The sequence below is a fragment of the Papaver somniferum genome, chromosome 9, assembly GCF_003573695.1.
Source record: "Papaver somniferum cultivar HN1 chromosome 9, ASM357369v1, whole genome shotgun sequence".
Taxonomy (NCBI): Eukaryota; Viridiplantae; Streptophyta; class Magnoliopsida; order Ranunculales; family Papaveraceae; genus Papaver; species Papaver somniferum.
The window spans coordinates 12,467,229-12,539,165 of NC_039366.1; the positions used below are offsets into that span (position 1 = coordinate 12,467,229).

Consider the following 71,937-nt stretch of genomic DNA (forward strand, 5'->3'; position numbering starts at 1 on the left):
GATCCACAAATGTGAATATTACTTCCAGATGCAAGCTGTGCCAGAATTTAATAAAGTGGGAATGGCATCCATACACCTTGATGGGAAGGCAGGTAAATGGTTTGAGAATTTCCGTTTGAATCAACATCACATTTCATGGCCAGACCTAGCTGCTAGTGTTTTCTCTCGTTTTGAAAACCCTGTTCATGATATTATAGTTGGTATTTTTAATAAATTGGCTCAACTGACCACTGTTGAAGCATATTTTGAAGAATTTGAGTATTACAAGGCCTTACTGCTCAGTGTTCATAAGGATTTTCCTGAATCTTATTTTATTGCTAGTTTTATTGGTGGTTTAAAGGAGGAGCTCAGAAATTCAGTGCTCATGTTTGATCCTAAAACACTAATGAATGCCTTTTCACTAGCAAGAATGCAAGAGAAAACCTTAATTCTCCAACACAAGCACCTAAAACCACCCCAAAAACTTTTTCTACCTGCTTCACTACATCCAAACCATTTCCACAAACCTCCATTCCTCCTAAATCCACTTATACACCTCCTACTTCAGCTGCTCCATAATCCATTCTTAAGCCTAACCAATCCTTACCATTCAAACAACTTACACCTGAGCAGGTACATGCAAGAAAGGCTCAGGGCCTATGCTTTAATTGTGATGAAAAATAAAGGAGATGACATGTTTGTAAGAAACAATACTTGTGTGTCTTAATTGGAGAAGAGGCTGAAGACATTTCTGATTCTGGCTTGGATACAGAACAGGAGACTGATGAGGAACCTTTGGTAGAAAGTGACATGGGAATCTCACTCAATGCTCTGGCTGGTACTAGCTCTGCTGATACAATCAGAATTCCTGGTTTAGTAAAGAAGAAGAGCACATCCATCCTAATTGACACTGGCAGTACCCATAGCTTAATTGACTCTAGCCTAGCCAAAAGCTTACAATGTCCCATTGAAAACACTTCTAGTCTCCTAGTCACTGTAGCTAATGGAGTCAGCTCTGGTATTTGTTCTCAACTGGATTGGTCAATGCAGGGGCATAAATTTTGTGCTGATTTGAGACTTCTCCCCTTGGGTGGTTGTGATATTGTGTAGGGTGCAGATTGGCTGAGGAATCTAGGAGATGTTTTATTCAACCTTGCCAAGTTATGTATTTCATTCAAACATCATGGCAAGAAGATCACTTTACAGGGCATCACACACAAACCATCATTAAACATGATGAGTGGTTCTGCAGTCAAAAGGTTCTTTCAAAAACACTCTCATGCATTGGTTGGTTAGTTATTTTCTATCTCCACTACTTCCGGTCCAGCACCCCCACCCCCACAGATTTCATGTGTCCTCAATCAGTTTACTGATGATTTTTCTGAGCCAACATCTTTACCACCACAGAGAGATTTAGACCACAAAATTCCCTTGAAAACTCATTCTTTACTTGTGAATTTGAGTCCCTATAAATGTCCCTATATACAAAAATCTTTGGTTGAGCACCTAGTTCAAGACATGCTACTTTCTGGCATTATTCAGCCCAACAACAGTCCATTTGCCTCTCCCATTCTCCTTGTCAAGAAGAAAGAAAACTCTTGGAGGTTTTGTGTTGATTATAGAAAATTGAACAACATTACTATCAAGGAAAAATTTCCAATTCCAGTGATTGATGAGCTCTTGGATGAATTACATGGCTCCAACTTCTTCACCAAGATTGATTTGAAGTCTGGATATCACTAGATACGAGTGTTTCCTTCTGATATACAAAAAACTGCTTTCAGGACCCATCATGGTCATTTTGAGTTCAAGGTGATGCCATTTGGCCTTACAAATGCTCCAGCCACATTTCAGGCACTCATGAATAAGATTTTTCAACCTCATCTTAGAAAGTTTATTCTGGTCTTCTTTGATGACATACTTATCTACATCCCTTCCTTGGAGGATCATGTTCTGCATTTGCGACTTACTTTACAAATACTCAGAGACAATAAGTTATTTGCAAACTTCTCCAAGTGTTGCTTTGGACAGTCTGAACTGGAGTATTTGGGACACATTGTCACTGCCACTAGGTTTAAAGCTGATCCTGCTAAGATTTCAGCAATGGTAGATTGGCCTATATCTACAACTCTTAGAGCTTTAAGAGGGTTTTTGGATCTCACTGGTTATTACAGAAAGTTTGTTAAGGATTATGGGCTCCTTTGTAGACCATTAACTGACTTACTTAAGAAGGACTCTTTTCACTGGTCTCCTGCTGCTACTGCTGCCTTTATTCAGCTCAAGACTGCCATGACAACTACACATGCGCCTGCCTTGCCTGATTTTACCAAACAATTTGTGGTGGAAACAGATGCTTGTGATATGGGAATTGGTGCTGCCCTCATGCAAGACAATAGAGCCATTTCTTTTTACAGCAAACCATTGGGACCAAGAGCTGCTACTACGTCTACTTATGAGAAGGAGCTTCTAGCAATTGTTCAAGCTGTCACTAGATGGAAGCATTACTTACAAGGTACAAAATTCATTATAAAGACAGATCATCAAAGCATTCATTATTTTTTGGAACAAAAGATCTCCACTGTTTTGCAACAGAAATGGCTGATGAAGCTCTTAGGTTATGACTATAAGATTGTGTACAAAAAGAGCTCTAATAATAAAGTAGCAGATGCCCTTTATAGAAGACCTCATGCAAGTGCTTCCTGTCACTCCACCTACCTTTCCAGTCCAGCTTGGGCCCAAGACATTATTGACAGCTATGTTGATGATACTCAAGTTCAGTGTTTAATTGCTAAGCTTACTATTACTCCCAACTCTGATCTTAAGTACACTTACTTAAATGACATTTTGAGATACAAGGGAAGACTCTACATTGGCAGTTCTGCCACTACTAGAACCAAAATTTTGGAATCCATCCACTCTTCAGCAATAGGGGGACATTCTGGCATGCAGGCCACCTATCTGAGAGCCAAGTCTTACTTCTTCTGGCCTGCAATGAAGAAGGATATTCTTCTATTTGTCTCCACTTGTGATGTTTGCCAAAGGCACAAAGGAGAGCATACATTCCCTGCTGGCTTACTTCAGCCATTGCCCATCCCAGACCATGCATGGCAACACATATCCATGGACTTTATTGATGGTTTTCCAATGAGTGAAAGAAAGTCAGTCATCCTAGTGGTGGTGGACAGACTTACTAAGTACAACCACTTTATTGGTCTGCACCATCCTTACACAGCTGCCTTTGTTGCTAGGGAATTTATCTCTCAGGTGTTCAAGCTTCATGGGTTACCTGCTTCCATTGTTTCTGACAGAGATACGGTTTTTACAAGTCACTTTTGGCAGGAATTATTCAAGGCCTTAGGCATTCAGCTGCATTTAAGCACATCTTACCATCCATAGACTGATGGCCAAACTGAAAGGGTAAATTCTTGTCTTGAAAGCTATTTAAGGTGTATGTGTAGTCATCAACAAAAGAAATGGCATCTGTGGCTTCCCTTAGACGAATGGTGGTACAATACCAACTACCATACTAGATTTAAAATGAGTCCCTTTCAAGCACTTTATGGATATCTGCCTCCACACTTAGCTTTTCCTTCCTCTGCCACAACCTATGTTGCTGCTGTTGAAGATTATCTGAAACAAAGAGCTGTTGTTCTTGATTTATTGAAAGAAAATTTGCATAAAGCACAGGAAAGGATGAAGTTATTTGCTGACAAGACCAGAACTGATAGGGTGTTTGCAGTGGGTGACAAGGTATATCTCAAGTTACAACTTTACAGGCAGGCTTCTGTAGCTTTGAGAAGGAACCTAAAGTTGGCAGCAAAATACTATGGCCCTTTCACCATTCTTCAGAAAATTGGTGCAGCTTCCTAAAAACTGCAATCCGAAGCTAGAATTCATCCAGTCTTCCATGTGTCACAGTTGAAGAAACACATTGGCACCATCCACAGTCCTTCTCCATCTTTGCCAGTGCTGGATACTGATGGTTCTATCTTAGTCATTCCTGCAGCTCTGTTGGATACTAGAACTATCTCTAGGAACGGTGTCTCTGTCCCTCAGGTGATCATCAGGTGGACTAATGCTTCTTTAGAGGATGCTACATGGGAGGATGAAGCTCATATTGCTCACCATTTTTCAAAATTCCATCCTTGAGGACAAGGATTCTTTCATGGAGGGGGCATTTGTCATATACATTTCTTCTTGCTAGCTATAACTACACTGGAGGCTGCCCTTATCCAAGTGGACGGGTGTACTAAAACTTTGGTTGACTTCTTCTGTGTGGCTGATAGAGAGCCAGCACTGTTTAGCCAGGTGTTCACTCGGAATCGGGTGATTAGTAGAGTTTTCTCTTTCCTCTTGCGGTCACATTTAAGCTGTAGGAAAACCTGTGTGGGGATAATTAATGAATTAATAAGTTGTTCTTGGCTGCTACAACAGAGTTACTGTTTTTGATCTGAATTCTATTTCAATTCAATCTCGTTTAATCTAATTTAGTACTAAGAACAGTACAGTGATCACCCCGGTCTGGCCATCCGCAAGAATCAGCAGGTCCTTCTCCGCTTGATAAGCAAAAAAAAAACCCGATGAATTTCCTTGCCTATCGCCATAATCCTCGGAGCTTTCATTAAACTTCCGTGACATATCCCAAAGGATATGGGCTCAAAATTGGTTGGCATCTGGAGTACTTTGATCTTACGAGATGGGATATCTACTAGAGGCGAAATCCTTATTCCGCTGCTAGATATTGAAACATCCAAAACATCCTTAAATTGACGATTAAGTTTTTGATCCTGATCGTGGAGCTGACACCGTTTAGTGGAGCTGACACCGTTTATGCAATGTTTTGGCAGACATTTTAACGAAACAAGCAAACATATTTCTAACATCAAAAACATCAAAAGGTTTAGTAACCTCAGAATAACTAAGAGGTTTATAATATGGTTTTTTCAACGGTGGGGCTTTGTCAACCGTTTTTCCATCATCATCAAATTTCTCCATTCTTGTACCTGAGAAGAAGAAACATACCTAGATGACGAGAAACCCTAACCCGAAACGCTGATAAAATTAATCAGTCTTTTACGAAGTTTCACTACTTAATAAAAACTACATGCGATTAACAGACCTGCCAGTGGCGGAACTGGAAATTTAACTTTGGGGTGGCTTTGGGTTTTTAGGGATGGCTTAAGCCTATTAATTGGACTTATTTTTATCAGCCCAAATAAATATAGGTAGTCAAAAAATAGGGTTTTTGGGCTTTAAGCCAGCCCTATTCTGGACATAGTTCCGCCCTTGGGACCCGCACAGTAAAAAATTACAAACACCCACCTTATATCCTAACCTATATTGGGCAAGCTCGATGAGTCCCTCGGATGGGCAAGTTCGGTAAGTCTAGCTCCTAAACTCAAGTCTCCCTTGCGGTTGTCGTAAAAATACTTTTAAATACGAAATCACTGTGATACAATGGCAATGTTATTGAGTGATGATACTAATGAACTATTTTCGAAACTCGCCACCACCAAATTCTTTACTGATCAAAACAAAAATGGCAGATACTTACTGCGAATGACTTTAGGGAGTACACTTCCTTTACGCACACTTCATTTTCGCAAGAACGGCACATTCAAGTTGCTATCGTGTGACCTCATTGCCCACCACGGTTCCTAACATTCTTTTTTTACGACTACAGCTGGTGCAATAAATCAATGCCAAATCTGACCTACCAGTCTCACCTGTCGCTCCCACCAACACACAAAAAAAACACTAAAATTTATGACCACGGTCTCATAAGATATTTATTAGTCTTGGGTAGGCCATCCAAAGCTGCCTGGACTCATCTCACCTTCGTTGGTTGGTGTGGCACAAATTCATCGGGTCCCACAAAAAGGATCTTTCTTTCACCCGTAAATGGTATGCCACGTGTGATCTTTAGTCGCCCCACCGTCATAAAGGAATCATTCTTGGGAATCTCCATTTTTGCTCTCTTTTCTTTCTTGACAAAACAAGGAAGAAGCGGGAATTACATTCCACTCGCTTTCTCACACTCACACTTCTTCTTATCTTACGTTTCATTCATTCATTCCACTTTACTTTCTCTCTCTCCTTCTCTCTGCAGAGCACAAGGATTCTTCTTTTCGAGATCTGCAGAGTTTTAGGGTTTTCGATAACAACAAATTTGTTTTTCGTCGGCAGTAGATTCATCTCAGAGCTTCGATTGTTATCACTGGTAAGACAGATTACTTCGATTTGTTGATTCAGCTTGAAAAAATTGAATCGATTGATATCGATTTTACCGAAATCCGTTTGGAAATTGACCTTGTTACTTGTTTTGATTCGATTAGGTTTGAAGCTATCTTGTTTTGATTCGATTAGGTTTGAAGCTATTAAGATTTCACTTTACTTTCCTTTTTCATGGATCTTTAGTGTGTTTTTTCTTTTCTGTTGATTAGTGTTGATTGATGTTAATTATATTGAGCTTGATTCGACTGGTATTGACGCTTGATGAGATTGTTTCCTATGTTGATTTGATTTCTTGAAGTTTTTTCTAAGTAAGTTATTTTGAGGATTTAAGCATGTTGAAATAAATGTCAAATTGATTAGGTTATGTAATCTCTCGTATAATGTGATTTTAGTAAAGTTAATTCATGGATTGGATTGATTTATATGCTAGATCTAGGATTTTTGTTCCGAACTTTGTAAATTTAGTATCGTGAAATCGAATTTTATGGTGGCTACGCATAGCTTTTAAGTATTCACTGCTTAAGTCAGATCTGCTTGAACATTGAAATCATTACAGTGAGATTTTAGTAGGATTTTTTTATGCTGTTCTCAGGAACCGGAGATTGAATGTCACTTTTGCATATGTTATTTGCTGCCTTACAGTTTTTTTGGCCGAAGAAGTATTCATTTATGAGTAAGAAAGCTAAAATTGATGTGAGCTTTGGCATCTTAATTCAGTTTATACACCATTGTCGTATTACTCGGTCCTTGTACATAATAGTTTTGTGGACTCAGAGTTCTATTACAGAACCTAATGTTAGACTTCCTCAAGAATGCGCTGAACTGCTAGTCTTTCTCAAGAATGCGTTGAACTGTATTAGGGGTCTTATAGACGTTTTGGGCCTTAACTGCATTTGTACTGAGTTGCTGCTTCTGGAATGTAGTATCTACTGTTTATGTCCTGCGACTATACTTGAATTTAGAACTGATAGTTACTTGTCTTGGTGATAATCACTGGTGAAAGCCTGAAAGGTTCTTAAATATTTGGGAACCCTATGTAACTCGGGGCATGTAATGTTAGTTGGTAACTACAGTCTGGAGCGTAGATATACCCACTTTTAATCGTTAGTTCTGTGTGGTCTTGTGGAAAGGCCTTTCTGGTGGAAGAGCTGAAAATTTTACTAGGATATATCCACGTGGTTATTGATAAGAAAGACTAGTATCCCGATTGCCCTGTTGTTCTCTTAGGTTTGAGCTTGATTAGTGTTGATATTTGATTTGATTAGTGTTGATTGATGTTACTTAAGTGAGAATTTGAGGTTGATTTGACTGGTATTGACGATTGATGAGATTGTTTCTTATGCTGAATTGGTTTCTTGAAGTTTTTTGTGCGTAAGTTAATTTGCAAATTTAAACATGTTTTGTTGAAGTAAATGTCAAATTGATTAGGTTAATTAATTTGTGTAATGTGTTTTTGCCTTTTTGGTAAAATTAATTCATGGATTGGATTGATTTATATGGTAGATCTAGGATTTTTGTTCAGAACTTTGGGGACTTTAGTATTGATGGAACTGATTTTGCTGGTGGTTGTTAGAGTTGATCAGTATGGACATGAAGAGGTTCTAAGTGTCTACAGTCTAGGTTAGATCTGATTGAACATTCAAAATCATCACGATGAGAGTTTAGCAGGATGTTTTCTATGTTATTGTCAGGGAATGTCATTTCTGCATTTGTTAGTTGCTGTCTTACGGGTTTTTTGGCCGAAGAAGTATTCATTTATGAGTAAGAAGCAAAGACTGATGTGAACATTGTGATCTTAATTCCGTTGATACACCATTGTCATATTGATCCGACTATATAATTTTGTCCTCTCATAATAGTTTTGTGGATTGGGGGTTCTATTACAGAACCTAATATTGGTCTTCCTCAAGAATGCGTTTAACTGATTAGGGGTCTTAAAGACTATAGTTTTGTGTGTTATTAGTGTTAGTAATGAGTTTCTTGGAATTTAGTATCTACTGTTTCTGGCCTGTGAGTATACTTGAATTTAGAAATGATATTTACTTGGCTTGGTGATAATCACTGCTCAAAGGTGCTAAAATATCTGTGAATCCTATGTAACTCGAGTCATGCATTGCTAGTTGGTGAGATCTACAGTCTGTAAGATATGTTTACCCACTTTTAATCATCAGTTGTGTGTGGGCTTGTGAAAAGGATTTCCTGGTGGAAGAGCTACAACTTTTCCCATGAAACATCCATGTGGTTATTTAAAAGAAAGACTAGGATGCAGATTTCCCTATTCTCACTGCCCACGGAGTTGTTTCCCTAACCAAAAAATTTGAATGATTTACCTCGCTATTATTTTATTAAAAATTTCTCCTGCTAGTGAAGCATCTTTCTTGTGAATCTTTAGGAAGCTTGCGGTGTAGTAGCATAATTTTATTTTCCAATTTATAGCAGCCAAAACATGCACTCTTATTTTAGTTATAAGCTGGAGAAAGACTTTCAGTTTCAGAAAATTTGAGATTTAAAGTCCATGTCAACAACTTGCAGCAATGGATTCCCCTACTGAGATTGCAAATGATGTTGCTCCAGCTAAGTCTAAAACTCTCAATGCAATTAAGGCTGCAAGCTATTCATCTCACGCACGCCCATCACTGAATGAAAGAATCCTTTCATCTATGTCTCGGAGGGCAGTTGCTGCACATCCTTGGCATGATCTTGAGATAGGTATCCAGCTTCAGCAAACTTGTTTCTCGGATCTGTTCTTAGAACCTTGCCACTGAAGGTTAACTTAAAGTTATAACAACATTCCTTCTGTGCACATAATCCTTATTTAACATTTTTTTATTTCGTAACCAGGTCCTGGAGCTCCAACAATTTTCAACTGTGTAAGGGCACTAAATTTTATCTAATTTTTATTTTATGTAAATCAGATATTGCCAGGGAAGAACTAATAGTAGCTTCAAATTACAAAGAGTAAATGTTCCAAGAGTATATATATGTTTAAATGTCAAAGCTGCTGGATTGCTTGACTACACTACATCTGTGAATTTTTCTGCATCTTGCATAATAAGAATAGTAGAATACCATTATTATTATGAGTTGATCTGATTAGTCAATTACAATAATTGGATTGACAGCATTGACTCTCAACTGTTGGGTCTCCTAATAACGAAGGAGACGCAGTATTTTGAGAACTGCTTATTTACAGTAAACAGAGTTTAGGGTGAATGAACTTGTACTGATAACCTTCCTAAATATTTTAGGTGGTAGAAATTCCGAGAGGGAGCAAGGTGAAATATGAACTCGACAAAAAATCTGGGCTCATCAAGGTAATCAATATCCTTTTTTCTTGAGTGAGCTTATCTACTTGGGTTCTGTCTTTGTCGTAAGTATCATTTGGAAGATTGAAATTGACTGTGCAGGTTGATCGTATACTCTACTCATCAGTCGTGTACCCCCACAACTATGGTTTCATCCCACGTACTCTCTGCGAGGATGCTGATCCTCTGGATGTGCTTATAATCATGCAGGTATGGTGTATGATTTATATCTTGTTTAGGTTATAAATCATGACAACTTTGAAGGTATACCCGACTTAACAGATGTAGTCTCTTGATAATGTTTCGAACGATTTCAGGAACCTGTCCTCCCAGGATGTTTCCTTCGTGCTAAGGCCATAGGTCTAATGCCTATGATTGATCAGGTTTACATATTTACCCACATATGTTATTTTTGTCATTGAAGAGAACTTTATATCATACTAATGTTGGTGGCATACAGGGTGAGAAAGATGACAAAATCATAGCAGTGTGTGCGGACGATCCTGAATATAGACATTACACTGATATTAAAGAACTTCCACCTCATCGCTTGGCTGAGATTCGTCGCTTCTTTGAAGACTGTATCCTTAAAGCTTTAACAAATTCTTACTTACATAATATCTTTATTCAATTCTTTTGAGCCTAGAGACTTAGTTCACGAGCTTGTTTTTATCTTAACTGACAAATTATCAGACAAGAAAAATGAAAACAAGGAAGTTGCAGTGAACGACTTTCTTCCAGCAGAAGATGCCTCTAAGGCAATCCAACACTCAATGTAAGGATCCTCATCTGCACCATCTCCATTACTTCTCTTTGTAACTGTTAAGTGTTCATTAATATCCAGTGCAGGAAACACAAATGGACCGAAGTATTGAAACCTCGCATGTTTAGTAGTCTGCATTACTTTTTCTGGCCCACCTTTGTTCATTTTCAAGTTTTCCATCTTGTCTGGTCAAATTGATATGTCATATTTGAACTGATATTCTGCTCCCATCGATCATTTTCGGAACCAAAAGCTACCTAATTTTAAGTACATTAGCATAATATAGATATCCTAACTGACTTTTGTTTGTCATTTGTGTTTTGAAGGGATCTTTATGCAGACTATATCGTCGAAGCCCTAAGGAGGTAGATTTGGTGATCAATGGATATTCTAGTACTCAAATATATTTCAAATTCTATATACCTTTGTTGTAAGGGTGAATTTCATTGCAAACCAACTTTGATACTTGTTATAAATTCATCTGATAAAGCCTACTGTGCTACACACATACAATAATACAATTTCAATTTTTCTTTGAAAAATGTGTATGTTTGTCACTGCCATTCTTTGGCAAGCCCTTATATTTTCTTCATGACATCATAGAATCTGATTTTTACTGTATTTACTGGTATAATATCAGAATTATGGATCATTATTTCCTGCTTGGTGTAATATTTTGCCAGTAAGCAGTAGCCAGAAGTTAGCAGTCGACAAGAGCCGTAACACATGGCTTCTGAATTTTTAACCGAAACTTGGTACAAGGGATTACCTGTTGCTCCTTATCTGGGAGTTATAGGTGAAGACTGTTAAGTTATACAATACCAGAATTGTTAGCTGAGTTCAACTTTTCAGCAACTCTAAGAAAGACCTAACAAAAAATTGCAAAGTGAGGGATGGAGCAAAACATATTCCATCCCACCAAGGATGGGTCCTTTCTTTTGTCCAAAGCTGCAGACAAAAGTGGGACATTATCAACTGTTTTGAAGATGATAATGTTAGGGCAAATTCTATCATGTAAATTAGGTTATCCAATTCTATCTCCTGTGTTAGAAAGAAGCAACTCTACTACTCACTTCCAACTCCAAAGGGGAATGGCAAAATGGAAAGACACAACTCTTTAAAGTGAGATAGCTCATCAAATTGAAGTAAAATCCAAAAGGTGCCACGCCATCTTTTTTCAAGAAAATAAAAAACTAGAAAGTGTAGGTGTTCACATATTATGCTTCAAGTATATGCTTAGAAGATCCTCTACTTTTTTCCTCTACAAAAATAGAATTCCCCTTGTAACCTAAGCATATTCATTTTAAGCCATACACAAAAAACATCTCTTCTATTCTATTCTCATTTCTTCCTTCATTCACATTTTAACTTTATTTCATGTTAGAACATCATTCTCTATGATTTCTCGGTCAGGTACCGGTGAATGCGAATCTTCGGCCATGTTGACATATAAGAAGAGGAGGAGAAGGAAACAACTGATGTTGTTGGTTAGATTGCACTGATCTAATCTTTATGAAACCATTTTATGGGCAACTACAGATCCTTTGGCAAAGTTTGAATCTGTGATGGCTTGGTTAGTTGTTGTTATTACTGTTAGTAATAGCACAAGTAGCTAGTGAAGCTGTCTGTCTCAATGAAGAAACTGTTAACCTCCATAGCTTTTCAGTTTTCTTCTTTCTCTTTATACATGTTTTGCTTGCTAATTATCATGTAGTTCTGAGAAAAAAAGTAGAATATATTGCAACTTAGAATTATGTTCTTGCAACTTGTTTATTATTGTTATCCTGTGATTGGAATCCATCACAATTCTCTTTTTATTTTTTACTACTTCTCTTGAGAAAGCGAGTAGTCAGCTAAACACTACCCACTAGCAATTGAGGGAGGCATCCGGCAATGATTTGTAGTAGGGTTAGACTAGATGCACACCACTTTTACCAACTTTTCTATACAGTGTTTACTTTCCCTCCCATTGGACACCAAGTCATGTTCAAAGCAAGATCATCCACTGAATTTACATCATACATCATTTGTACAGAACACAGCCAATAAATCCTAGACTGTAGCTTTTCACATATCTCAGTGATCAATCGTCTTAGTCTGTAGCTTTTCACATATCTCAATGATCAATTGTCTGTAAAACGATTCAACACTCAACATAACTATAATAAACTAATTACCCTTTACTTGCTTAAAGAAAGATGCCACTTAAAAAGCAACACTTGCTTTGGGTTTTCGGAAAGAATTATGACCCTGGCAATAACCAACAACTGATCATATAGGTGTCTAGGTGTCTACTGTCCAGTTCTATCTAATTATAATTATATGAAGCTAAAAGATAATAAGAAACCATGGATCAGACAAACTAAACACACTTTCATCTAAATAGTTAAGAACTTCAAAATAAACATTCCAAAACATTCATATTTCTCCTTCTACAATTGGCGTCTAACAACACTCCAGTCAACTTGAAATGAAACAAAACCAAAACATATTGAATAGAAAGTAATCCAAAAGTTATGAGAAACAAGAAAAGCTTCTCAACTATAACCCCAGCATCAAAATTCCGAATCCCATCCTCGATAAAACTTCTTTGCTCAATAAAAGAAACCAAGTACTTTACCACCAACGTTCTTCCTCCTTGCCTCTTCATGGTCCATGATACCAGCAGATGTAGTAAGCACGATGTAACCAAACTGCAAAATTACCAAGTCAATGGCATAAGAAAGGATAACAAGAATTGCATTATAAATTGCGTGTTTTTGTTTATGAAGATAGACCCTAAACATCATTGACACACATATTAAAGGCAAATTCAGTGGTCTCACCCCCAAGGCATAGAATCGTCTATCACGCATCTACTGCCTATGAAGGATTTATTTTCCTGTAGTTTGTCTAGTGTATTGTAATTGTCACCAGTATGAGTCTGGGAGTGTTGCTTCTGATAGAAAAGAAAACAAAAGAGCTGAAACTAACCTGTCTAGAAGGCAACAACCTTGCAGTCCATGGCTCAATCTCCTTCACACCAACATCAAAACGGGGACTGATAACACCACACTTGTTGAGTCTACCATTCAGTTCAACAACAATTTTGCCTGACCTGTGGTCATCAACGTACTCAAACTCACCAATGTAACCTACCAAAAAGATCAAAATAGCATATAAATCAAATTAGATAAGAGACACAGGATAACCATAACTAATTAATACAAATGGTGAAAGAAAGTGAGTTCGCTTACCATGCTTCTGCATAACCATGAGGAACTTGATGATAACTTTTGAAGAAGGCCTGATCATGACCTGTCTCTTTCCTCGCTTCTCAGCATTGTACATGCTTTTAAGAGCATCATTTAAAACACTGATCCTCACCATCCTTGCTAATCTTCTTTACTGCAATGTAACAGACACATATAAGAGACCGTCCAAATGGCCACTGAATCAAAAGATACACAGAACAAATAAGATAAAGAGCCAAACGTACAATCATGTCAATCAAACATGCATCAGACAATATCATCAACATACTACAGGGCAGAGGGATGTGGGAAAATGCCCATTTTCAAACAAACAAAAAGACAGATCCTTCTTCAACAAAATCAACAGTAAAAAGAGCTGAAAAAACAACAAGAATACAAATTCAGTCCCAAAATTACAATCTCAACCTTTAAGTACAATTAGGCACAAATGACTAGCCAAGTCTACCTTCTACACTGGTCTACTCAACATTTGAGTATCATGGAAACTTAAATGGACAACTAGGACTAACATTTTAAGATGATTAAGTCCAACAATTTCATAAAAATGACAATTGATGACAACTTCAAAGAAAACACAACATCTTCATCCGTAACCCACAAAATAGAAAACACAGAACAAACAAAACCCAACCCAACCCAAACAACACCATTTACACTCAATCTAGTCCACACAAACATCAAATCTTCATCATGAATCCGTCTATATCTCAACATAAATCTGAAAACCCATCACTCAAATAACAAACAAAATCTAACAAATCAACCCCAATCAGCCTTAAACAACATCATCTCAAGAACAACGAGACAAATCAAAGGGTTTCATTGAAATCGCAACAAACAGATAAGGAAGATGGGAAAACCCTTAACCTAGCAAACAATAAAACAGATGGAGAATAATCGAAACCATGATTCTCATTTGAGGGAGAGATCAGAGAGTTTCTTTTTACCTTCTGGTAGAACCCTTCTTCTTCTTCTTGCGCTGCTGCTGCGGCTGTTAGCTCTGGGAGTCTGAAGTGCTAGAGAGAAAAAATTAGGGTTTTGATAAATCCTTAGATTTAAAGGGAGATATAAATATGTTTTGATTACCAAACTACCCTTCTGCTTTTGAGTTCATAAATGCCGAGACTACCCTTAGCTAGAAATTTGGGCTGAAATATCCAATGCGATAAGGTTACATTTGATGGGCACGAACCAGTGTTGGTGACTTGGTGGTGAAGGTCAAAGTTCCTATCCAACAATTTTACCACGAGCAGGGCAGAGCAAGTAAGGGCGTGCGGGGCAACTGCCCCTCTTTCCACCTAAGCCTAAAATTTTAAATAACCGAGGGCGGAGAGGCGTCTGCAGTTCATATTTAGAGAGACCAAATTCTACAGGACGAAAAACTGAAAGAAAAAGCTAGAACTATGGGGATGACGCTAAATTAGCCAACTAAAAAACAAGACCGGCTACAGATAGCAGCAAAATACCATTCATTGAACATTACCAGATCATGTTTATCATCTTCAAAAAAGTATAACTGTTGATTTCAATCTCATTTATAACCATTTCTGGTGAATTAACAACTATCAGCTATCTAAAACACAGCTTAAAATGCTTCAAAAAAAAAAAAAAAAAAAAACAACTTAAAAACGTAACACATAATGTAATTGCTGCAGTATTTTAAACTGAAGAGGTAGACTGATTAGTTATTGGTCCTGTAAAGCCTGCAGCATCAGCAACCGCCATCTCGTCAGTTTTGAAAGAAGTGAATTGTTGGCTGCAAAATAAAAAGATCTTTTTAGTGTTACAAGATCTGGGGGGTTGAATATTTTACCAAAATAAAATCACAGGGGGGCTAAACATCGATATCTAATAGGAAATCATTGAAATGAAACATCAATACAATGCTTATGTAGTGGTGCCAGGTGCCAAGTGCCAGCATATGGTGTTAATATCGATTAACATCGGTAGCCAGTATGGTTCAGTCCTAACTAGACAATTAACAATGGATTATTCGAATTGGATTAGTGTGTCGTCTATCAAGGCCACCTGAAATAAAAGGACACCAAAAGCATCATTTAAACATTTGAGTCTAATAACAAATCTAACTGTTCAGAAAGCAAAAAACAACGAGTAGGAAAACAAAGTATAGTATGGTCCTGTCTGGTAATTGCACATTGAAGATACATGTGTATTGAAGCCCTTTTCCATAATTTTGGAGGTCCCCTATATTTAGTGACTTGTTTCCTTGAACAGAAATCTCCAGATTGTGATATTACAGAATTTAAGCAACCAAGAAAAAAATGACAACTGACGACCCTTAAATGTGGACCAGAGCAGAGGGGTTAGATAAGTTACGTCATATAGTGCATAGATAGAAGCTTGGTGTAAAATATTGAAGGTCACAGTTGACAGGCGAGAGCGGAGTGAAACCTTCACGGATGAATCAGAAAAGGTGACCTTTGCCTCCGTCCATGACTTGTTAGGGTGAAAATGGGAAACACAACTTGGTATCTAGTGTCTGAAATTGCAATTTATACCCCAGAGAATGCCAAGGCCTAAGGACAACGCAAATCTGTAAACATCATTAAGATGTAACATGACTAAACCATATGCCAACTTAACTACGAGAATCCTTGATAAGCACAATAAAGCACTACATTGTGGCACCAGATCATACCCCTTAGGCCTTAGGGTTTGTTCAACACTCCAAGCTCAAAGGACTGAACAAGGTTGTGAAAGGGAACCTAAAGCACACTGAGGTTATGAAAAGTTTTAGCTATGCTTTTGTAATTACTGAACAAGAGTGTTCTTGTTACTTATGTGCTCAGCCATCTCCATCACCAATTCATGTTTTGTTCCTTAGAGACGTTCTGATTAGTGAATAATAAAAGACGAATAAACAGCTGATGAACATACTGACACTGCCATGTACATGCATAGTTGATTCTTTTAGTTTCAACTCAAGGACACTACTATTGATATGGCTAGGACTCCTAATCCGTACACTCCATCTAAGTCTTGCATGACTCATCTGATTATATACAGGCGCAGATGCCCTTGGTTATGTTACTCTAAAAATCTACTCTTTCAAGTACATAAAGAATGTATCAAAAGCATGTTCTGTATTAACAGTTTATAGAGACAGGACTCGCTCAATCCCATGAAAAACAAACTGCCATAAACATAAGGAAACAACCAAGCGTACATAATTCATATCTAAGTAGGATCTTCTCTAACAAGCAGTATAGAGAACACAACATAGTTCCATAGGCATAAACCAATGATTTGTAACAGTTAGACCATAAACAGCTGACAGTCAGGTCTCAGTATCAATTAACCCACTAGGTAGTATAACAGTTAACATCAATTAACTCACTAGCAACATGTAGTATAAACTATAGTAATATCCCTAAAAAGCATACTCATGAACTTTAGATTGCCACGCATATAAACTGAAAATTTTCAAATAAAACTAAGCAAGTTCATGATATATGTTCACATGAAAGTTGATAACTAACCTCCTCGAGAGATGAGCCACTCTATATAAACCTGAAATTCATTCTCATGTTCTACTTTCGACGTTTCTTGGGGAGTCGGCATCCGTTATGTGGAAGGTTGGTGACATCCTGTACGTTTATAATTTGATATTTGGGTCCTAATGCTTCTCTCAATCGCAAGACAGCTTCTTTCTTTTTCCTGAAATTAGTAAACCCTTTGACTCTTACTACAACTGTATTCGCCTTGATATTTCTACCATCGTCATCTTCTGTTGCATCAACTCTTTTTAATCCAGTGAATCCAGTTCGTCCTCTAGGTGGGTTTGTAAATTGAAATTTATTATCCATCCTAGGACCTCTGGACGGCGAAGAAGATTGACCAAAAACATCTGCAGTTCAAATGACATAAACCCAATAAATCATTAAATCAGAAACTGACAACAGAAAGTGAGTATTATGAAGTATTTGCTTACTACTAATTGTACCTGATAAACCTAGATTAGGAGAGGAATCACGACGGAGACGAGAGAAGGAATCAGAGAGAGAAGATGATGTTCTATCAATAACATCATTTTCTTCAACGAAATTAGGCAATCGAGTGTTGCTGCGATCATTGAGGAAACGTATTGAAGATGGAATTCCAATCTTCCTAGCAGCAACAAGTGAACCAATTGGGTGATGATGATGAAGAAGATTACTAGTTTTCTTTAGAAAAGCCATCGCCATTGATTGATTTTACCCCTAATTCCCAAATGAGTAAAGAAGAGACCAGAGTCAGGATTACAACAAACCACCGAGTAGCATAGAAATGAATCTAGCCTAGCTCCCTTCTTGAAGGAAGTTAATGCTATAAAAAGCAAAAAACATGAACTTCAATCTGCTGATATATGATATATCTAGTTCAAAATCAATTAAGCATGATTTTCTCAAATGCATATATTGCTCAATACACACTTATATCCACCTTGTTTTATCGATATCACGGCCTAGTCAACATTTACTTATCATGGCAACTTCAAAGGAACAAGAATAATAAAATAAAATAAAAACATTATTGCTAAAAGGGAAGAGACTTCGCTCAAGAAATTGTTGCAGAGTTCTGAAATTAAACCAAAATAGAAACCTAAATCAATAAAAGAACTAAGAAAAATTCAATCCAAATCTTAGGGTAGGCAGTGAATCAAACGAAATGTGTCCCCTCAGAGAGTTGTGGGATAAACAAAAACTTCAATTCACTAAACCCAAATGAATATCTCAGAACTACCACGATTGTTAATAATCCCTATGAACTCAACAATTTCAATCTTTAAAATAAAAACCCAAATAAATAAATGATTTGAATTACAAAAACCCTAAACAAACTATGAAAAAATCTGGAAGAAAATCTGATGCTCAGATATCAATGGTTTTCTTTTCCCTGACCTTCCACAAAGTAAAGTCTCATAATGAGCTGGGATTGCATAAAAACAATCATCATTGCATCGAAATCAATACAAAAACCCTAGAAATGTATCATTGAGAAAACCCAACACAACAAGATTACCATTCATATTGATATCCACACAACAATCAAACAACAAGAGAGACCGTAATTCTAATTTTGACGGAGAAAAGGGAGGTCATACCTTATGTGAGATCCGTTCTTCCTCCTCTGCCACTGCGCGGCTCCTTCTACTACCGAGTGAATTGAGTGAGAGTCTCGGGGTGCTAAAAGGAAGAAAAGTGGGGCGTAAACATAAATCCGGGCCCTGTGGTTTGATCACTCCACGAGAGGTGAGAAAACACATCGGACTGGTGATCTGGTAGCTAAGACCGCTTTTGATCCTCCTCTTCCGGGCAAGGCCGGTTCCTACGGGGGTGGCTAATTATGACATGGCTGCAAGTGACGCGCGTTACAGAGTTGCAGGCCAAGTCTGTGTACAATCAGAATGGTGCAACACCGCGTAGACTGTCAAGTGCTAAGAATGGCAGAACCCCGCAAGACCAATGAAGTGCAAGAGTAACACTACATTGTAAATACATTTGACTAAGTAATGAAGTTGGTTGGCTGACACGATGAAGCTTCATTGAGAGAAAGGCAAGACAAGGCCAAAGTTGCAAGGTGTAACATGCAACATGCGATGTTGGCATGTCCGTGGAATTGAGTTGGCCCAAACTCAAGGATAATGCAAGAAGGTAAAATAGGCCAAGGGTTGGTCTATGCATTAGTTCAAGACTGGTCAAAGCTTGAACAATGCAAACAAGCTAGTAATGCAAGAGTGGCATTACTATTGTCAAACAGATTGGCTAAATAAAGCATATGGCGCCAGATAACCAGACTGAGCTAAGGAGTTGGCCTTGATGATTGAAGCACAAGAATTGTGCTTTCATTAGCTTAGAGAAATAAGCATGCACGACCAAGGTGGCTAAGCAGTGGAACAAGACAGGATTCGGTAAAGCATAACAGTTGTGCAATATGACTCAATTGGCGGTTAGGAGTTGGTTACGTGCTTTACAAGCATGTCAAATGTGTTAAACAAGAAAGAACGGTTATAAAAGTAGTTTATAACCATTTGTGAGTGTTCATAACCACTAAGAACATGTGTGGCACCTGTTGGCATGACAACTCAAAATGTGGCAGTTGAAGTTGGCGATTATGGAAACTACTTGGACACTTGGCTGTTCAAGGCTTGTGCATCGGTTGCACAAAATTTTTGGCCCGATCCTAATTAGTATAAATAACCTATTTCATCAATGCTCTTCATTTTCTTAATTTTCATCAATATTATGATTTATCAACATGTACCTTTGTCTAATAGCATTCGAAGTATTAGCAAGAATCATTATTAAGTGATAAAGACAGACGGTAAATGGTTGGAACACAGCAGCTTAGTTTCTCTCCGGTAGTAAAACAGAGTAATCTACAATCACATAATTTCGTGCCAAAATTTTCTTTAGATGGATCGAATTACATTATTTATCTGTATAAAACCAATAATTCCAAGTGCAGCAGAATCAACGAATCTCCAATATGGAAACCACCATTTCTCTTTTCTAATAAACAAAACAATGAATAGACCCCAAAACCCGACTACAAATCCCAATGCAACAATAGCACATAGCAACAATTTCTGTTTTGCATCTTCTTGATCATCTTGATAACTTTGGGTAGATGTAGTATCATTAATATTGCTTTTTTGTTCACCGTCGCAAATGTTTGCTGTAGGAAAGCCACACAAGAAACTGTTGTTGGCGTATGCCGAACCATCCCCGCTTAACGTATCAAAGTGAGGTCCTCTAGGGATCTGGCCACTTAAGTTCAAATACCCAAGAGAGTCCATTGATACTAAAGATTGGGGGATTTGCCCAGTCAGTTCGTTGAAACTCAAATCTAGGGATTCTAAACCGCTGATGCCTCCAATACCCCGTGGGATGATACCAGAAAAGCGATTATGCGATAGATTAAGTATCATTAGCCCTTTCAGTAGACCGATTTCTTCAGGGATATACCCCTCAAGAGCGTTGCAAGAGATATCGAATCCAGAATAAAATAAGTATGGTCTATTATACTGCATCAACAACCTTTCGTTCACCGTCCGCAATTGCCTTTCAACATATACGGGATAACTACCTCCCATATCTTTTTGCACAAAATTGGTCAAAAAGACCAATTGCAATAAATCCTTGGTGAAATATATTCTTAAGTTTGGATACTGTTCATATAGCCAAAAAACAGAAAAATACTGTTTATTTAGCCAAAATGGATATTTCACTCAGAATCTTTTTTATTAATTAATTGGAACAGACCAATATATCCCTATCTTCTACAAATGTTTACTGGGTTGTTTAAGAACAGAGTACAACAACAAAAAACAAAAAAACGGAGTACAAAAAAAATAAAATAATTAATTGCTCTGTTTTTGCTCTATTTTACGACTTAATTGCAAGCAAAACAGAGTACTAAATCAGAGCAAAAAACAGAGTACATAAAACAAAGTAAAAAACAGAGTATGTAACACAGATACACACATAAAACAGAGTACATAAAAAAGAGTAAAAAACAGAGCTTGTACAACAAGCTAACATGAAAACTACGACGATACCCATAATCACTTCTAGATACCCATAATCACTTCCAGATACATGGTTATACACTTAAATTATCTCCTCTAATCGATTCTTCAAATACACTGAAAAAAAAACGAGTTCATACACAGTCAATAACTCCTGTGGTTGACCTGATATGATTAGGATACATATGAAATTAGCTTTCTGATAACAAGATAAAAGGTTGTGGAAACATATATTTTACCCTCAGAAAATTTTGAAAGAATTTTCAGTAAAAGTGCTCCCTGGCCAGCCTGCAGATAATTAGTGAATCAACGGTCAGTGGAACTACTCGGATTCGATCAAATTGCAAGACATTTAAAATGCAACCCATTCAAAAGGAAAATTTAATACATACTTTTGATTATGTTATTTCCCCATAGCTAGCATGCTCCTTCGCCACGGCCACTGGTGAAGAAATTATGCGTGACTTCAACTTTGGAAGTGTTGTTTTAATATGTTGCACTAAAATCTACAAGTAACCGATTGATAAGCATAAGGTATAAATTGGGATTGAAACAGAACTAAAAGATGTCAAGAACCTGATATGTACAAGTTCAGATGCACTAAGACTAGCACTATGAAACTGCTGCACTATAAAATGAGATTGCTGGTTAGTAAACACACTACTACTACTACTTAAACACGTACTCACACATTAAACCTGGATGAAACCAGTTTCATCCTAGTTTAAAAGTGCTGAAACAATATACACCAAAAATTAAACCTAAATAGAACTGATATCACCCTAGTTTTTACTATACTAAACCTGGATGAAAACCATTTTCATCCTAGTTTAAACATGCTGAAATTATATACAACACAAACTAAATCTAAATGAAACTGGTTTCATCCTAGTTTATATTATATTAGACCCAGATGAAACTGGTTTTCATCCTAGTATAAAGATGCTGAAAAATATACACCACAAATTAAACCTAGATGAAACTGGTTTTCATCCTAGTATAAAGATACTTAATTACATCAAATAACATGGAAACTAGGACGCGGACAAATAACATGAAAACCAGTTACATCCTATTTTTATGCTAGATGAAAACCCGTTACATCCTCCTTATTATCATCTTTATTAAAACTTCAAATATGCATGTATCATATGAAAACCAGTTACATCCTATCTTAGTTCTATATGAAAACCAGTTACATCGTTAACCATTTAGCCATAAAAACACACTTGGGCATTTCTTACAAACACTTGTTGCGGCACGACTTCGATAACCAGATGCAAACCATACAATACACATAACCAGATGCAAACCATTTTCATTCACAACATAAACTTTAAATTCATTACAATAACCAACTAAAATCCAGTTACACTAAATTTGAAATCAATTACAATCAAAAACACAATTAAGGTTAAGAAATTTACCAATTGATTAATGGCATTTCAACTAATTTGAATCCAACCAAAAATTCCCCAATCACATCACATCTTTGCTGATTTCAACATTACCCCATCCTACCAGCATAAAGTGAAGATGAGAAATAGAATATCGATGAAGAAATTTACTTCCAGAGGAGGCGCCGTTGAAACTCATCATGACAGAAAGAAATCAGAAATTAGATCCAGAATTGAAAGATAAATAGGTATTTATGATTAGGGTTTCTTAGGGTAAAGTCTTTTAACATCTTTTCCAAGGGGATTCAACCAGAAGATATTGAATTGAGAAAAGGTCATACAACACCGGGAGTTTTCAGAAAATAAAAAATCCTAAATCAAACATGCAATTAATAAGTAGTCAATTCTCGTTTAACGAATTCAAATCAAACATAAGAACCCTAACGCTATACCGCCTTTACCCAAAATCAGATGAATTACCTCTTGTTGTTAGTTTCCAAAATAAACAAAGACGTCGAGTGGTCATGGTGTCGCTGTGAATTGGTTGTGGTGGTGTTTCTGTGAAGAATGAAGAAGAAGGATACGTTGCAGACGCTGATGGAGAGAGAGATGGTAATGGTTTTTTTAGATCTGGTTATGTGGAGGCGGAGAAGACGAGAAGAAATGTTAAGTAGCAGAGATAGAAAGGGTAGTTTAGTCTCTCCACACTAAAAAGATTCAATTGGCTATTTGACCCAGGCCGAATCCTAACTGTCTATATGGCCCATAAAACTCCCTTTTTTGGCTATATAGCCCATTTTCTGATCTTTTTGTTCACTTAGCATATCTGAATTTCCTATTTGCCTCGGAATTATCCCTGTAAGATTGTTTTTCGATAAATCTAATATTTGGAGATTCTGACAATAACTAATCTCGTCAGGGATTGTTCCTTGGAATTTGTTGGACCTTAAAGAAATGATCTTAAGAACATTGTATGAACCAAACTCAGTGGGTATACTCCCTCTGAAATTGTTATTTGCTAAACTCAGAACTTCCAGGTCTGCAAATATACTGAAGAAGTTGAAAACAAGAGTACCATCAAGAAAGTTGTCTTGCAGTTGAAGATACCTTAATGATTTTACTTGTTCAAGCTCATTTGGAATATGTCCGGTGAGATTGTTTTTGCCCAGGTTCAGAGATAGAAGTTTTGAGCAATTCCCTATACTAGAAGGTATAATTCCAGATAATCTGTTATGGGACAGATCAATAAATAAAGTAGTAAATTCGGAATCTTTTGAGCAAACACTGCCTTCAATAAAGTTTTCCTTCACATCAAAGACACTAAGGTGTTTGAGCTTATAAAGGCAATTTGGTATGGTTCCTGTTACGTTATTACCACTTAAAATAAGACGTCGAAGAGAAAACATCTCGCAGATTGATTTTGGTATGAAACCTTGGAAATTGTTAAAAGAAAAGTCAAGAGAGTCTAGGGATTTTAGACTAGAGATTGATGAATGGATATAGCCTTTTATGCTGTTTCCATAGAGTTCTAAAGACCGCAACTGAGAAAGGTTATAAATTGAGAAGGGTAGAGTTCCTTGAATTAAGCAGGATGAGGCAGGAAGACTGACCAAAACGGTGCATTTGAAATGGTACTCGGAATGGATCCACTTACATTAGTATCTGATATAACAAGAGTTTTAAGCTTAGGCCATTGATGTTTGAACATCCTAGTTAGATCAGGATGAAGATCATAATTCCCACTCAAATCAAGCTCTTTAAGTTGAGGAAGATAAGGAACAGAACCTTGTAGTCCACACCGAGATAAGTCCAGAATAGAAAGTGAAGTTAAATTCAAAAATTGCATTAGGAATGGGGATTTAATTAAGGTGATTCTATTCAGAATATGTGGCCTTGGTTAGATTAATACCACTTAACCTTAACACTTGGAGACTTACCAACCCTTTTACCCATTTTGTTGATGATAATCCTAAGCATGAGGTATAATAATTGTCCTCAAAGCAAGATAAATCGGGGTATCGTAGAGAAGTTAGGTTGGCAAATTGAATGGAAATTGATTCTGTGAAGTTCGAGTAGGAGAGATCAAGATGAGCAAGTCTGGTTAGATCAGAAAAGTATAGTGGGATTTGCGATTCCTGAAAATCGTTGTACCCGAGATCAAGATACTCCAAATAAGTAATGTTAGAGAGCGAAGGAGAGAGTTTACCATGTAGTGCAGTATTTGGACACATACCGCCAACACCTTCACGGTAGTGAATTTCATGCTCTGTATTTCTCAAATCAATTGACATGACATGAAAGGTGTCACTGGAACATCTAATTCCACGCCAGTGGCAACAGTTCGCATGGTGGCTTCCTTCTTGCCATGAAGATAAACGGTTTGAAGGGTCACGGAGAGATAATTTGAAATCTAAGAGTGCTCTTCGCTCAAATTCATGACATCCATGACTGGCTAGTGGGAAATAAGTGATGACGATCAATAAAAAGAAGAAGCAGGAATGAAGAGAAAATGAAGTAATTTGAGTTTTATTACTGAACGAATTCATGGCTAGTTTTGAACAATCTTAAATTAAACTTTTTCAATTATATACTCAAGTTTTTGCTTTGATCAAATGAATGTGCAGAGAATGGAGAATTTTTTTGATGGGGGCGTTTTTTGAAGGGGATATGGGGACCAATGATATATCTACACGTGCACTTGATATTAATGAATTATGTTTCCAAAAATGACAATACCAATTAAGAAATAAATTTTCTCTCCAAAAATACACTTCTTTCATATTTTTGAAAACATAATTCATTACTATCAAGTGCACGTATCAACATATCATTGGTATCCATGTCCCCTTCAAAAAACGCCTCCATCAAAAAATTTCTCTAAAGAATGGTTTAGATATAGATTGGTCTTCATAGCATTTCATAACATTGTCCTAGAGCTTGACTTCGAGAATCACATGTTTTTTTGTTTTTGTCTTTTGACGATCACCGAGAATCACAAATAGCTAGTTTTTTTTTTTTTCTGTGGGTAGGCCCCAACATATTGACGTTAACTCGTTAAGTGTCCTTCATGTCAGGTATTTATGATTTAGGCTTAGTCCTATGAGTTAGATATCTAGCTGCTAGATTGGCCATGCACGTCATCCTGAGCAACCTCCTATGGTATTGCTAATCTAGCAGCGAAACGCTGAATAAAACAGCGCTAAACGCCGAATGGTTCGGCGCTACATAATTTTATTTTTTTATAAACTAATCTCTCTCTCCACCTTTTTCCTCTCTCTCCAATTTTTCCTCTCTCTCCTTTTTTCCCTCCCTCCATCACGTTCTTCCTCTTTTTCCCCTCTCTCTTTTCCTCTTTTTCTTCTCTCTCCATCACATTCTCTCAAAAATTAGTAAAATATATAGAGCGCCGAATGGTTCGGTGTTTATGTCACTTTTTGAGCGCCGCACGGTTCAGCGTTTCAATCTCGCTGATAGTTGGACTGCGAGCACTTATTAGGTGAGAGAACTATCAACTATCACTATTAATTTTTTCCAACACTTTTTTCTTGATTTGCAACACTTTTTGGCCAATCTAGCACTCCAATCTGGCTCATAGGAGTTAGCCTTATACCATGTTCGATGAAATTTCATATAAAACTTACATGTGCACTATGAAAAATTCGAGGACATTTCATTATAAGACTTACATGTGCACTATGAAAAACAATCGGTTTGTATTTGTACAACATCGGTTTAGTCGTTTAGAACCCGTAAAATTAAGTTCGATTGAAGAACTAAGTAAAATTTGCGAGCGGCATATCTTCTTCGTTCTGTATCCGATTTGTGTGTTCTAGTAGCATATATCACATAACAAGCCCTTAACCCGGTGCATATACAGCGGGCGCTACTTATTTGAAGTGACACACATGGGAACATTGGCAAAACACAGTTTTACAATGTATATAGTAAATAACCAAACTATTAATATGCTTTGATATATTTTGTGTGTGGATAATAGTGAAATGGTGAATTTTCTCCGCAATCAAGTGTGAAAAATGTTTATTCATGCAGACACCACGTATATATACATGGGCCACGAAAGCTCCCCAAATATCGTGCAATCCTAATAATAAAATTGTAACACGTAGGAAAATGGGTCATTTGTCCAAATATTTTTAAATCACGGTTCAAATGGACGAGTAAAAAATAGTTTGGGTGAAATGGCCAAAAGAAAATAGTAAGGATGAAACTGGTTTCATCCTAGCTTAAATTTAAAAGACAGTAAGGATGAAACTGGATACATCCTGTGTAAATTAAAAATAAGAAAAGATATTTGAAAATGGGCACGATGAAATTGGTTACATCCTTCCTATTTTTACATTTTTGTCCATTTAAACAGTATCAAAATCTAACTGTCCATTTCACCCAGAAATTGTTGATTTTGGTCTTTTTAACCAATTTTGTGTATAGGTAAGTAAAGCCAAGTCATAAGTGGACTTATAGATTTTTTTAATTTTTTTTTACACAGATAAGTGGACTTTAATTAGCTCATAAGAATTGTACTCATTTATCCAACCGACCAAAACACCTATCATCTCCAAGTGATGCACCCACAATGACCACCGAATTCTAATCACCTATACAGTTTGGTCATAATGTGGTTATAAGTGGATTTAGCTCATATCAAGTCCATTTCTTATTAAACTCTCATCCGACTCGTATTCTAAGAAGCCAACGTCCACCCAAGAGTCTAGAAATGTCGACACCATTAGCTTTGTTTTCGAGTCTTTCCATATAACAGAACTCATAGGATTAAATGAAATATTTTGGATATATTTTTACTTTCATGATGGTTATATGATCTTTCTGTTTGCAGTTGCTTTTCTGACAAGAAATACGTGATTGCAGGATGCATGGGCGCCCAAGGTTAATCTTATTGTTGTCTGTTTCAAGCCTGCGAGACTAATAATAATTTGATGCCTCAACTGACTAGCTATCCTCGTGTCCTGCGTCCTGGTAAACCATTCTCCTATTTCTGAAATGCTGAAGGCATGCTCATAGTCATAACCCCGAATGATTGAATTCACAAAGAATGCTAGGGTCGAAATTGTAAGATAGTAGTACCAGTTTAACAGCGACGACAGATAAATAAAGCAAACAAACTTATATTAAAGTAAAAAGAACGGAATTCTAGATTAATTTAATTAAGTCTCTAGAAATACATTGAAAGTAAATGCTAGAGCATGCACTGATGACTGATGCACCTAAACCAATTGTTAAGTGTACGTCAAGGGTGCACAACGAAACATAACATCGATCATGGTCTTGCTTGTTTTGGATACAATTCTTCCGTCTTTTAACATCTCTTCTTTCAGTTGTAGGGATTGTTGTAGATAATTGTAACCCGTAAACATCATCTAATTTGCCAAAACCCTTAAAAGTAACTTGTAACTCTGGTTTCTACAAATCTTTCAAAGAAGTAACATTAGTTTCTCCCAAATCTTTCAAAGAAGCAATGCTATGCCTGTGAGGAACTGCGTCAATGGAATAAGCCTTATCATCATCCCAAAGTTCGTTTAAGGTTGAAGTTTTAGGGTCATAGCAACAGAGTCTATAGCCAAAAGGTGAATAGCGTTTGTACCACAATAAAATGTCATTCCTGGTTGTGATTCCCAATCGTATTATTCCTGATTTCTCTTCCCGCTGTATGCTCAACTCCTTAATCCAGTCTAACGAACTTTCGCTCTGGTTGTTTAGTTTCGGGCCGCCGGTGCTAATATTATTTTTCTTGTATACACATATGTCAGTACTGCCGGAAACTTTACAGTTTGTATGAACCAAGTACAAATGATTATTCCCTCCAAGCAACTTGAGTGGACAAATAAAAGTTGGAATTTCAAAATCTTTATAATTTAATAAACCTGGCAATGGAATGTAATCGAACGTCTCACCTTCCAAATTAAAGGCCACAATCTCACATTCTTGTAATCGAACCAAAACAGGATCACTTACGTATAACCAGTACAGTACTCCATTTGCATAGATGCCTGAAAAACAAACAAATCTACATCTTTTATAACGATCGATAAATCCAATGTATCTCCACTCACCGCCAACAGTATATCCTTGAACATGTGCCTTATGTCCCTCCGCAGAAGGATTGTGATATATTGTCACAACCTTATATTCATTAGTTGAGGGACAATAGCCAAACCCACTTGATAAACGACCAGAGTAATTACGCCCTGTATTTGATATATCCCGGGGGAATTCGGAGTAATTAATCGGAAGAACCATAGATTCTCCGGTTAACGGGTTGCAGATTAGGGAAGGAATTGTGCCGGAACAAACCAAACCATTACAAGACCCAACCAAGCCGGTAGGTATGTTGCGAGGGTAGTAGTATTTGATATTTGCTTGATCATACACATCTGCGTAGAAAAGTTCTGTCCTAACCGGATTGCTTTTACCTTTTGCTCGGCTCCCACAATCTGCATGACAGGATTTGAAAAGGAAACCCTGCTTATCAGTTTTACAACGGAGGATTACTCTCCAAGTTGAGCATACACGTTTGGCATGTAAAGCTGGCTCAATTGGTAATTGAAGAAGTATGTTTTCTAAGATATCATCACTATGAAGATTCTCCATGATTGTTTCTGTTGCTGATTGATACTGAATTCTTCTGCTTCTTAATTTTCTAGAATTCTGCGTAGCGACAAGATAAGAAATTTAACAACCCCAGCTTGTATTTACACTTCTTATACCCTAAAACTTGTTACAAAATTCACGGTAGAGGACCCGTGCCGAAAATGCCCTGATGCACTTGTGGGTTTTTACTTAAGATCCAAACAATATGTGAGGACCTTTATTAATTAGCATAGCAGGTCTAGTACATCGTCCTTTTTGAATGAACCAAAGTAGCTTAGCAATGAGAAGTGGAAAAACTGCTGCTGCTGCTGTATCCACATGTTTAAGGACGCCAGCTTTTTGTCTAGATGAGTTAAACTGTATGCATTCGTATTTGTTAATGGCTAAATGATAAGGTTCGTAGGAATCTTGTTTAGCTGCAGCCGTATTTGTTAAGACTACGACATCTGACAAGAAGTTCATGCATCCTATCCAGGGAACGCTTGGTATGAGACTTTGAGCCGTGATAGGATGCACGCTTTTTTGGTGCATATATAATAGAATGCATGTGTACTTACATTCTTTTGCCTCTTGTAGGAGTAAAATATCGCACACGTTAGTAATCAAGCAAAGTAAAGAATACAATCTAAGCAAAGAGCATCATACACATCAAAGTTGAGATGACGCACCAGATGATGTCAGCAAATTCACGAGTGAAGTACGAAGAACTGTGCGAAGAGGTATTCTATGCGAAGATGAGCGATTGTATATGAGCGACTGTGTCGCATAGTGATCCCGAAAATACCGGGTTTCTTAGTTGTCATCCACTATGTAAAATCCTATATAAAGGAGAAAGGCCATTGTTTCTGGGAGAGGTCTTGATCAAGAAATAGAGAGAGAGAGAAAATAAATCTAGGTTTCAAGTAAAATTGTTGTAATACTTGAATCTATCTTGTAAGCATTATCAAAATTCAATTAATCAAATAAGAATTCATAATGATCACTTAGAAATTGGATTAGTTTTAGTGGAGTGTAGTTGTAAGAAATCTTACAACTACATTTTTGGCGCTAGAAACAGCTCTGGATGATAATTTTTGTTAATAGATCTGAAACTTTTAGGGAAATTGAGGAAGAATCATAAGGAATCCATGAAGACAACACGAATCATACCAATTCAAGGAACATGCGGGGATATACAGTGTAATAGTATAACTAGAGTATCAATTTCTGAGGCAGATTTTCAAGCAACAATAACAGGGAGAATTCATAAAAGAAATTATGAAGGCACGAAGATAGAGACGGTAGACAAAGAATTTCCATTACAAGAGTGGGAAAAAGTAAAGATTTACTTTGCGACGGATGAAGTTCCAGAAGAAAATTTACAGCGAACAGATCCATTGGTCATAACGGTCACAGCTGAGCGAGGAAAAATTATTGCAAAACAAAGGGGATTTGAAGGATGGGCGATAGATAGAATATTGATAGATACATGCAGTATAGTTGATGTATTATATTATCGCACATTCAAAGCAATGGGATATGAAGATGCAGAAATGATACCTACATCTTATAATGTTCATGGATTCAATAGAACAATTACAAAGACGAAAGGAGAAATCGTTATGCGAATATTACTGGGAGAGTTTCAAACAAAGATAACACTGTGTGTGATTGACATTGAGTCACCATACAACATGTTGTTGGGACGACAATGGGTACATGGACTAAAGGATGTAGCGTCAACATTACATCAGTGTATTAGATTCCAAATTCCAAGCGGTATAGGTGAAATCAGAGGAGATGTTAAGGTTGCGAATACTTGTAATCGAATATATGTGCGAAATTATGAAGGACGAGCAAAGAAGCGAAAAGATCAATGGAGAAAAGCAAAAGAACAAAGGAAAGAAGAGGAATTTCGAATATACATGATCAGAGCGAAAGAGGGAAAAGGAATACTAGGCGAAGAACCAGCGAAGGAAGGTGGACAAATTAAAGAAATCAAGAAACCAACACCTATGGGGGAACCAAAAGTGAATTTTACTGCAGCGGAACCAACAAAAGAAATAAACATAGGAACTGAAGAAGAACCAAGAATATTAAGAATTGGAACTAAAATGGATAAGGAAGAAGAGGAAAAAACGATAAGCATTCTGCGAGAATATAATGATATTTTCGCATGGAGTATGGAAGAAATGCCAGTAATAGATCCGTCTGTCGCATGTCATAAATTAGACATTAAGAAGAATGTAAAGCCGTTTAAGCAAAGGATAAGGAAGATTGCAATTGATTATCATCCTAAAATAGAAGCAGAATTGCAGAAGATGTTAGATGCAGGAATTATAAGAGAGGCAAAATATCGAGAGTGGATAACAAATATGGTGGTGGTACCTAAAAAGAACAACGAAATTATAATTTGCATAGATTTTACAGATCTAAACAAAGCGTTCCCTAAAGACAACTTCCCTTTACCCGACATACCTCAAATGGTGGAATCCGCATCAGGGAATAATAGAGTCACAATGTTAGATGGGTATAAAGGCTATAATCAAATTCCTTTGGAAGAAGAAGATCAAGAACACACTTCTTTCTTCGCACCAAGAGGTTTATATTGTTACACAAAAATGCTATTTGGATTGAAGAATGTGATAGACGCATTTATGTGTCTATTTTGTTCTCAATGTTCTGTATTGTTAGACTCGAATAAATACTTATTGTGTTATTTTATATTTTTGTAGATATTTTTGGAAAAATAATCTCTTTCGGCGAAATTGGCTCGAAAAGTAGTGTTTTACACCCCAGGACAAAGTACTAAAGGCACCACAGAAATGCACCGAAGGAACCCAGAAAAAAAATGTTGGAAACACCCCATTAAAATTACTAAAGACACCCCAAGGGACATGTGTTATTCGGACTCCAGCAGCAGATAAGGGGAGACCACTGGATAAGGGGTGTCCTTCTTCTCAAATTCAAATTTCAGTTTTGGCGGGATTTTTTTTTTCTTCCATGGCAGATTTCAATCGGATATTTGGAGGGGTTACAGGTAGACTTAACTTCTGATTCTTGTTGGGTAGACGTGATATGGATATGGAAACTTATTTTGGTTGTTGGAATCGATCCAGTTGGGCTTGATTCTCGGTTTAAAGAAATCAGGGAATACGTGGTTGAGAAAAGATACTCGGGATTGTGTCGAGGCTGTATGGAAGATGGCATGCGTTTGCAACGTCTTGACACATTCCTTGATGATCTGGGAGCCTGTTTGGAGCGTGTAAACACTGGTTGACAGCGTGAGTAGGCAAGAAAGGAAAGAAAACAATCCGAGAATATTTTCTCTTTACTGACGAGTCATGGGAAATATTTTGAAGCTATGGAGAGATTTGAGGGCCCTGTTGAGTATAAATAAGTTTCTCCAGGTACAAGGAAAGGGTATCGAGAGTCTGGGGGGGATGAGGAGAGCTCAGGAGCGAGAAATCAAGAGTTGATGAAACTCTGTTTCTGCTCCTGCTGATGATGAAGAACACCAAGAACACGAAGAACAAACTCGCAGGGATAGTCGTTTATCAACAGTGAAACAGACTCACAAACGTGGGTCGTAGTTGTGGGTCTTAGAACCACAGCGACAATAGCACTTATCTTTTATCGTTCTATTGTGACGCTTCCTGTGGGTCGCACATTAGCTGGTTACACCATTTTCTCTTCTTCTCTTCATTGTAAACACCATTTGAGCAATAAATAAATATTTTGAGCGTGTTATTATCATGATGAGCTAAACCCAACACTGGGAATACCGAGGAGGGTGAATTTCATACACGGGTAAATTTATTTTATTCTTTTTATGACTTTTGCATTAATTTAAAATTGAAATATGATTTGAATTAATTGGTTGTTATTAGTTTGATGATGTATGCTTAGCTTAGGTGTTTTGATACATCATGTTTAGGACTTACAATCGATGTTTTGAGAATCTATCTTGGTAAAATCAGAGTCCATGTTAATTTTATTGAGTTTGTAATTGTCAAAGAATATATGAATGAATCCTGTATAGTGAATTCAGCCAAATTCTTAGTCCCAGTACCTCTCGCCCATTGTTAATATTTTTTATATATATTTTTATTAAATCTAAAAATTCCATTTCCTTCACAAGTCTGAAAAGAACCTATTATTTACCAATATTACAACAACTTTTGAGAATACATCAAATTTTGGCGCTGCCGACGCGGATTTTTGCTTAGGTAGAATTTTTAGGTTTTTATTATTTTTTTATTATTCCATTTGTTCTTTTTACGTCTCTTTGGTTGTGTCTTTGTATTACAGGTTTGAAGTTGGATACTAAAGACCTTGGAATCAAAGCTTAAAGATAAAAGAGAAGGAAAAAAGACAAAGCAAAAAAAATAAAGAAAAAAGAGAGAGATTTATTTTTTTTTATTTTTTTTAAGAGACTTTCCTTTTTTAGTAATTTTTATTATTATTTTTTGTATTTCTTTCCATTGGACTGGACTTTGGACAATTTATTTTAATTTTAAACCCTACGGAAGGGTTATATAAACAAAAATTTAAATATAAACTGTTTGCAGGGAAGGACGACGATTACAATATCGTCTCGGCCCCTCGGGTTCGCACACTGACACCGGAGTAAGTGGCCCGAGTCGACTTCAGCGGTTCTGCGCCCGTATGGTACGGGAGGTAAGCTTTCGAAACACCCGCGAATCCCCTGTCAGCGGGTTTATTGTATGCCTTAAGGTGAATATATGCTGAGGATTTGAATACGGTTGTTTTAATTTCCTAGTAAAGGGCAAGGCCTGGCCAAATTAAGATAAGGACTCGGATTTCATCACCGTTTCCTTCTTGCCCTCTTTAGGAAAACGAAACCAAACGCGAACCTAAGCTTAAAATTTTGACTAGAACGAGACCTATAGGGTAACGAGCTTAGTAGGAAAGTCGTTCGAAAAATATTGGTTACTCTTTTAGCATACTTCGAAGTTCATGATGGTTTCTGTGAGTTGAATGCGTGACTGCGCCGCCTTGTGATAGCGGTGAGGCCTTGGGTATCAAAGCTCCGCTGAGCTTCCCTCGCCTCAATTCAACTTACTTTGACTCGGATTGATTCCAGAGGGGTTTTCTTAAATTGTAATGAATTCCCTTTCAAAGGATTAGAAGCTGGTCTAGAAACAATCTAAGTGGAGCCATCATGCTTGTTGTTTGCTAGATTTTATAGGTTTGATTTGGTCGAGTCAGCCTTGTTTGTGATTGTGTGGAATTCCCTTGCAATCAAGAATGTCGAACTGGTATGATAGAAGCCAGTACAATGAGTATCGATCTGAATTTGAATATGGACATCATCATTTTTATGACCATGGTGGGAATAGTAGTTGGGAATGCCAACCTTTTCAAGGTTATGGTTCATACCATGGTGATCCCAATTACTATCCACACGCGAATTGGTCATACGAGCAAGAAAATCAGGAACACTGTAGTACTGGTTACTCGTTTTTGGAAACTAGTCCTGATTATGATATTTCTGAACTTGTTCCATCTCTAGAAGAGACCCAACAACGGATTGAAAGGACGTATAAACGTTTAGTTGCAATTAATAGTTCAAAAGAAGAGTGTGCACGATATTCTGAGATGATAAACGAGAGTGGTGAACGTATAAGTGTTATTCTCAGTGAAATTCAGGCACGTCTAGAGGCAGAAAATGAACAGTTGGCTAATGCTGCTCGAAATAATCTAAATTTCCAAAATAGGGTTTCTAATTCTACCCTTGATATCAATAGTGAATATTTGCCTAATTTAGAGGACGAGGCTAGAATAAAAGACACTACTTATTTAGATAAGGTTCAATCATCTTTGTACTATTATGATGATGAGGATAGTAGTAATGAAGAATCTGAAATATGTAGGCATAGTGATCAGGAATCTATTAATCCAATTGAGCTTTACAATGATAATATTATTTCTATTTCAAATCCAAATAATTTTAATAATTATTCACCTATTCAAAAGGACGAGGATTTGACTAGAGATACCCTCGTTTTAGACGATGTAGTATTTCCTGTTTACAAAGCCGATAATGATTTAGAGGAACGAGTTTATTCTGAGAATAATGTTTAGAGTCTAGCGATTTAGAAAAAATAGTCTTAGACGAAGAAGATGAACTCGTAGATCTATTAAATATGAGTGAGGATGCGTCACTTGAGCATAACCTCGAAGAAGCAATTGACTATTTTCCGGATTCCAATGATCTAGAAATTAAGGAAATTGTAGCTAGTCTATCTAGAGATACCCAAAAATCTAAGTTTGGGGGTGATTATCATTCTCCTCGTGCCATACCTTTAGCTCTTACAAAGATCCCTCATTTTGGACTTGATATCTCTGCCTCGACCATTTTACAAGATTACCTTCATACTCGTTTTCCCGAACCTAATGATGTCCAGGAAGAAGTTCAGTCGTTAGAAACCCATCCTCTGGTTGATGTGGTTTGCCCAGGCTATGATACCTAGATTGACTTTGTTTTCCCACCAAATAGTTTTCTTCCAACTGTGGGAACGTTTATATTCCAAATGTGTCGAATATTAAGTTGTGAGACTAAACCTAAATGCTTTACGAAATTAGAATCGACACATTTGCTTAAGAATGACCATTACTCTCATTGTGGTCAATTATGTAAGTCAAATCTTATTGACTTAGAGGATCCTCAGTTATTTAGGTTATTATTGTGCGCTTCTAAGATCATATTTGAGTTTTTCCATACTCTAGGACCTAATGATTCGGATCCCACCTATGAAGAAACGCAGCCAATGAAAATTTTCTATTTAGACCCTTTCATAGAACCTGAACCTGAACTACAATTAGATATAAATTTCTTAATCAGGAAACTAAGTAAGGGCATGCTAGTCTTGTTCACTTTCTTGGTTCATTGTAGTTTCCTTTGGTCATCTCTATTTAGTTTTGAAGACCCACAATTATTTCGACTGTTACTTTATGGTTCGAGTTGACTAATCCTTTCCTAAGTCTGGATGAAGACTTTAAACTTAGCACTTCTTGGGAGGTATCCCATGCTCATGCAACACGGTAATATATTTCCTTAACTCTTTCGCTTCAAATGGTAACAGTTTCTCCTTGTTCATGCTTTTAGTTTCATCTTTAGAATATTGAGGACAATGTTAGATTTAAGTTTGGGGGTATGGGAGAAACTTTTTAGTTGCAATTATTAAACTCCAGAGCCTAGAAATTTATGCCTATTAAGGTTTGCACTAACCAATCTAAGTGGATGGGAACATCTTGGTTATAGGAGTTGAGGAACCAATCTGATTAGATGGAAACATCGAAAGAGTCTATTCATAAAAGCACAAAGCTCAGATGTTAGAAATAACATGATAGTTGCACCATATCTCGTTGATTCCTTTTCATTTCCTTTTTTTTTTTTTTTTTTTTAAACTATGTTTCTCTAAGTGATTAGGTGGGGCACACGATTCAAGTTGTTACCACTGCTAGGGTGAATTAGAGTGACTGAGTTATCAAAAAAAAAAAAAAGAAAGAGAGACCGGACCAGTTAGACCAATCGGAATAAGTATTAACACTTGGATAGCAATATGCGTGTGTTCTCCCTGTTTCCGTCTCCTAAGCAAGCGTGGAATGCAGGACCCGTGGGAACTATCGTGTAATCTGCTGACAAGAAGCATGCGCTTGGATCAAAAAGATCTATTCATGCCGTTAAGTTAAAAAAAAATGGTTATTGTTATGTGTAGTCAACTGCTGGTTCCCTTGTATTTTCCAGTTTGTTGATCTAGATTTAAGTTATTGACCACTGATTCCCTTGTATATGCCAGTTGTGTTGATATCAGTCAGACCGGTATCTCAGTCCATTAGGATAGGTTCATTCTGGCAGTGGCCTTCAGACAGATATGTGAAACATCGATCATTTGGTTAACATAAAAACCATCTACATTTTTCTATTTCCATCTCCTTTTTCTATCCATATGATTAGTTTGACTCCGAATATGATGTCCATAGTGCAACTATCTGAGTAGAGATCTGTCACTTTATATGAATTTTAGTATGCTTGAGTGTAAACTCGTGTACAACAATTGAAATTTCGCATAAGGTACTTCCTCCTATAGTCAATGTTTGTATGCCAACCAAGGAGATTCTTTAGTGCCTTCCAAGGTTCTGCGTAGATAGCTAGGTTTTGGAGTAAATGGTTTTTTGTGGGTACACCTCTGATAAACCCACCCGAGATTAATTCGGTCACTTTTCAAAAAACAATTTGCTCGAGGACTAGCAAATAATAAGTTTGGGGGTATTTGATAGACGCATTTACGTGTCTATTTTGTTCTCAATGTTCTGTATTGTTAGACTCGATTAAATACTTATTGTGTTATTTTATATTTTTGTAGATATTTTTGGAAAAATAAGCTCTTGGGGCGGAATTGGCTAGAAAAGTAGTGTTTTACACTCCAGGACAAAGTACTAAAGGCACCGCAGAAATGCACCGGAAGCACCCCAGAAATGCACCGGAGGAACCCAGAAAAAAATGTTGGAAACACCCCATAAAAATTACTAAAGACACCCCAAGGGACATGTGTTATTCGGACTCCAGCAGTGGATAAGGGGCGACCACTGGATAATGGGTGTCCTTCTTCTCAAATTCAAATTTCAGTTTTGGCGGGAATTTTTTTCTTCCCTGGCAGATTTCATCGGATATTTGGAGGGGTTAGAGGTAGACTAAAGCTCTGATTCTTGTTGGGTAGACGTGATATGGATATGGAAACCTATTTTGGTTGTTGGAATCGATCCAGTTGGGCTTGATTCTCGGTTTAAATAAATCAGGGAATACGTGGTTGAGAAAAGATACTCGGGATTGTGTCGAGGCTGTATGGAATATGGCATGCGTTTGCAACGTCTTGACACATTCCTTGATGATCTGGGAGCATGTTTGGAGCGTGTAAACACTGGTTGACAGCGTGAGTAGGCAAGAAAGGAAAGAAAACAATCCGAGAATATTTTCTCTTTACTGCCGAGTAATGGGAAATATTTTGAAGTTATGGAGAGATTCGAGGGCCCTGTTGAGTATAAATAAGTTTCTCCGGGTACAAGGAAAGGGTGTCGAGAGTCTTGGGGGGCTGAGGAGAGCTCAGGAGCGAGAAATCAAGAGTTGATGAAACTCTGTTTCTGCTCCTGCTGTTGATGAAGAACACCAAGAACATGAAGAACAGACTCGCAGGGACAGTCGTTTATCAACAGTGAAACAGACTCACAGGCGTGGGTCGTAGGTGTGGGTCTTAGAACCACAGCGACAATAGCACTTCTCTTTTATCGTTCTATTGTGACGCTTCCTGTGGATCGCACATTAGCTGTTTACACCATTTTCTCTTCTTCTCTTCATTGTAAACACCATTTGAGCAATAAATAAATATTTTGAGCGTGTTTTTATCATAATGAGCTAAACCCAACACCGCGACGACGGAGGAGGGTGAATTTCATACACGGGTAAATTTATTTTATTATTTTTTATGACTTTTGCATTAATTTAAAATTGAAATATGATTTGAATTAATTGGTTGTTATTTAATTTGATGATGTATACTTAACCTAGGTGTTTTGATACATCATGCTTAGGACTTACAATCGATGTTTTGAGAATCTATCTTGGCAAAATCAGAGTCCATGTTAATTTTATTGAGTTTTAAATTGTCAAAGAATATATGAATGGACCCTGTGTAGTGAATTCGTCCAAATCCTTAGTCCCAGTACCTATCGCCCATTGTTAATATTTTTGTATATATAATATTATTAAATCTAAAATTCCATTTCCTTCACAAGTCTGAAACGAATCTTTTTATCACTATCTATAACAACTTTGAGAATACATCAGAATGCAGGTGCGACTTATCAAAGAATGGTGCAGAATGTATTCGAAAAATGGATACATAAAACATTAGAAGTCTATGTAGATGATGTGCTAATTAAAAGCAAAGAGGCGAAAAATCATGTTGATGATTTGCGAGAAATATTTGAACAAATGAGAAAATTTAATATTAAAGTAAATCCAGAAAAATGTGTAATTGGTGTATCATCAGGAAAATTCTTAGGCTATATTATATCCAAGGAGGGAATACAAGTTGATCCGAAGAAGGTACAAGTGGTTGGAGATATTCCACCACCTGCGACAGTCAAATATGTTCAAAAGTTAAATGGATTGATAGCATCATTGGGAAGATTTATTGCAAGATCTTCAGACAAGTGTCAACACTTTTTCAATATACTAAAGAAGGGGACCAAATTTGAATGGACAATGGAGTGTGACAAAGCATTGCAGAGCATAAAAGATTATTTGGTAAACTTATCCATTATGCAAAAGGGGAAGCAGGGAGAAGAATTTTTATTATACCTAGCATCAACATCTCATGCATTAAGCGCAGTACTGTTACGTTCAGATGAAGGTGTAGAAAAACCAATATATTACATAAGAAAAACATATAAATCCGCGGAGAAAAACTACTCAAAAATTGAAAAGTTGATTCTCGCACTGGTATATGCATCATTCAAACTTCATTTATTTTCAAGCTCACAAAATTAAAGTATTAACAAGAGTCCCAATTTAAAACGCAATGAAGAATTCGAAGAAGTCAGGAAGAATAGAGAGGTGGAATGCACAATTAGGAAACTATGAGATTGGTTATAAAATTTTATCTTCACCTAAGTCTCAATTTATCGCAGAATTTCTTGCAGAATTTCCAATAGAAAGAAGATGAATATGTAGAAGAAATGATGGAGGTGGATGAAGAACATGGAAATCCTAATGATTTATTAACTGAGCGAAATCCAAACAGATGGGAGATATTGGTGGATGGATCTTCCAATGGAGAAGGAAATGGAATTGGTATTGTATTCATTTCACCAACAGGAGCGAGAATGGCTTACTCATTAAGATTGGACTTCGCATCCACAAATAATGAAACTGAATATGAAGCAGTCGTCCACACATTAAGATTAGCAATTGAAATGAAAGTTGAGGATGCGCGAATAACTAGTGATTCCCAATTGGTAATTCGCCAGATAGAAGGCACATATAGTACCAATGAACCATCTTTACAAAAATATAGGAAGTTGATCATGGATTTAGAAATGAAAATTCCAAAACTAAGCTGGAGACATATAGGGAGAAAATTTAACAGACTTGCAGATGCATTGACGTTCATACCATCAATGGTAGTAGATCCGGTTGCAAGGGATATAAAAATACAAACATTATTATTACCACCTATAGAAAAGGGTGAAGAAGTGCAAACAGATGTGATGCTCATAGACGATATACAAGAAGAAAGTGTGAGCGAAGAGAAAGATTGGAGAACTGAGATACAATCTTATCTAGAGAAGGGAGAATTGCTGAAGAAAAGATTAGAAGCACACAAATTAAAGAGTCGTGCGACAAATTATGAATTAAGGGATGGTGTTCTTTATAGAAGATCATTTCTTGGACCTTCTCTAAGATGTCTTACGCGAAAGGAGGGAATCGAAATTCTAAAAGCATTACACTATGGCGATGCTGGAAACCATAGTGGAGGAAGATCACTCGGATATAGGGCAAAAATACAGGGCTATTACTGGCCATATATGCATGAAGATGCAAAACAAGTTTCGAGGAGATGCGAAGAATGTCAACGACATGGCAAGAAGATACATGCACCCGGGGCTATGCTTAATACATCAACAAATGTATGTCCCTTCGGAAAATTGGGAATAGATATTGTTGGACCATTTATACCAGGAACGGGGCAAAAAATATTTCTAATTGTCGCAACAGATTATTTCACTAAATGGGCAGAAGTAAAAGCAGTTCAACATATTCACGATAAAGACATCTTCACATTCATTTTTGAAAATATCATATGCAGATTTGGCATTCCTGCACAATTGGTGTCCGATAATGGGAAGCAGTTTGAAGGCGAGAATATAACAATGATGCTCATTCCATTCAAAATTCAGTGTGGCAATCTACTCCTTTGTATCCTTAAAGTAATGGACAAGTAGAAGCTACAAATAAAACAATCGCAGACAACCTGAAGAAAAAGTTAGAAGGTCACAACAAAGGATGGTGCGAACAAGTACATAATGTAGTATGGGCTTACAAAACTACAAGAAGAGAAGCAACATGAATGTCGCCTTTCTGTTTGACATATGGAGTAGAGGCAGTGCTACCAACAGAAGTTATCATTCCTACCACAAAGAGAGAAGCTTGGGAAAAGAATTTAAGTACGGATCTGATCTTAACAAAATTGGATGATTTGGAGGAAGTAAGAGAAGTCGCTTTACAACACATGAAAAATTATAAAAAAAGACAAGCTCGAGAATACAACAAGCGGGTTAAAATAAGAGAATTCCAACCGGACGAATTAGTGCTACGCGAAATTCCAGTGTATCAAAAAGGAAAAGATGGAAAATTGGAGAAAATATGGGATGGACCTTATATAATAAAAAGAATAGTTGGAGAAGGAGCCTATGAATTAATGGATCCTGAAGGACGAAATACAGGTCGTAAATTAGATCGATCTTAGTTTAGGCAGTTCTTGAAAAAATATTATCCATAGTCACTTGCGAATTAACTCGCATGGATAAACAGTCAAAAATATGTAAGATCATATTTTTGAACAAGTCTGTAATGCGAATATTTCACTTGAAAGTTACGAAATTCTATAAAAGCAAAGTAAGACCTTGATACAAGGCTACAGAAAATGATATTTATTATCAGATTGGCTAGGAATCCGAATGTGGCGTGCACCCTAGTTCGCTCATATGCAAGAGAAAATATAGTAAGACCTATCGCACGTCATAATTCGAAAGACCTAGAAGGCATGACTCAAGGGAAGGCTATACCAACCCCGGAACTTGAGTTGTGGATATTTGGGGTGAAAATTAAACGATAATTCCCATCCGGGAGAGACACCTTAAATTTTCAGTCTAAGATAGTAATCTTAGATTGAGAGCCTAAAGTGAGAAAGGCTCTCCCAAGGAGTGCAGAAACTCGATCAGGGCGCCGAGGTACACGGTTGAGTCAAGAGTGCCCGGAGCGTCTGGAGCGTACCTTGCCACTCTTGACAAGTCCTGACTATGATGCACTCGGTCCGAAGATACCCCACTTAGGGTGCGGTCTTGCTGCCATAAACCTTATCGCTAGTGTATGTGAGACTGCGAAATCAACTGGTTGTTCAATAACTGGATGGGAAGATCCGTAATCTTAACCCGATAGAGGTAAGCTTCTTTGAAAGGACAACCAGGGGGAAGATAAGGACGACACCCTCCATTAGGGAGCTGAATTGTGTCAAAAGACATAAATGTCATAAGGCTTTTACTCAAGGGAGTATTAAGACTTGTGATATTTATGCGACAAACCTGAAGAGGAAATAATACAAGCGAAAAAGATAAGACGAGATCAATGGGTCGATGTAGTAAAATGCAAAGACCGCCTGCGATCTCGTCGCACAAGAATGAGGCAAGATAAGACCTTTACATAGGAAGGAAAAATAAGACCTCCCAAGTAAATTAAATAAACTAATGATAAATTCGCACAATTGTTTCTTACAAGAAAGATAATAAGAGGCAAGTATGAGAATTAAAATAACGATGTATTATCTTCCTTACAACAAAAAAATCTGAAAATACGAAGGTTCAAAATACGTCAAATTAAAGAAAGGAAATCAAGAATGCTCAACAGCAGCATCTTATTCAAAATACTTTTCAAATCTTAGTACTGGGTTCAGGATTTTCAATCTCAGTAATGACCTCATCAGAAGACTTTTCTTCTTCTTGTTGATTTTCAATCTCAGTATTGGCCTCATTAGCAGACTTCTCTTCATCTTGCTGATTTTCTTTTTCATCTTCATCCTTTTCATCATCACTTAAAAAGTCATAATCACTATCTGGTTCAGGATATTCTTCATCCACACTCACGTTGCATACGAGGAGTTTTACTGGTGGGAGAGAATTGCTTAAAATAATTCTGTCAATAACAGATTGGGAACTAGAATGACCTTTGCGAATAGCAGCTCCTTTAAGATTTCTAGCATTTACCTCTAAAAAATTCTTCTGATATGCGAACCTTCTTCGCGCTCTGCTTTGAGAAGCAGAAAGAGAGAGCTTAAGATTTCCACGAGATATTTCCAGATTCGCACATTCTTTGCGAACCTTGGATAATTCAGACTTCAATTGAGTAACAAAGACTGGTGCGATCTTTCAGAATCTACAAAAAATAATAAATAACCATTAATAAGAAACTTTTAAATCAACATTGTGCGTTGAAATACCAAGAAATCATAATAAGGCAGTCAACTCTAGCTGACTACCTTGGAAGAATTTAGAAAGAGCAAGGGTATTGTCGTTCATACTTTCCATATCCTTATCAAATCCATCACCAACTGAACCACTGAGGCGAGATCGAATCTTGTTTTCTTCAGAAGAAAGAGATTTGTTCCTTTTCTTAAGAACATCATGGGAATTCTTCAATTGACTATATTTTTCTTGAAACTGATTCTTCTTCACAGAAAGACTTATATTATTTTGAACAAGTTTCTCATTTTGGGAGCTTAAATCTTTAAGCGAAGTCTCGTATTGTTCCTTCAGTACGCGAAGATTTTGCGCTTGATTTTCATTTATTTCATGAAGAATTGAATACTGATGTGAAAACATTGCTTCTTTCTTCGAAAAAGATAGCTTCTCTCTGTAAAGAATATGGTTTTCTTCTGATAAAGTTTGATGTAATAAATCAGCATCGTGCGATAATTTAGAAAAATAGGATATTTGATCATTAAAAAACTCAATTTTTTGAGTAAGCTGGTTATTCTCATGGGAAAGATTGTTAATCTGATCAAGTGAATATGAATATTGGTTATTTAATTAGCTTAGTTAGGACTGCAGCTTCTCGTTATTCGCTTGAACATCTTCAGCAAGGAATTAAAAGTCATACCTCTCATTCGTTCGCTTCCGGTTTAAATCTTAATAAGTGCACGGAGAAATTTACAAAAATGAACGTGTGCGAAATAATATAGAATACGATAAATATCTCAAATATAATAATAAATACCTCTAAGTTTTTTATTCTCGTTGCGAAGAGTTTCAGCATCAAAACTCGAAACTTGGAGTTCTCCTCTCAGCTTTTGTATTTCCTTCTCCAAAGAAACATTTTTCTGCGAAAGTTCCAACTGAGAGCAGCTAGATTCAAAATGCTTTTCATCTAGCATCACGCGACGATGAGAGTCCTAAAGGAAAAAGATGAAGTTAGTACAACTTGGAAGTAGCATAAAAGAAGATAGAATTAAGATGTGAAAGGTAGATACCAGAACATCTAGAGCAACATGGAAGCTCGGGTCAATTTGGGAAAAGACCTCATCCCTTAAAGCTTTATCAGCAGGAAATTCATACAGAAGATTGCATAAGGCAGAACTGGAGCGAAACTTGCAAGGATCATCAATTAAAGATGGGGAAGAGTTGATGACGTCAGATACAGTTTGAGCAGCAAGTTTTACACTATCCAAAGCTTTCTTGTTCAAAGGAAAAGAATTTAGCAAGGAAAAATGAGTAGTAAAATCTGTTGGGACAGGGGATTTCTTTTGAAGAAGGTTTGGTTGCGAGCTAGAATTAATGGGTGAAGGAAAAACTTGATTTGCATGCGATGAAGTCGCAGAGGCAATGGGAGGAGCACTTTTTATTCCTCGATTAAGAAGAAACTCCTTATTTACAGGAGACTCCTTTTCAAAAAAAAAGTTCATCATAAGCAACATAGGCATTCTCATCTGTAAGATGGATTGTTGGTGAAGGAGTAGCAGGAACATTCTTCTCAGAAGCTTGAGATGGTGGAGGAGTAATAAGGACATTTTTCTCAGAAGTTTGAATTATTGGAATGATAGAAGGATTAGTATGCTAAGGTTAAACTGTGGTTATAGGGACAACATCTGCAGCATTAAAATCTAGAATATAAAGATTTGAAGGGATTAGTATGGGCTTGCGAGGCCTCTTAGCTTTTGTCTTCTTTCCATCAACCATCTCAGAATCGGAAGCCTGCGAAAATAAAATAGATAAGAAATAGAGGCAATAATATTATTTCAAATAAATTGGATATTTCTTACTTCATTATTGTGGAAGTCTTCCTCTTAGGAGATTCTTTGTTATCAATGTTTGGTTTCTTCTTCTGCGAATCTTTATTTTCATCCGAAGAAGATTTGGGTTTTTGCATGATTCGAAGAGCGTTAATAGAAGAACTTTTCCTGCGAAAGTATGGGAATTAGGTTAATAAAAAACTTAGATGAGAATGGTTAAAATCAATAATAATCATCATGAGGAAAGGAAACAAACTTCTATTCAGAGTTCATGGTGGAAGAACAACAGTAGAAGAAATCGGTGACAGCAGCAGCAGAAATGGATAATAACGGATGAAGATGAATGGCAACAAGAGAGAGAAGAAAAAGTGTAGAAGTATAGTTGCAGAGAATAAAAAGAAAATAAGGGTTATTTACTGTTGAAAAACCCTTATATAGGTGAAAAGAAACAACCGGTTGAAGACAGTTCAAGCCGGTTAAAGAGGAAGAAAATCGACACGTGTGGAGAGAAACTTGAAACCCGGGAAATTGTCGAAGAAATAAAATGAAAAAAGACAAGCATGTGCGATTACAAAAAGGGGAATTTCTCATATCGCTCACTCTGAAGAATAAGCGAAATGAGAAGAGGCAAAATGTAGGAGTAAAATATCGCACATGTTAGTTATCAAGCGAAGTAAAGAATACAATCTAAGCGAAGAGCATCGCACACAACAAAGTTGAGATGACGCACCAGATGATATCAGCAAAGTCACGAGTGAAGTACGAAGAGGTATTCTATGCGAAGATGAGCGATTGTATATGAGCGAATGTGTCACATAGTGATCCCGAAAATAGTGGGTTTCTTAGCTGTCATCCACTATGTAAAATCCTATATAAAGGAGAAAGGCCATTGTTTCTGGGAGAGGTCTTGATCAAGAAATAGAGAGAGAGAGAAAATAAATCTAGATTTCAAGTAAAATTGTTGTAATACTTGAATCTATCTTGTAAGCATTCTCAATATGCAATTAATCAAATAAGAATTCATAATGATCACTTAGAAATTGGATTAATTTTAGTGGAGTGTAGTTGTAAGAAATCTTACAACTACACCTCTATGATGACGGATGGAAGGAAAATGGAAACAAACCTACATGTAAGATCGAGCCTAGACTTTTAGATTACATTCTCAACCAAATAAGAGATGCATATGTTGATTAAGCATATGGATCATCAGATTTTACATCTATTTATATTCATCTCTATAATAGTAAACTTTAGTCGCTTGTGCACTCGAATGCATAACATTACTTTTCTTTCTCATCGTTGCTGATGTCGACGATCTCAACAATACACGTAGTTGATGGCCTTGCACCAGATGGTATCCCACTGCACTTGCGAAACCTCGTTAATGTCCCATGTGTCTCAAATCCTAGTTGGTTTCCCATTCCACTTGCAAGATAATCTCTTTGATAGTTAATTGGCACATGATTTCTGTTAATATAAACACAAAGAGTATGGCGTGCATGGCATATAAAGTAGATTCAGAATTACACCTCAAATAACTATTGTATTTTTCCGTCCAAAGTATGCTGTTACTTTAACGTTTACCTAGATGTTACTGTCGCTCAGATCAGTACCGATAAGTACAAGTCCGTCGCGTTGTATGCTGGGTTCTCTCCAAGTTGCGAAACACGTTTGCCATGTAAAGCTTCCTCAGTTGAGATATCACCATGAAGAGTCTCCATGTTGTTGCTGTTGCTGTTGCTGATTGATAAGTTCTAACCAATTGAATCAGCTGAAATTTTTGGCTTCTTTTCTAGACTTCTGCGTTTGATCTCTATGGAGTGACAAGATAAATTTTTTTTAACAATGCTCGCTTGAGTTGAGTTTATACTGGTTGAGTTGGAGTACCCTAAAGTCACGACAGAGGACCCAAGCCTAAAACTGATTTATTTAGAAGCCTGTTTTTGGCGTTTTTGGGCCAAAGAAAATTCGTATGGCCAATAGGATTAATTCTTCTTCTCCTTTTTCTTCTCACCAAAAACTATGGAGGAAAAACAACTATTCTTTCTCTCTCTCTACGATGTACGACTCCCCCTCCCTCCTTCCCACCTGAGCTCTCTCCTATTTCTCTTCTTTCCGGCTATTTCTAGTTGTTTTCTAGCCGTTTCAATTGTCCTATAGCTCCCTAACGGCTACTTCTTACCTGAATCCTATCGTCTTTTATGTCGGAATGTTTGTTTATTCCCATGTTTCTTCATCCTTCTCTTCATGAATCACATTCAGCTTATCGAAAACAAAGGCAACCCATCAATCACAGAAAACCTTGATATCTCTAAAATCACTAACAACTCAGGCGACACAAAACATCACAACTATCACTAACCAGACAACTCTTCCAATCTCTCCTAAGGTATTAGCAACAGTATGCACAATTACACTACCAATAGCATCAACACTTCTAAAAACAATCCCACTCTCAGTATGACTAATTCAGGCTTATTCTATTCTACAATTGATGGCAAAATTGATCCAGGAATACATTATAAACATTTCAAACTAATTTATCAATTAGACCCCCTGGTAATTGCTATAAAGTTGATATTGACTATTCAAACCCATCTTTCCCCTGCAGTTCTGGTCCTAGTTTAGTCTCTAATCAAGAGATTAATACCTATCCTACTCAACCAAAGAAAATATACCTTCAGAAATTTCAAGATAACAACCACAACATCACTATCAACATTCACACTTACCAAAAGAAAATCATCAAAAACATCAGCAAATTGTCTTTCAATAAACATTCACCCAATGTTAAACATAAAGCCAGAAACCGAAATTGTTCACACAAAGATACAACCAAACAAAGAAATTTGAAATCCAAAGAGAGCAGCACCCTCAAAATAAACAAACACCATCATAAAACTAAACATATAACCCAATGTATCTCAGAGAGCAGAAGTAAATTGATTCTCAACATCAAGATCGGCATCATTAGAATTCCCTGGCCTACGCTTCGAGTCATCGGTACTCTAGCTACACCAGATCGTCTCTCAGGTACTGGAGTTTGATTCTCAACATCAAGATCGGCATTATTAGAATCAACTTCAATGGGGGAACCAGTAGACATTTGCATCGAAGGTGCAGACTCATTTATTCATGTTCTTCTTCAGGATCGGCGGAAGGAAACGTAGTTGGCCCAACAGTTGGAACGGTGGAGGCACTAGTCCTTGGATTCTCAAAAACCAGCAAATATTGCTCGACGAATTCTCCCGGTGGCGGGTAAAAACGAATCCACCACCGGAAAGCGCATAGGATCATCATGATGCCAAGGATGGCCTGCCAGCTGACGAACCATCATCCTCTTATGTGCATCAAGAGTGATGGACTGATACCTAACTCGTCTCACACCAGACACCAAGAACGGATCTGCCACAACAGCTACACCCTCATGAACCTCAAAAGGGCAATATTTGGATGAAACGCCTACAAAACCCAGTGATCTTTCGAACCCATTTGTGGATGTTTGGCAGATTTTGGAATACCAGTAACATAGCAACCTTCAACATCAATACCTTCTCTAGTAACACTCCATCTCCCTTCACCAGTTGCATGCTCATTACTGCTTCCAACCTCAAATTGGGCATCCAATTCAGCAAACGGGTTGCTAATATCCTGATTTATAGGCTCAGGCTTTGGTTGATTGAAATGCTGACGAATACGCTCTACTGGAGAATCCATCATCAATCCATGACAACCCCTGGTGGCCCTTCTCCCTGCAGACATTCTTCTATTTTCACTTCATAGTTACGTTGCAGATCATCCAAATACCATGTGAAATCCCTCTCATTTCCAGGTGATTCACAACCCTGAGGAAAAGAAATCCCATGGGGCAACCAAGTAACATAATGCTCCAGCGAATACCAGTGAATACGTGTCTCATCTTCAACCTCGATCAATTTCTGCTTTCCCTTTCGATATATTTTTGCATTAGCATCAGCCATGGCAATTGGAGGAAATTTTTTTCTCTCAAGAAAAATATAGAAAAATAAGAAGAAAAGAATAAGAAACTGAAGTATTTTTCTCTTCCAACAGAGGCTCTTATACTGGATGTCACCGGTTGGAAATGGGCCGACTCATCATTAAGTGGCGACGGTTCCCAAAGAGCAAAACCTTCCGTCTCCAATACTCAAAAACTCATCACTGTCGTTTCAATTCTCATGCAATATAGGCATAATTACTTACATCCTATGCAATGCAACTGCTTCTTCTCTAGGTCCACTAGTCCAAATTGTAATTGCTTGACATATGGAACAAGGAGAACAAACAGCAGTCCACTTGGAGGTTCAACTCATTCGGCGCCAATAACTGTCTTCTCCTTCGCACGTGTTGATCACACGAATACGACTCAGACTCCCACCTATCTGATTCGCTCAAACACCAAAACTGAATGGAGGAGTACGCGACCATCAACAATGTAGAAGGCCTCATCCAAGACCTATGGTCAATGGGCTCACTCCAGGCATAGTTTGGCTAAAATCATTGTACTTTATAACAAATTAGATAATACTGCTAAACTGCATCCTACACGTTTTATCGTAGAAACAGGAGAATTCCCTAGTCATGTTAGATTTCATCACTTTATTAACCACCATACTAGTACTGATACTAAAAATACTAGAATTCTCCTCACTACAAGAACTCACGGATTAACCAGATTTTATCTCCATCATATTGTGCATTTTTTTAGCATTTGTCTCTATGACAAGTCTATCTCATAAAGCCTGCCAGTAGTCAACAGAGCCAACTCAGTCAGCAAAGCCAAACATCATAGTTACTGGGATCAACTGGAATACACATGGGACTTGTACTTCAACTCTGATTACATTTAGACTATAGAACTTCATTCTCATTACCTGCAACAAAACAACAAAGAGTACTCTCAGAAAACTAGATACCTACATCACAAAATTCAAATTAAAGTGTTGAAAACCAGTACTACTAAAACCAGCATCATAATTCTCAATACTACCAATACTACTAGAAACCATTTCATGGCCTCTTCTTCAGGAACTAAATCTTCTAATCCAGTTGAAAACCTTGTTGATCAAATAAACTCCTCTCTAAACATCCCTGAAGACCTTTTTCCAAAAGTTTTCATTAATGCTGAGAACACCCTACCAAAAAAGAAAGAAGACTGGAAATGGGTCTTTATTGGCAGATACATTAGTAAGATATCTCGCGAAACCAGAACAATCTCAAGATTTTTCAATTCTAGCTGGGAACTTAGAAGGAATGTTGAAGTCAATATATGGAAAAAAAAAAAGAAGAAACTATTACTCAATCAAACTTGGCAGCATAGAAGATTATAAAGTCTTAAGGAAAGGAGGCACCAGAGGAATCTATTATAAACTCATAGTCCTAACTGAAGTCCTACCTTCTGGTCCTGATTTCATTGATGAATCTAACTTCTACAAGGTGAAGATTTGGGATTTGGTCAAAAGTATTCCAAGGCACATCATTCCAGATATCAAGAATATCATCAAACCAGCTGGAATCCATCAAGAGTCTAGGAAAGCTTATGGAAGAGATGAAGATGAAAAGAACCTGGAAGTTCTCCTAACTATTGATGTCACCAAAGCCCTCAAGTATGGCATTGATGCTTATGAAAACCCCACTACATCCTACTGTCTAGAAATGGCATATGCTCTGAATGGTATTGCTTTCTACAAAGTTTGCAGAATTCTTGACCATCCTGGTCCTCTTTGTGAAGAAAAAGAAACACAACCTCAACATACCACTCATCATAAACACCCTTCAAATCTCAATAACCTATATCCCTCTTCCTACAGTACCCCTACCAACTCAACTACTCCTAACAATTCCAACACCAATAGTCCTCAAAAACCCATCAAGATACGACCCTACTCTGATAAGGATGCTGCTGAAGAATTTGCTATCAAAATGAGATTAGCCCATAGACAGATTCTCCTAAAGAATATCTCTGAGGAACTGAATGGACCTGAGGACTACATAATATTTAAATATGTTCTACGTCAACCCATCAGTGGAGAAATTCCTACTACAAATTCTGAAGCTCTTGCTTGCCAAAAAAAACATAGAAAACTCATTGAGAGTAATAGAAACAAAGAGAAACTGTTGAAGAAAAGGTATCAACTTCAAGGCTGCTGCTTGAAAACTGCATTCTACCAACATTGCTGGTGTGGAAAATTCTTCTTCTCCTGAATACTTTTTTCCAAAAGTCAATAGCAGACATCCTTTACCAAATTCCCCTGATGCTACCCCAAATTTTTTTGAAACTATCCCATCTTTAACTGAAATACAAAACCAAATCAATGAAGACTTCAATAAACAGAAACAACTTCTATGGGAAAGAAGAAAACAGGAGTTCAAACTTAAGGCTGTGGATACTAACTTCCATCCTCAGTTAATGGATCCAAAAAGAAAGCTTTTCATCCCTGAAGGTTCATCTGATAATCTCTTGCATCATTGGGACCAACTTCAACCTACCAAGAGAAGCCATAATCAAACTATGCATATGGAAGAAGATCATCTGAAAGTTATGAGGGAGTCAATCCTTTCATAACTTCTCAGGTAACAAATTCTATCCCCAGTTATTTCTATCAGAGCTTACCTTCCATATATCTCAAAATTACCATTATTATGCCTACTCTTACCAAAATTAGTATAACTATTCAATTCAACTATATGCTAATTATTAGATTAGGATATATTATTACAATCTTTACTTATCCTATTGTTTCTTATTTTTGGCAATTCTACTCTATCTTAGCTTGAAACTGTCAAGGAATAGGCCAATCAAACACTAGTAGGCAAATGAATAATATACTAAATAAGCATAATCCCGACATATTCTTTTTATCTGAAACTAAACAACAAACAAAAAACCTTAAAGCTATCCTTAGCAATATATGAGCCACAAATTTTTGGTTTGTTGAACCTAGAGGTAAATCTAAAACTGTTGGTGGTTTTGCTTTAGCTTGGAAAACTAATCTCAATCTTACCATCAAGGATTTTTCTAACTACCATATAAGTGTTATTGTTTATATTATGGATGGGGAACCTTGGCTTTTCACAGGCTACTATAGTTTCCCCTACACTACCTTAGATAAATTGCATTCCTGGAAGATGATTGAAAATACTCATACCAATAACTCTCTTCCCTGGCTGGTTATGGGTGATATGAATTTTGTCTTGCATGATCATGAAAAATTTAGCAATCATCCTATTGATTATGATGAAGCTAAAATCTTTATTGAGAAATTGGAAGCAACTGAGCTAACTGATTTGGGCTACACTGAATGTCCTTTCACATGGACTAACAGAAGAACTGGTGATCAATTAACAGAACAGAGACTTGACAGAGGCCTTGCTATTGAAAGTTGGCTTGAAATCCACCATAACTCTACCATTTCAAACCTCCCTGCCATTGGTTCTGATCATAACCCAATCATTCTCAATACCAATCCGTCTTGGAAACAAGGTCATATAACCTTTCAATTTTTTGGACCCTGGTTGGACCATAAAGATTGCAAAGAGATTATAGATGAATTCTGGAAGAATGAACACAAAGGTTCCCTTGCTATCAAAATAGCTAGGAAGCTTAGATATGTTAAAATCAAATTAAAGAAATGGAACAAAGAAATATATGGCAACATCAAGACCAATTTAGAAGACAGTATTAAACATTTCGAATGGATTACTAAGAACATCTTCAACACCACCAGAGGTCAAGCTATTAGAGAAGCCGAAAAAAAGGTGGTACATTGGCAAGACATTCAAGAAAAGTTCTGGAAGACTAAAAGCAGAGATCATCTCATCAAACTTGGAGACAAAAACACCAGTTTCTTCCATATTTCCGCCAAGAAAAGATACAGGAGAAACAAAATTGTTTCCATTCAGAATGAAGAGGGAACATGGCTTCACAACAACAATGAAATTCATCTTTATTTCACTAACCATTTCTCCAATATGTCTAGATATGAACCTATGACCATCAATCAATACCTTATAGATCTTATACCCACTACTATCACCAACAATGAGAACATCCACCTTCTCAGGATTCCTGATGCTTTGGAAATCAAAAACACTCTCTTCAGCTTGGCAGGTGAGAAAGCCCCAGGCCCTAATGGTTTTCCACCAAATTTTTTCCAATTTAACTGGGAGGTTGTTGGTTCAGACATCATTAGCATGGTTCAAAACTTTTTTACTTCTGGATTCATTCTTAAAGAAATGAACTTAACTTTCATTTCCCTCATACCTAAAACTGAAAATCCTACCACCCCAGCTCACTTCAGGCCTATTTCTTTATGCAATACCACCTACAAAATTATATCCAAACGTCTTGCTCAAAGACTCAAACCTCTCCTTCCAAAACTTATTTCACCCTTTCAGTCTGTTTTCATCCATGGAAGACAAATATCTGACAATATTGCCACTGCCCATGAGATTATACACCATATGAATACCAGAAAAGGGAAAAAGAGGAGCTAATGACACAATGGGTATTAAGATAGACATGTCCAAATCCTTTGACAGGGTCAACTAGGACTTCCTTATCAAAGTTATGATACAAATGGGTTTCAGCAAGCAATGGTGCAATCTTATTCATCAATGCATTTCTACCACCAACCTTGTTGTCTTCATAAATGGATCTCCTGGTAAATTTTTTAAAACCTTCTAGAGGGATCAGACAAGGAAATCCCTTATCCCCATATTTATTCCTATTCTGTATGGAGGCTCTATCAAGATATTTGTTATCTGTTGAAACTCAAGGGCTCACTCATGGAATCAAACTAGGCAATGATGCTCCTACTATCAACCATATCTTATTTTCTGATGACTGCATGATCTTCTGCAAAGCCAACATGACAAAATGCAATAATCTCATCAAGATCTTCCAAGACTTTGGTCAATCCTCTGGGAAGCTGATCAATTTCACTAAATCAGGAATTTTCTTCAGTAAAACACTTCTACTAATATTTTAGATGATATCAATGAAGCTATGCATGTGCAAAGGATTAACAGCACTGATAAATACTTAGGTTCACCCCTCTTCACCAACAGAAGTAAGATACAAGATTTCAAACCTTGTGTAGAGAAGCTTAAGCAAAGATTTGCTGGTTGGGAAACAAATCTCTCTACATCTGGAAAAGTCACCCTCATCCAAACTGTTACTTATACTTCAAATATTTACCAAATGAATTTCTTCAAGATTCCCAAAGGTACCTGCAAAGAACTAAATGCTATTCAAATGGACTTCTTATGGAACAAGGAGCAAGAAAAATCTAAAGGATTATTCTACATTGCTTGGGATGCTGTTAACAAACCAAAAGATTTGGGTGGTTTGGGATTCAAAAATATGGAATTCTTCAACTTAGATATGATCTCTAAAATTGTCTGGAGATTAGTTGAAGAACCAAACTCCTCTGGAGCACTACTATGAAAGCCTCCCATTACCCCAATCAAGAAGTTATCAGAATGGATACCAAACCAAAGAACACAAATTCTTGGATATGGAAAGGAATTCTAGAGGGTATCTCCTGCATTCAACAATACTACATCTGGAAAATAGGAGATGGAACAAAAATTAATACCTGGGATGACATATGGATTGAAGGCTCTCCAGACATCATTCAAAAACCACCTCACTTCCCATCTAATCTCAAAACTGTTAACCAACTTTTCAATGCTCAGAGATATTGGGATACTACAACCTTAGACCAATGGTTTATCCAAGACATTCAACGACTCATTTACCAAACTTATCATAACCCAAATGCTGAAGATACTATAACTTAATTGGAATCTGACCAATACAGGAAAATTCTTTGTCAAATCCATGTATGACAAACATATCACTGACAAGTATGCTAATGATATTATCATAGCTCCTTGGATAAAAATTTGGAATCTAGACACCTCTCCAGCTATCCATCTTTTCATCTGGAAATGTGCTCATGGTGTTCTCCCTACAAATGCCAAGACTGCCAGTATCCTGCACTATTGATCCAATATGCTCCTTCTGCAAGAATGCTTCTGAAGATATCACTCATGCTCTTCTAGCCTGCCCAGCTGCTTCTGATGTTTGGGCAAAATTATTTGGGGAAATCACCAACTTTTTTCCAACTTCAAGTCCTTCCATGATTGGTTCAACAGCTGGTTTACTCAGAATAATCCAACAACTAGCTGGAATGCCACCTTTACTACCATATGCTGGTTCATCTGGAAAGCTAGATGTGATCATATTTTTAGGAGCATAAATCCTTCTGCTACTGATACTTCCATGAAGATCACTCAATACCTATGCAACTATCATAGATGGCATCACAACCCAGGCCACATCTTAAACAATCCTTACTACCAGCAGGATTCAAATACTCATTATACTAGCCCCCACAGTCTGAACAGAAACCTGGAGGACGTTTTGGAATCACTATTAGCATACACATTCTGGAAGTAACCAATAATAAAGCTAATAGTGACTTACCATCTTATATTAACTTTGCGTTTTTGGCAATGTCTTCTACAGGTCAATGCATGGGAGAAAGAAACTTCAAAGACATTACAGCTGGACTCAGTAGAACAACCAGAACAAGCAGAGGAGCTCAACTTGCAGTGAACTGGGGGAAGGAAATGCACCAACAACACATTGATTATGCAGCAGAAGAAGAAGGAATCCTACAAACAATTCAGTCTCTATATCAACTACAAGTGCAAGAAAGATTTCAAGGGGATTACATACAAAACTCTGACAAAAGCATAGAACCTATTGATTTTGTGTTGGGCAAACTCATCAAGTTGACGCCTCAACAAAACACTACTGCAGCCAACTTATCTAGAATAGCTAGTCACTCAATCTTATTTCAGAACTTTAACTGGAAAGGTCCTAACCTCCAGTCTCTTTGGACCTTACTACAGTTGCCTACAAACACTACTCTTAAGGATAACCGTAATATTAGTACTCATATTTTGGTGGATCACCCTGATGCCAAACTTGGCTCAGGTGATCACTTGGTTGTAAACTAGAGTAGCTAACTTTGTTGAGCTCTTTACTTTTTTCTTATTAAAAAAAAAAACTCTAGCTAATTTGCTCAATTTTCCACCACAGATACATACTCGTTAAAATCTAGTGGTCGGAAAAATGCATGCTCGTTATGCACCGGAGTACGTGAAAATATTAATCAACGTCAAACGGTAAGAAAACGGTTGTTTGAACGGTCAAACAAAATCCAAATTTCATCTTGTAAAAACTGTAAAAAAAAAACGTTAAAACTAGCATTTGATATTAGTGAGCTAAATTAGTTTCTACTACTTATCTACATAATACCTGGGCTTATTCAAATATAGACAGAGAACAGTTAAAAATGAGAAGTGGCGCCTGAATGCCGACTATTTTTGGAGTTGCCAGCAGGGCTGACGTTCTATGCCCCTAATTTGGTAATGATCGACGGATTAATATCTGTAATTTGGTAATGGCCAATGGATTAATTTGACCGAGATATAATCATCTAAAGATTTGTCAGTCTGACATTTCTGAATCCGTCTCATTTGGTACGTCATTCATCTCTTCAAACCTTTCAAGTTTTTTTTCCGGCTAAATCTCCAACTTTCTGGTTTGTTTTGTTTCCTTTTCGTTTCATCTCTCCCTCCTTTACCCAACACTCCGCGACTGCTGATGACCTCCGGTACTTGAAGAGGGAGGCATCAGGATGAACACAACTCTGAGCAATAAAACATGTATAGTTCCTGGCAAATTCATATCAGGAGGATTAGTTACTGCAAAACTTGATACTTCATTTGCATTTGCTCCTTTACCAAATCTTTCCCTGCAAATTGTTGTACTTTCACTTACGCCTCGTTTCATTCATATTGTATTATCAAGGTTCAATCAACCGTTATTTGTTTCGCAAATACTAGAAGGTATACTTTTCAGCCCATGGGTTCTTGGAGTTCCATTACTAGGCAAAGGAATACGAATTACGGATTATATATTTCCAAAGCAAAGGATGCAAATTTTGGACACACTTGCTCATTTCAGTTCCATGTTTTTTCTTTTTAAGGTTGGCGTAAAGATGGATCCCAAAATATTAAGGAAAGGTGCGCTTGGAACATACGTCATGGGATGGTGCTGCTACACTTGCTCATTTGCATTTGGAGATATAGTTTCCCCGATGCTCCATGAAAAAATGAAGTTTCGCGAAGTGATACATATATTCAGTATGAGTTGTTTCCCTGTAATTGCATATACACTTGCTGATCTCAACATTCTAAACTCCGACTTGGGTCGTTTGGCAATTCATGTTGCAATGGTTGCTGATTTTCTTCATTCTGTTGTACGACTACCAACCACGCCCTTCTTCGGAAAGTTAGACTCATTTAGAGAAGATTTGAATAGCGGACTAATTATAGTGTTAATATTGATGGGGCTGGTGATATATATATTTTTCATTGCACGGCCGGCAGCATTATGGATTGTAAAGAATACACCTGAAGGGAGAGCAGTAAAAGAGGTTTTTATATTTTCTCAATACTGATTTCTGTTCTACTCTGTGGATTAGCCGGTGAATATTGTGGAATGAATGCTAGTTTTGGGGCATTCTTTCTAGGTGTGGTTATACCTGATGGTCCACCTTTAGGATCTGCTCTAGTTGATAAGCTTAATTACATGATTGCTGTAGTCTTCATGCCTCTGCATATGGGTATCGTGGGATATAAGACGGACATTACCGAAATTCATTTTGAATATCTATGGGGGGATGCACTAGTCATCCTTGCTTGTATCATCCGAAAGATTGTCGGAGTTTTCCTACCAGCAATGATTTCTGGAGTGCCTGTGCGAGAAAGTTTGTTGCTTGGACTCATTATGAACTTAAAAGGCATCGTCGAGGTTACCATGCTTAACATCTGGATGGATGCTCATGATGCTGTAAGTCTAGCCTTACCAAGAAATTAAATTATTGGTCTCGAATACTTTGATCATTATGCTTAAAATGTTTTTTTCCCCGCTGAATGCACAGGAAAAATACTATGGGGCAAATACAATCATGGTTTTTGGACTTGTTGTGGTACCTGCAGTCATTACCCCCTTGGTAAAATATCTCTATGATCCTGCAATGAAATACTTGACCTACAAAAGAAGGTCGATCTTGCAGGCGAAACAAAAAGAATCTGCAGATTTTCGTGTACTAGCATGTGTTCACACCCAAGATGATGTTCCGGCCATGATCAGACTCCTTGGAGCCTCTAATCCTACCAGAATCCACCCACTCACCGTTTACCTCCTCCATCTCATTGAGCTTGTAGGTCGTGCTTCACCTCTCCTTATTGCGCACCCACGACACAAACCTCTTTCCTCATCAAACACTAGCAGGTCTGACAGGATCATCAGTGCCTTCCAACAATTCGAACACCGATACCATAATCTTGTTACGGTTCATCCCTTCTCCACAATCTCACCTTATGCGTCAATGCACGACGATATTTGCAGCATGTCAGTTGACAAGAGGACTTCTCTCGTAATATTCCCCTTCCGCAGGCAGGATGCAAAACGTCTCATGGGTGATTTGGCCAGGCCAGTTATTTCTATCAGCACTATCAAAGCCCTTTTGCAAAATCTGTTGCGAAACTCCCCATGCTCAGTTGGGATCCTAATTGATAGTAATCATCACCCAGTTCAATCTACTTGCATCTTGACAGATATGCCGTACCGCGTAATAGTACTTTTTTTTGGTGGCCCTGATGATCGAGAAGCATTGGCTTTTGCAATGAATATGGTTCATCATCCGAGAGTCATCATCACTGTTATAAGGTTTTATGGTGTTACTAGTTCATCATCCAACAGAATTGTTATTGTCGATGACAGTGAATGCATTAACATTGATCTCCATAGACATAAGTTGCTTGATGATGAACTGGTAGACCATTTTAGGATTAACTCCATGCGTGCCGAAACATTGGCATATGAAGAAATAGAGGTGAAAGATGGTTCCGAAACAATATGGGCAATCCGATCAGTTAATGGAGATTTTGATATTATGTTGGTAGGAAGACAACAGACCACAGATTCAAATCTAATTACTGGAGTATTCTATATAGATGATGATGCTGAGTGTGAAGAGCTAGGATCTATCGGAAAAGTAGTTTCATCTCCAGAATATGCTGCTGAGGGATCAATCTTAATAGTTCATCAACCACAACATCTATGAAGTTAAAGGCGCCTTCAGCGCATGAGGCGGAAAGTGGGCGCCTCACCAATAAGGCGCCCAAGGCACAAAAGGCGGGGAACCACTACCTTTAACTTTTGTATTTTTCTGGCCGCCTTAGGCGCCTCACAGAACATAGCACAAGATACTAGTTAATCATAGCGATATACATATAGCTCAGGAAAAGAGTACTATGTAAGGAAGGAATGTGCAGATTAGATTTTCTGTAGAACCAGAATGAAATGCAGATTTCATGTTACTAGAGTTTAACAGTGAAGCTTGAATTTTCCTGCCAAGCAAAATATACTTTCTTTGTCAGATCTGACAACACAGTTATGGCAGCAACTACATGAAAAATTCAAATCAAGTGAACTCCAAAATAAGTTGCAGAAATTCTCAAATCTCTAAAACTACAAGTTTGTTTCAGTAATCTCCTTAATTTTCTCCCTCATTGTCACTGATATCAACGATCTCAACGATACTTGTAGTTGATGGCCTTTCACCACCATCTTGTTTGAGCAAAACTAGAACTTGTTTGTTTGCAGCTGACTCGGCGTCTGAATCTGAGTTAACCCCTGACTCGGACCGAGTCAGCAGTCAGACCGTTTGTTTTCCATTTTGAGTCAGATCTGACTCGACCTATGACTCAGACATAACTCCTGACTCGGACTCATTTGAGTCAGATAACAAAATACTCCTGACTCATGGGACCAAACCACTGACTCACTTATTTCCGAGTCAGATGAATCAGATCTGAGTCAAAACAAACATATCGACTCAGATCCAGATGAATCAGGTGATTTCACTCAGATCCAGATGATTCAGATCCAGACGACTCAGATGAGTCAGGAGTAAACAAACATGGTGCTAGATTTTCACTAGTTGGTGAACTTGGTGTCACGCTGCACTTGCGGAACCTACTTAGTGTCCTTCCTGTCTCGAAAACTATTTGGTTTCCCACTTCACTTGCAAGATAATCTCTTTGATAGTTAACAGGAGGTGCGTCTGCAGCAAAATCAGACAATGTCAGATATATGGTGATATAAACATAAAAAACGAAAACTAGAATTAGAAATTAAAAAGCCATACTAACAAAAGACAATCACTAGATTAAAAAGATACAAATTATACCGCCTCAGGCTTGCACACCATTGGAATTTACTTGCAGTGAAGAACATTTGCAACTGGGTGTAAAAGTTGAATTTGGACTTGTTTCAGTTGTAATCAATTGCGCCTCATCAGCTACATCGACCATGCCATCCATATCTAGGGGTCCTATCGGATCTCTACCCGGAATCAGAACCGTTAATTTTAATCGGTTTCGGGTCCTAACGGTTCCGGGTCCGGTTCCTAAATTAATGGATCCGAAACCGGACCCGTTAAAAACCTTAATTACCCGTCGGGTCCGGGTATTTACCGGGTCCTATAAATTCAACTATATTTTTTTGATAATCTATTTGTATAATTGCTATGTTTGTTGAATTTTATAATTTTTCATATAAAATTTGTATTATATCTATATAAATGTTTTAATTAACATTAAAAGTAAGAAAATAAACGAAAAATGATAAAAATTCAAGCAAAACCATACAAAATCTTTTCATTTTAAGTAAAATTAACACGCAAAAGATGAATATTCGGGTACCCGATACCCGACGGGTACCCGTCGGGTAATACCCGTTAAGACCCGAAAACTTATCGGTTCCTAACGGGTCTATCCATCGGGTAGTGATTTTGTTAATGGATCCAATCTTAGGACCCGGAACCGGACCCGATACATCCGGGTCCAGTTCGGTTCCGGATAATCGGGTACCCGTTGGCAACCATTCCTGCAAGTTTTTTCACCAGAAACTTCGTTCTGCAAGGCTCTCAGTGTTGCATTTTCTTCTTGCAATTTTAGTAGCCGTGTCTCCATCTCCTTAAACCTCTCTCTTTCATTAGTAGTCTCCATCTTCTTAATTACCTCCTCCAAGTGACAAGTTCTTGTTTCCCTTTCAGACATAGCAATTCCTTGTTCTTCCACTAAACCTTTGATTTTCTCTTCCAATTCCATGCATTTGATCTTATTGCCTTGACGCTCTTGAGCAAGACCATTGGTTACTCATCGTAGGTTGTCCAATTCCATTTCCTTCCTTTGTAGCTCTTCAGACAAACCTTGACTTTTGATTTTATAAGCTTCCAATTCTTTTCCCAACTCTTTCATGATTCAAAGAGGCGGCTACTTGACTCTCCAATCCCATACATTTCCTTTTAAGATGTTCAATTTCAACAGCAGCATCTCTTTTCTTCCCCAACTTACTCTTCATAGTAGCTAGCTAATAACTGATAATGGAAAAAAACTTAGTGTGAATGATTTAGCAGAACCTCCCTGTGAAATGTGTGTTTTTTTATAAAGTAACCACCATTTTTAACTATACTTAAGAATCTGGCCGTTTTTTTTGAATCTTTATGTAAACTGCCTGATATTGACATTTTCCATCCCGTTTTTTTCAAAAAACGGTTTTAGATGGTTAAGTGTCTACGTGGCAGTTAACCTGCTAGGTAAAAGACAACATAACCCTCGTCTGAGTTCCTAACCAAACAGGGATCGAGTCAACTCGGTGACTCGTTGCACGTGAAGAAAATGTGCTTTCTCTGTGACGGTCGGATTGTAACGGTCGGCTTCAGCTTCCTTCATATAAATTAGGCCTTATTGCAGAGAAAAACCCCAGTGTTTCTTCAACTGAACAAATAAAAAAAAACAAAAAAATTAAGACATGAGCCAAAGTGAAGTAAACTCTCCAGGCATCAGTAGCAGCAGCATCAGTAACAAGGTTAGATTAAAAAAAAACCTGATTTCATGTTCTATCTGTGAACAGGGAAGTCATAATCCAAAGGTATGTCCTTGGATTTATTCCACGTGCAAACATATACCATGTAATGGTATAAGGCAACTATTATGTTCAAAAACAAAAGAAACAAATGGAAAAATGTTTTTGAAGTGTTCAATTCCAACCTGTCAGTACTTTGAATGGTTTGATGATGCCATGGATCCTGTCAAATGCAAGATGGTGAAATTACCTGTAGAGAATGGTTGTTACGCTTGCGGAGAATCTGGTCACTGCTTCAAAAACTGTCCACTGCAAAATCAAACCTGCAACAAAGATCACTGCAAATCAAAGATGGAGATGAAATTTTGCAAGAATGAACACAACAAGAACATAGCATACCTCACTTGTACAGATTGTGATGGCTTTAAGTGGGTCTCAGATGAAGTCTTCATTGCTACAAAAAACAGAATTATGCATTCAAGTTTACAACTTAATGCCATATGTAAGGAACTCAACAATCTGAAAATGTAACCTGCAAATGTACTAATAAAAAACCTGCCACTTTTCATTCATCATTAATTCAAGTCTACAAAAGAAAGAAATATTATCTTCTTAGCCCTTTCTTAAACACAAACACTGTCTTCTTAAACACAAAAAACAAAAAACAAAAAAAACAGATCTTAAATAATTTCTTCTTAGCCTTTCCATTTCCCCTTCCCTTTCCTTGTTTTATATTCTGAGATACAGATCCAATGCCAAAGAAGTTCTGAGAAAGGCTATTTCTTGTAGAGGGTGGAGTAAAAGATGGTGTTATAGATGGCAGACTCATAGGTGTTGTAGAAGCTGGAGTAAAAGATGGTGCTGCCAAAGGCTGACTGCCAGGCCCTGTAGAACATTCACCAACAAATTATGTTGTTCCCTTCTTCTTGTTTGACTTAGCTGCACACCTAACTCTGGTGGTTTGACTTGTATCTATATTGGTGAAGGTGAAGGTTTCTGCATCACATTCAGTCCTTTGCCTCTTTGCAGTTGGATTAGATCCCACTGCACCACCAGCACATGTTCTTTTGTTGTGATTAGTAACCTCTCCACATTTCCCACACCTCCTTTTTCTCTTCTCAACACGAGGCTCATCATAACTTCTTACCCTCTTGCTCTTAGGTCTTCCTGGTTTCCTACTGTGAGGAGGGTTCAAGATCTTCTTGTTCATTTTTGGCTGCAAGAAGAAAGAGGGTGAGATAAGATAAGATATGGCAGATATATCAATGTAGTTATGAAACCCTAAATACATAAAAGGGAATCTACAAAAGCAAAAGAATACAAAAGCAAAAGTAAATGCACTTATATCAATGTAGTTGAGAATATAAATATGACATATAGTTACAAATTTAAGAAGAAAAAGTACCTGGACCCATTCACTTTTATCATCTAGTGGTTCAAAAGTTGTTGCATATGTGGCCTTATAGTTCTCCACTGAATAATAATCACTGTAGTACCTGCTCAAGCAGAGTATTTAAAGGTTAGTGCTAGATACATTTAACTAGAAGTGCAATTAAAAACAAACTAGAAATTGCATAAAGAAGCTCTGAGACAAGGTACAGATTTGAAAAAGAGAAATCTTACTTTCTCCATTGTGGCCTTATGGTATGCAATGCACTCATTGCATGCATACAGAGGAACCCCCTCAACTGCCACTGCAAACAAGAGCAAGCCGTGGCAATGATGTTCACTGTGAACACAAAATTCTTTGGACTAGTCACCATATATAATTCTCCAGCCACAAAAGGGTCAGCACTATAGTCAGATTCAGTCACAAATCCAACATTTTCTTAATCAATTTAACAGCAGGAGAAACCAAGTTTCCATCTACCCATGATGCAGATTCAGTCCTCCTATTGTACCATGTACCCATCACTAAGTTAGCATACATTATTCCTATCATTATAATTGGTTTATTTCTCATCTTGTTGATCATATTGTTAAAAGACTCTGAAAAATTGTTGTTCATATGTTCACAACAGTGAATAGGGTTAAAAAAGTCCCTGGACCATGTAGCAGGATCTTCTTTCCTGAGATAAACACCAGCTACAACACTCTCTTTCACAATATTGTCAAAATGTTCCCGCACAGCCAATATATTGATTAAAACTTAATCAAACAGTGCATAATCAATCAAAAACTAGCTTAACTTTACTGCCAAACAGTGCATAAAACAAATAATAAAGAACTGTTGTGAACTGTCAAACCTGAAAATGCTTTTCTTTGTATGCTTTTACTACATTCCACAAAGAACTGTATAATTCAAGACCCTTGTGATACTTCTTGAAATTTTTGTATAAATGTCTGCATTTTAACACATTGCAATTAAAACAAGACCTTAAACTGATCTGACAAACAAAAGAAACAAAGTTACAAAATAAAGTTACCTCCAACAGTATCTGTGGTGATGGTCAGGGAAGACTATAGCAACAACTTCCAATAAACTTTTTTGCCTATCTGAAATGAAAGCCACTTTCACTGGATGTGCTAATGTTGCGGCCTTCAAATGCTTCAAAAAAGTGATCCAATTTTCCTTTGTTTCAGCTCTGCATACCATAATTCCTAACATTACTAACCCATTTTGTCCATCAAGTGCAGTTGCAGCCATCAATACTCCCCCATATTCTCCTGTTAGATGGCAGGCATCAATCCCTATAGTTCCCCTGCATGCTTTGCGCCAACCCCTCATTGCAGGTTCAAATGAGAGTGTCATGCTTTCAAATGTGTTATTCACTGTATCGAAAGTGAACTTAGCAACAGACCCATCATTACATTTAGTAAAAATCTTGCAAAATGCTGGTACTTCATTGTAACTCTCTTTATAGTTCCCATATAATTACTCTAAAACTAGATTTGTAGCCTTCCATGCACACTGATGTGGTATATTTACTTTCTTTTCAGCTAAGAAGTCCTCCTTGATTATATAAGGTTCTGGAACAACTTTTTTAGGCTTATTCTTCATCCGATCAAGAACAAAATCCGTTACAAAATGAGGATCAGCAGATCTATTCCTACTTTTGTGATCCCCTTCACACTTATGTTCCAAATTCATTTTCCTAAGAACAAAAGTCTTCTTACCCTCTTTCTTGCTAGCATACACAAACCAATGACAATCATGTTCTATTTTAAACCTACACTCAGCCTTAATTCTAGAGGGAGCACTTCTATCCAACTTAAATTGACACTTATTAAGAACACAAAAACCTCTGAGATGTTTCTTAAATTCTTGCTTACTTGCAAATCTAGTTTTTAACTCCATTTTGCTAGGATCTACTGGAGTAAAAACTTTTTCTTCAGGGAATAGATCTACATCATGCTCACCCTTCATGTACTCACCAAAATCATCTTCAAAGTCATCCATGTAAGCAGGTCTTTCATCCACATCCTTACCTGCACATTCAAGATCAACATCAGTACCATATAATAAGTTACAAATTATAATAAATGAAATCAGTTATAAATGAAATATACCTTTTTCTTTACCTTTTTATTTTCCTTTTTCTTTGCCTTCTTCTTCTTCTTCTTCTTCTTCTTCTTCTTCTTCTTCTTCATTGTCTTCTTCATTGTCTTCTTGTTCTTCTTGCTCTTCTTCATCTGACCCATACTCCACATCTTCATCACTGTCATATACTGGAGGAGCTTCTGGATCCTCAATTGGATGACATTCATCTATTTTGATATTTTCCAGCTGAATATTTTCTACATCCTCAACAAACTTAACTTTATTTGTAGCTTTGACCCAATGTCCAACATCAAATACATCATCATCAAGGTCAATGGCTTTGGGAATTGGTACATGTTCAGCTTGTTGTAGAAAATCTGTGAAGCTAAGCTTTCTTGATACATCTTCTGCTGACTCTGTAATATTATCCACTTTATTTAGCCTTGGAGATCTTCTAGGTGTACTGTTCTTACTAACTGTCTTCTTTGGTGTAGTCTTTGGAGTCCCAAACTTTGTACCCTCTATCCCCATCCACAAACATATACACCCATCATCATTCACATAAGAATCCTCCCAAAAGTCATCAAAATCATCATTAGTTAGCAATGGTTGTGCCATACGTGCATCCTTAAACCAATATAAACAATACTTCTCCTTAGACAAATCCAAAGACAATCTAGAAAAAACCATATACTCAACCTTCCTCAAATCTGTTTCATCTATATGACACTCAGGAAATACCAAAGTCTCATTCCTTGACTCCACATACACGCTAATATTCCTCAATTTGAATAGACTGCAACACAAATAAAAAAAAGGGCAAAAATCAGATAATTAGAACACATACACACCTAAACATCTTTATAAATTCAATTGGCCCAAATAAACCCCCCACTGAATCTAAAAAACTCAAATAAACTCTAATTAAACAATAATTCATACAAACAAACACTAAATCACGAAATTTATAACCTAATTAACCAATAAAGGAACTCATGCATTTTGAATAAACCCTAATTACAAAAGGGGAAAAACATAAACCATAGAAATAGAAATGAATCGATCAATCATTGATTTTCGTCATATACTTAGTCACGGGTTACGTTAATCTCACCTTGATTCAAATTTTTTGAATCCCAATTTGTACCTCATTTTCACTCTATGAAAATCGTCTCTGGAACCCTAGATATCCAAAAACCCTAGTCTTCCCAATACGATCTGGTTCTTCACTAACATCTACGTCTTTAACTGCTACTACTTCTTCTCTAATAATAATCCTTAGCCCTAGTTTCAATATAAGGAGAACGGAGAGAACGATGGAGAGAAGAAGAGAAGAAAGAGAATAAGAAAAAGAAAATGAAAATTATGTGCAGTTCACGCGTCTTTGAACTGGATAAGGGACATGAAGGTAATTTTGCGCACCGAGTTAGACTTATTCAATGCCGACGACCGATCTGGTGGGTCCAGGCGTGATATCTAACAGAATGGCCAGTTTATAGAAGAAATTAGAATTTTGGCCGGTTTATTAATTATATGGTTTGAAGCTGTTTAGTTTGTTAAATTGCCCAAAAATCAATCTAACTTTTCTCATTTGCAGAAGAAGACATGGAGAACTAGACGATAAATAGTATTACTCCTACGTGCTCTTACAAACTGAGCAGTGATATGTTGTTTGTTTACTTATATACCCCTTTGTATATCACCGTTGCTGCTGTTAATGTGAGGGTAAATGAGTCATTTACAACTGATATATTTGTGTATTTTTGCCGTCCAAAGTATGCTGTTACTTTTATATTTACCTAGATGTTGTTGTTGCTCAGGTCAGTACTGATAAGTACAAGTCAGATATAAATATCTTTCTAGGTGGTCTCTCAGAAGATAGATATCCCACAATACCATCAAAAGAACCCAAAGTCCAACTACTATCAGTGTCTACGCTCATTTTGCAAACATAATCAAGTAGAGAGTACTTCAACTTTGATTACATAATTTTACTCGCATTTGTTATTTTACCTGGCTAAATTGGGGCCTACTACACTTAATTTGGGCCTACTACTAGATGACAAAAAAGGTCATTAGAAATAACTTTCACACCACCCCTTATCCAACAATTACTTAACTACCTAATTTACCCCTGTTTAATTAGTACTAATTAATTGTATTAGGTGTTAATTATATTTTAGATGTGAGATCAACTAATGTTAAAGAGTTCTTCAAAACATCAGACAACTTAATTTTTTTGATTTTTTTTTGGTGAACAATACCCAGAATCGGTTTATGTTCATGCACTCATAAACCGACTCTGGGTTGGTGTTTTCAGAATTAACAGAGGACTTCCAAAATCGGTTGACTTTGGCATATGTAAAATCCGATTGTGAAATTCGGGGTTTTATGTGACATATATAAATCGATTTATGTCTTTCATAAGAATTTTTTTATTCATTCATTTCATTATTGTAGGATGCATTTAGCACATGCATCAAGCCTTTAAACCCCTAGGCGACCCTAGTGGACGAGTTATAGTCTCGTGGGAGTTTACATAGAGGTCTTCCCACAAAACCTATACAAAAACTTCTAAACCCATCAATCCTACTCCTCCGAAGATGATACAGCATCCAAGTACTCTGGGTTATCTTCCAGGATTCTTTCTGCCAAGAAGTGATAGTTTGCATCAAATTTGAATGCTTCCCCCTTTTCCTCCAAGTAGCGCGCTTTCACGACAACGTGCTAGAAAAACACAAAAACAAACTTACATTTGTTAGTGGTGTTTCATTGGAAGATCAAACAACATGGATCACGTAAAATAAACCACAAACATACTTACAAATTGTTCAATGGACAAGGTGAAGGGGCGAATGTTAAAAATCCGAGGTTGGAGAGCTAAAAAAGCAAGTATCGCATTTTCGATGAGTAGGTGCCTGTCGTGCACTTGTCGAACACTTCTTTCATTAGGATTCCCAAACTCTTGGTTAAATTTGTTGTGTACTATAGCCCAAAAGGTTGTGGAATCCGCCCTTTCGGAGGATTGACGTCTAAATCGATTTTCCGCATACCATGCTTTGGTGATTGCCAAATTTTTCGCGCAGTCAAATGATGCCATTTCTTGTATATATATGTATGAAATGAGTAGTTGTGGAGTATATGGAGTGAGGGGGGATGAAATGATCAATTTTGGGGCAAATGGTGTCCAAGGGTGAGGTCTCTATTTATAGAAAAAATCCCAATCGGCTAATTTTTTTTGAAAAACGTGAAATAATTTGGCATAAATGGTCTTCTACAAGGTACGTATAAACCGATTGTGTTTTAATGCCACCAGGAATCGGTCTTTTTTTGTGACCAACATAAACCAATTAAAGACATGTAAAACAATTGAATTTTCACCGAAACTAATCGGTTTATATGTATGCATATTTCACCCGATTCTAGCTTAAAAAACATACAGGAAAAATAGCAAGAATAATCGGTTTATATATATGCATATGTGACCCGATTCTAGCTTGAAAAACATACAAGAAAAAATAGCTTACACAATCGATTTATGCTGACATATCGAGTAGACCGATTGTGAAAACACATAATTATAGTTAAAAAAAATCTGGTACAACCTCATGACTTCAACAAAAAATTCAAGTGCATTAAGTTGAACAAACCTTAAAAGACTGTTAAGAACTTAAAAGAGTTGAACTTATAAACATCCAAAGTACAAACCTTCATAACTTAAAACATCCAAAATACAAAACCTTAAAAGTCTTATAAACCTAAACTTTTAATATCTAAAACTTAAACGTAAAAACTTAAAGTGAAGGAGCACCAGCAGCAGCAGCACCACCCGAAGCATTTGCAACACCACCATCAGCAGGAGCACCATCACCAGCATCAGCACCATCAGGAGCAGCAGCTTGTGCTTCAGCCATTTGTTCCCAAATACCTTCCGTTTCTGTATGGAGCTCCCTCTCAGCTGAAATCATGTTTCTCCTCATCCTAGTGAACCTCATGACCTCACGAATCTACATAAGCAAACGGTAGGTCCAAGCTTGTCAATCAACGCTAGGGCTTGTTCAAGATGGGTCGCATACCCATAAGCAAACTTGTAGAGGCTTCTTTCTCGCACTCGTTGCGGTTGCCTAAGGATGTCCTCCAATGTGATCTCTCGAGAGTAAAACGGTAGGTGTGAGAAGTCCATATCTACATAAAACCAAAAAAAAACTAGTCAATAATCGGTACATAATGAAACATATGTAATCCGATTCTGACTACAAAAACATACAGGAATGTCAAACATTCACAATCGGTTTATGTGATACATAAATAAAACCCGATTATGAAAAGGAATCTGAAGAGACAGTCATAATCGGTAAAGTAACAAGAACATAAAACCCGATTATGGGATCGCATAATTTTTTTTTAAAAAAAAAAGGTACCCAGAATCGGATTATTTTAAAGCACTTATAAACGGATTCTGGTGATGTATTTTCATCTTTTGTTTCAAACCCTAAAATCGGTTGATGTGAATCATCATATAAACTGATTACTATGCATGTTCTTCACGGAAGAAACCAAAACCCAGAATCGATTTATTCGATATGTCCACATAAACCGATTCTGGGTGTAATCAGAGATTTTGATTTTCGAAAATTGAAGATTTAAACATGTAAATCAATGAAGAAATGCAAATCATAGAATGGGTTGATGGAGATTTACCTTTTTCTTGGTTGGCTCGAGTATTCGTTGGAGAAGAGGATGAAGATTTTTTTTGATTAGGGTTTTGAGAATTTGGAAAGATTAGGAAGAAAATAGAAACTTTTTTAGGTTTAGGTTTTTTTTGTTTTTGGATTTACTGAAAATGGAAAGATTACTATTTATATGAGATAGTTTTAAGAATTAATATGGAGGTAAATTAGTATTTTTTAGAAGTTTGGGTGCCTAGAGTAATTTGGTGGTGTGGGAAGGGAAATTTGAGAGGCCTAAATTAAGTGTAGTAGGCCCAATTTAGCCAGGTTATTTTAACAGAATGAGGCCAATTATTTTTCTGGAAGGTGAAGCTTGAATTTTGCTGCCAGGCAAATATACTTTCTTCGTTAGATATTAAAACAACGGAAAATTGGTCATTTGTCCAAAAAAATTTAAAACATGGTTCAAATGGACAAGTAAAAATTAGTATGGGTGAAATTGACACAAAAAAATAGCAATGATGAAACTGGGTTCATCGCGGCTTAAACTTAAAAAATAGCAAGGATTAAACTGGATGCATCCTGATATAAATTAAAAATAAGAAAAAATATTTGAAAATGGGTAGGATGAAACTGATTACATCCTGACTATTTTTATATTTTTGTCCATTTGAACAGTATCTTTTAAAGTTTTGTCCATTTAAACGGTATCAAAATGTACAAATTTTTTTCACCCAAAAATTGTTGATTTTGATCTTTTTAACCAATTTTGTGTTAAAACAACTAGTACATGAAAATTCAAGTCAAGTGACTTCCAAAATAAGTTGCAGAAATTCTATAATCTATAACTTGCATCTAAACTATAAACATGTTTCACAGTAATGTCCTTAATTTTCTCCCTCATTGTCGCTGATATCGAAGATCTCAACAATACATGTAGTTGATGCTTGTTTGAGCACAACTTGATTCTCAGTAGATGGTGTCCCACTGCACTTGCGAAATCCAGTTAGTGTCCCTTCTGTCTCAAAACCTCCCAGTACTGCTCTTGCAAAATAATCAGGAGGTGCATCTGCAAGAAAAAATCCATAATGTGAAATATATGGTGATATACAAAAACCCAGAATTAGAATTAGAAAATGAAAGACAAACAAATAAAAGGATATGAATTATACCTCCTGAGGAGAGCACACCATTGGAGTTTATTTGCAGTGAAGAACATTTGCAACTGGCGGGTGTAAAAGGGGGATTTGGACTTGTTTCAGTTCTAATCAATTGCGTCTCATCAGCTGCATCGACCTGCAAGTCTCTCAATGTTGCATTTTCTTCTTGCAATTTCAAAACCCGCGTCTCCAATTCCTTAAAACCTCTCATTTTCTTCAGTTTGCATCTTCTTAACGACCTCCTCCAAATGACAAATTCTTTCCCCTGCACTCTTCTCCCTTTGAGACATTGCATTCCCATCTTCTATTAACCCCATTATTTGCTCTTCCAATCCAATGCATTTGGTCCTGTATTCTTGGATCTCATGATCAAGACCACCGTTTACTGCCTGTAGGTTCTCCAATTCCATTTCATTCCTTTGTAGCTCTGC

At 37.1% G+C, this 71,937-nt stretch overlaps 7 protein-coding genes and 1 pseudogene across 7 annotated transcripts in view; 1 reads left to right on the plus strand and 7 right to left on the minus strand.

Annotated features, from left to right (window-relative positions):
* Window positions 1–5,949: 5,949 nt before the first annotated feature.
* LOC113310369 (soluble inorganic pyrophosphatase 1-like) lies at window positions 5,950–10,902 on the plus strand. The gene is made up of 9 exons (XM_026559020.1): window positions 5,950–6,199; window positions 8,746–8,922; window positions 9,055–9,083; window positions 9,462–9,527; window positions 9,621–9,728; window positions 9,836–9,901; window positions 9,979–10,099; window positions 10,212–10,293; window positions 10,608–10,902. Exons 2-9 carry the CDS (start codon window positions 8,748–8,750, stop codon window positions 10,648–10,650), a joined length of 690 nt encoding a protein of 229 aa, XP_026414805.1. The 5' UTR covers window positions 5,950–6,199; window positions 8,746–8,747; the 3' UTR covers window positions 10,651–10,902.
* A 1,732-nt stretch (window positions 10,903–12,634) lies between these two features.
* LOC113307978 (40S ribosomal protein S15a) lies at window positions 12,635–14,567 on the minus strand. Its single transcript, XM_026556446.1, has 4 exons — window positions 14,483–14,567; window positions 13,518–13,668; window positions 13,255–13,415; window positions 12,635–12,974 (listed from the first exon to the last, which is right to left on the minus strand). Exons 2-4 carry the CDS (start codon window positions 13,648–13,650, stop codon window positions 12,876–12,878), a joined length of 393 nt encoding a protein of 130 aa, XP_026412231.1. The 5' UTR covers window positions 13,651–13,668; window positions 14,483–14,567; the 3' UTR covers window positions 12,635–12,875.
* A 420-nt stretch (window positions 14,568–14,987) lies between these two features.
* Window positions 14,988–18,749, minus strand: LOC113309086. Its single transcript, XM_026557514.1, has 4 exons — window positions 18,640–18,749; window positions 17,500–17,755; window positions 17,036–17,403; window positions 14,988–15,291 (listed from the first exon to the last, which is right to left on the minus strand). Exons 2-3 carry the CDS (start codon window positions 17,738–17,740, stop codon window positions 17,087–17,089), a joined length of 558 nt encoding a protein of 185 aa, XP_026413299.1. The 5' UTR covers window positions 17,741–17,755; window positions 18,640–18,749; the 3' UTR covers window positions 14,988–15,291; window positions 17,036–17,086.
* LOC113314653 lies at window positions 18,399–18,501 on the minus strand (annotated as a pseudogene).
* Window positions 18,750–19,947: 1,198 nt separating the features above from the next.
* Window positions 19,948–20,631, minus strand: LOC113311384 (receptor-like protein 35). Its single transcript, XM_026560222.1, has one exon. The coding sequence runs from the start codon at window positions 20,629–20,631 to the stop codon at window positions 19,948–19,950; it is 684 nt and encodes a 227-aa protein (XP_026416007.1).
* A 2,578-nt stretch (window positions 20,632–23,209) lies between these two features.
* LOC113311385 (receptor kinase-like protein Xa21) lies at window positions 23,210–24,416 on the minus strand. The gene is made up of 3 exons (XM_026560223.1): window positions 24,401–24,416; window positions 24,118–24,248; window positions 23,210–24,004 (listed from the first exon to the last, which is right to left on the minus strand). The coding sequence occupies exons 1-3, from the start codon at window positions 24,414–24,416 to the stop codon at window positions 23,210–23,212; spliced, it is 942 nt and encodes a 313-aa protein (XP_026416008.1).
* A 3,486-nt stretch (window positions 24,417–27,902) lies between these two features.
* Window positions 27,903–29,090, minus strand: LOC113311386 (putative F-box protein At1g71320). Its single transcript, XM_026560225.1, has one exon. The coding sequence runs from the start codon at window positions 29,088–29,090 to the stop codon at window positions 27,903–27,905; it is 1,188 nt and encodes a 395-aa protein (XP_026416010.1).
* Window positions 29,091–69,470: 40,380 nt separating this feature from the next.
* LOC113311387 overlaps window positions 69,471–71,937 on the minus strand; it is a 2,480-nt gene continuing 13 nt past the window's right edge. Inside the window, exons 1-4 of the mRNA XM_026560226.1 lie at window positions 71,519–71,937; window positions 71,281–71,415; window positions 69,788–69,861; window positions 69,471–69,683 (exon numbers count right to left, since the gene is read on the minus strand). The exon at window positions 71,519–71,937 is cut by the window's right edge and continues 13 nt beyond it. Of these exons, the coding sequence (XP_026416011.1) occupies window positions 69,471–69,683; window positions 69,788–69,861; window positions 71,281–71,415; window positions 71,519–71,807 (711 nt within the window). The 5' untranslated portion in view covers window positions 71,808–71,937. The remainder of the gene's footprint in view (window positions 69,684–69,787; window positions 69,862–71,280; window positions 71,416–71,518) is intronic.

Excerpts from the sequence above, each read along its gene's own strand:
- LOC113311385 (XM_026560223.1), bottom strand. Across the intron at positions 24,005-24,117 it reads TTGTTATATCAGATACTAAT|TTGCGGTCTTTAGAACTCTA; the intron begins GTAAGTGGATCC and ends AACCTTTCTCAG.
- LOC113311386 (XM_026560225.1), bottom strand. The coding sequence starts at position 29,090 with ATGGAGAATCTTCATAGTGATGATATCTTAGAAAACATACTTCTTCAA.
- LOC113311384 (XM_026560222.1), bottom strand. The coding sequence starts at position 20,631 with ATGGGAGGTAGTTATCCCGTATATGTTGAAAGGCAATTGCGGACGGTG.
- LOC113309086 (XM_026557514.1), bottom strand. The coding sequence starts at position 17,740 with ATGGCGATGGCTTTTCTAAAGAAAACTAGTAATCTTCTTCATCATCAT. Across the intron at positions 17,404-17,499 it reads TCCTAATCTAGGTTTATCAG|ATGTTTTTGGTCAATCTTCT; the intron begins GTACAATTAGTA and ends TTTGAACTGCAG.
- LOC113310369 (XM_026559020.1), top strand. The coding sequence starts at position 8,748 with ATGGATTCCCCTACTGAGATTGCAAATGATGTTGCTCCAGCTAAGTCT. Across the intron at positions 8,923-9,054 it reads TTGGCATGATCTTGAGATAG|GTCCTGGAGCTCCAACAATT; the intron begins GTATCCAGCTTC and ends TTTCGTAACCAG. Across the intron at positions 10,100-10,211 it reads TCGTCGCTTCTTTGAAGACT|ACAAGAAAAATGAAAACAAG; the intron begins GTATCCTTAAAG and ends ACAAATTATCAG.
- LOC113307978 (XM_026556446.1), bottom strand. The coding sequence starts at position 13,650 with ATGGTGAGGATCAGTGTTTTAAATGATGCTCTTAAAAGCATGTACAAT. Across the intron at positions 13,416-13,517 it reads CATGGTTATGCAGAAGCATG|GTTACATTGGTGAGTTTGAG; the intron begins GTAAGCGAACTC and ends TCTTTTTGGTAG. Across the intron at positions 12,975-13,254 it reads GGTTGTTGCCTTCTAGACAG|TTTGGTTACATCGTGCTTAC; the intron begins GTTAGTTTCAGC and ends GTAATTTTGCAG.